The sequence below is a fragment of the Anolis carolinensis genome, chromosome 3, assembly GCF_035594765.1.
Source record: "Anolis carolinensis isolate JA03-04 chromosome 3, rAnoCar3.1.pri, whole genome shotgun sequence".
Classification (NCBI taxonomy): domain Eukaryota; kingdom Metazoa; phylum Chordata; class Lepidosauria; order Squamata; family Dactyloidae; genus Anolis; species Anolis carolinensis.
The window spans coordinates 188345480-188398562 of NC_085843.1; the positions used below are offsets into that span (position 1 = coordinate 188345480).

General features: G+C 40.3%; 1 protein-coding gene across 2 annotated transcripts; it reads left to right on the forward strand.

Annotated features, from left to right (window-relative positions):
* The first annotated feature begins 768 nt into the window (after positions 1–768).
* Positions 769–47996, forward strand: drgx (dorsal root ganglia homeobox). Of its 2 annotated transcripts, none has more exons than XM_062975959.1 (7): positions 769–1370; positions 3090–3191; positions 7295–7392; positions 9472–9573; positions 17319–17491; positions 17882–17994; positions 46758–46933. In XM_062975959.1, the coding sequence occupies exons 2-7, from the start codon at positions 3158–3160 to the stop codon at positions 46820–46822; spliced, it is 585 nt and encodes a 194-aa protein (XP_062832029.1). In that variant the 5' UTR covers positions 769–1370; positions 3090–3157; the 3' UTR covers positions 46823–46933. The 2 variants fall into 2 exon arrangements, with proteins under 2 accessions (XP_062832029.1, XP_003225456.2); XM_003225408.4 differs by having other exon boundaries at positions 775–1370; positions 46784–47996.
* The last annotated feature ends 5087 nt before the right edge of the window (positions 47997–53083 follow it).

Below are 53083 nucleotides of genomic sequence, written 5' to 3' on the forward strand. Positions count from 1 at the left end.
GGTAACACAACCCCAGGCCTATTTACGACGAGGGATTTCCTATCCGGAGAAGGTCAACTTCGCTCTGCTTATGAGTCAAGAAGGATCCTCTGAAGATGCCAAACAACAGAGGCAGAAAACAGTCGCGAGGAAATGCCCGGAAACTAAACAACACTCCAGTCAAGAGACATAGATAAAGCGCGGGAAACCTGTCTCCAAGGAGAGTTTGTGAACCACTGCGTTTGATTACGACATTTGAGAGTGAACACAAAGGAATCCCAGGGAGAGAGGCGTTTGCTTTGACCTCCGCAGCGCAGAAGGGACGCAAAGAAGGCCGCGTCCCCTCTTAATGACCCCGCTCTCGCATCCATAGGTTACTACGGGGAATAACATAAAGCAAGGCCTGCTCCAAACCAAAACAATCCGCCTCCTATTCCTAGACAAGGCGCAACTCCTCAACAGTTGCCTGACTGACTGCATCTTCTGACGCAACTTACTTGCTTGCGCGGAATCAAAATCCCAACTTTGTTTTCATTGGTGCATAAATTAATTACACGCATTTAATAACCCCAATATCATTATATTCCCCCTTTAATATCGTAAAGGCTGTACACCAGGGAGGCACTTAAAAGGGCAGGGGGCCCGTAAGCGGCGATTATCTCGCCGTAATGCTATTACGCAGCCAATTACGCGCCATTATCCCCTTTCCCCCCGTTTCCCCCCGAGCTGGCGAATGGGAACATTTCAGCCGGGTGCGTTCAACGGCTCGTTTTTGGGCCCGGGCCTGCGTCTCGGAAGCCTTTTAAAAAGTAATTGCGAAAGGTCCCAGCGCATCTCATTTGGAGGCGGGGAACGCGGCGCAATCCGGGGACGCCCCGCTGCGAACAAAATCAAACTCCCGCTTCGGAAAAGCGAGGCGGCTTCTGGAAGGGGCTCCGAATGGGCCATTAGCGGCAGGCGGCGGGCGAGGCGGCGCGAAGGCGGGCTCCGGGCCCAGTCCGGCCCCCTCCCGGCCTCTGCCCGCCGCCCACGGGGGGAGAGTGGGGGATGATCACCAGAATGGGACGGGGCCTCCTCCCCGCCTGCCTGCCTGCCTGCCTTGGTTCGCCCTCCTGGTGTTGACTGAGAAGTGACGCGCCTTTCCTCCCTCCGCGCACCACGTGGGTCATTGGGAAGGCCCAGTAGACCTATCCCAAGTTCCTCACTGTAGACGGCGCTGGCAATAATCAGATTAGGGCCAATTACGCGTGAGATTATAAAAACGAGTGCGCGCCGGCTGGAGAGGGGAGACAGCTTCGCCAAGGAAGCAGCATCAGCATCAGCATCCGAGGCCCAGGCCGGAGGAGAAGCCAAGCCCAGGAGCTGCCACTTCCGTCCCTCCCGGAGTAAAGGTAGAGACTTATTATTATCCTCCTCCTCATCCTCGTTCGTGGGGTGGCTTCTCCAAGAGTGGATGGCGCTCAATCCTTACACGGCTCTCCGCTCGCCCGCAGCATCCAGCTGCCAGAACTCGGGTGGAGTCACGCAGGGCTTCCCTTTCCTAACCCATCCACAAGATTTATTTATTAGAAGATACTCTTCAAAACGAAATACTCAAGACTGGATCTACACTGCCCTATATCCCAGATTATCTGTTTTGAACTGCATTGTATGAGTCCGTACTGCCAGATAACCCGAGGTCAAATCCTGGGATGTAGGGCGGTGTAGATCCTGCTTTAGGCAAGTCATCGGCTGCTCCTCAAACTCAGTTTGAGGTTAAACGCTAAGGTCCGCGCTCTCTTTTGGGGAAAGTTCTCCGGAGTGTTGTCGAAGGCTTTCATGCCCGGAATCACCGGGTTGCTGTGGGTTTTCCGGGATGTACAGCCATGTTCCAGAAGCATTCTCTCCCACGTTTCGCCCGCATCTATGCCAGGCATCCTCAGAGGTCGTGAGGTCTGTTAGAAACTAGACAAGTGCGGTTTTTATATCTGTGGAAAGTCCAGGGTGGGAGAAAGAACCCTTGTCTGTTTGAGGCAGGCGTGTTGCAATTGTCCAGCTTGATTAGCATTGAATATCCCTGCAGTTTCAGGGCCTGGCTGCTTCCTGCCTGGGGGAATCTTGTCGATAGTATCTGTGTCTCTGCAGAGCGTAGCACTGAATAGCCTTCCAGCTTCAAAGCCTGACTGCTTCCTGCCTGGGGTGAATGCTTTGTTGGGAGGTGTTAACTGGCCCCGATTGATTCATGTCTGGAATTACCCTGTCTTCAGAGTGTTGTTCTTTATTTACTGTCCTGATTTTGGAGTTTTTTAAAAAAAAAAAAAATACTGGTAACACGATTTTGTTCATTTTCATGGTTCCCCCCTTTCTGTTGAAATTGTCCACATGCTTGTGGATTTCAGTGGCAGTAAGCAGCCAGACCTTGGAGCTGAAAGGCTATTCAGTGCTGATCAAGGTGATTAACTGCAACATTCATACTTGCCTCCAACAGACAAGAGTTCTTTCTCCCACCCTAGACCTTCCACAGATATCTAAACTTCACTTGCCTAGTTTCCAACAGACCTCACAACGTGTTGTGGAAGGCTTTCATGGCCGGGATCACAGGGTTGTTGTATGTTTTCCGGGCTGTATGGCCATGTTCCAGAAGTATTCTCTCCTGACGTTTCGCTCACATCTATGGCAGGCATCCTCAGAGGTTGCCTGCCATACATTCGGGCAAAACTTCAGGAGAGAATGCTTCTGGAACATGGCCTTACAGCCCGGAAAACATACAACAACCCTGAGACCTCACAACCTCTGAGGATGCCTGCCATACATGCGGGCAAAACTTCAGGAGAGAATGCTTCTGGAACATGGCCTTACAGCCCGGAAAACTCACAGCAACCAGGTGATTCCGGTCATGAAAGCCTTGGACAGCACAACCTGGGATCAGATCCTAGGATATTATAGCCTCAGATGAGTCATCAGTGTGAGGGTAAATGCTAAGGTCCGCGCTCTCGTTTAGTGAAAGTTCCATTCCTAGAATGTAATCCGGCCATTTAGGTAGCCATTAGCGAAGGTTGTTTCCCACTCTGAGCTCGGGGCCGAAGTACGGAGTGGGTCGCCTTTTAACGAGCCTCCGCTGTTTGTTCCAGACAGAAAAGCGCCGGCAGCTGCTTCCTCCGCCCGCCCGTCCTCCTGCCGCTCTTCCTCTCGCCCGACCATGTTTTATTTCCACTGCCCCCCGCAACTGGAAGGTGAGTGTGGCCACGGCGCGGACACGTAAGTAAGGAGCGGGCTTTGGCGCGGCGTGCGACGGGGCGGGCGCGCCTTGCTCTTTCGCGGATGAGGAGAGGCAAAGGGGAGAGGAGCTCTGTGCGCGGCCCTTTCCCCCGGGGGTCTTGGCCACCTGCCCGCCGCTCCCTCTCTCTTCCTCTCCCTGCCTCCCTCGGGGCGCCTCCCCGTCTGCACAGATGGCCCCGTTCCGCCTCTAATCGGGGAGCCCCTCCCGCCCGCGGGCAGCATACATCTTCCACGCCGAGGCCTTTGCAAAGAGCGGCTTCGACGTTGATCCTGCTCTTCCTTTGCTTCCCAAGGAGGGCAGCGAGTTTAACCCCTCGACAGTGAACAGGGAAAGAAAGTCCACACAGCGGAATAAAATCCCACATTATCTGCTTTGAACTGGAATATATGGCGCTGTGGACTCAGGTAACCCAGTTCAAAGCAGGTCTTGTGCCTTGATATTCTGGGTTATAGGGCTGTGTGGAAGGGCCCTTCAGAGGGCCGTTTTGTCAGTGACTTCCAAATAAACTGAGTGGGAAAAGGGAAGGCGTGACAGAGCTGTCATCTCCCTGCCTTCTGTCCAGTTTGTTGCGCCTTGCCCATTTTTACTCATTGGTGGATTGGCTTTCAACGCGGGCCCTTCCACAGAGCCCTGTATCCCAGAATATCAAGGCAGAAAATCCCACAATATTGAACTGGGTCATCTGAGTCCGCATTCAGATAATGTGGGATTTGTTGCCTTGATATTCTGGGATATAGGGTTGTGTGCCCAGGGTTGGCAGAAAGGAGGTTCCCAGCGCAACTCAGCCTCCCCGTTCTGTGTCCCCAATGTGTTTCAATGGGTCTCCTTCCCAATTTGCGGCCTCTTTGGACCTTATCCCATTGTTCTGTGTCTTCAATGTGTTTCAATGGGTCCCCTTCGCAATTCGCAGGCGCTCAAGGAATGGTTTTGCTCTGAGGGCAATTCTGAGGAGAGGTTTCCGCCCGCGCGCTCTCGCTCTCTCTCTGCGGCCCCCTTCGGAGGGGAACTTCGCCTCAGTCTCGCAGGAAAAAGGGCGGGAAAAGGGGCGGCGAACCCCTAAGGAAATGAGTCCTTACAGAACGTACTGATGAAGCGACCGGTTTAAGACTCTGGCATGAATCAAATGAACACACCAATCTTTGGGCGAGAGCGGAGGTTAGAAAGGGTGCGGCTGCCAAAATGAAATGCAAAAGGCTTGGCAACGACGAGACACCGTCCCATCACACGATTTTGGTCCCTGGGCTACAAATGCAATTTCTTAAATGGTTCTTTCATACAAACGTGGACAAAGTTTGTTTTCGTGGAAGGGACACCCTGAAGCACATTTTGCTCTTCTTTTTCAATTAATACCTCATAGTCTCAACTAATCTAACATAGGGTTGCTGTGCGTTTTCCGTGCAGTATGGTTCCAGAAGCATTGTCTCCTGACGTTCCGCCCCTATTTATGGCAAGCATCCTCAGAGGTTATGAGGTCTGTTGGAAACTAGTCAGGTAAAAGGTAAAGGTTTTCCCCTGACTTCAAGTCTAGTCCTATAGGACTCTGGAGGTTGGTGCTCGTCTCCATTTTTAAGCCGAAGCGCCGGTGTTGGCCATAGACACCTCCAAGGTCATTTGGCTGGCATGGCTGCATGGAGCACACTTACTAAAAGGTAAAGGTTTCCCCTGACGTTAAGTCCAGTTATGTCTGACTCTGGGGGTTGGTGCTCATCTCCATTTCTAAGCCGAAGAGCCGGCGTTGTCCGTAGACACCTTTGGCCGGCATGACTGCATGGAGCGCCGTTACCTTCCCGTCGGAGCGGTACCTATTGATCTACTCACATTGGCATGTTTTCGAACTGTTAGGTTGGCAGAAGCTGGAGCTAACAGCGGAAGCTCACTCCGCTCCCGGGGTTTGAACCTGGGACCTTTCGGTCTGCAAGTTTAGCAGCTCAGCGCTTTAACACACTTCGCCACCGGGGCTCAGCACACTTACTAGTCGCGGGGATTATGTATCTGTGGAAAGTTCAGGGTGGGAGAAAGAACTCTTGCCTGTTGGAGGCAAGTGTGAATGTTGATTAGCATTAGAATGATTAGCATTAGCATTGATTAGCATTAGAATGGTCTTGCAGCTTCGAGGCCTGGCTGCTTCCTGCCTAGGGGATCCTTTGTTGAGAGGAGTTAGCTGATTGATTTATGTCTGGAATTCCCCTGCGTTCTTTAATTATTGTCCTGACTTGAGAGGTTTTTTAAATACTAACCTAGTTCGTGGCAGCCACGAAAACGAAGCAACTACTTTCGAAGTAAGCACCGCATAATGAAAGGACAAGTAACACTTTCAAACCAGGCAAATTTTGTTACACCGTGTAACTTGCACTCCGGCTTTCCTGAAAACTTCGAATGGCAGCGAAGGTGGGAATATAGCATTCTGGCTGAAATGTAAGTTTATGCTGTAATCCCAGGAGAGCGATTCGTCTTGACCTGAAAACCGAACATATGAGTAAACCAAAGGCCCTTCCACACAGCTGGATACAAGGCCACACGTTCTGCTTTGAACTGGGATATATGGCAGTGTGGACTCAGATAACCCAGTTCAAAGATATTGTGGGATTTTCTGCCCTGATATTCAGGGTTATATGGCTGTGTGGAAGGGCCCCGCGTATGCGCCTTGGCGTGGCTTCAGTCCGCGGCTCCGACATCTGTCTCGCGGCGGCTGCTGCTGCGTAAGCGGTTTGCACGAAGCAGCCATTAGGAGGGTCTTCAAAAGGCCCCTCGCGCGCGTCAGAGGCTTTAAATCGATCTAATCCAATGAGGTAATGGGTTCGGGCCCAGGAATGGGAATTGGTTTCGGGCTGCCTAGGATTCTACATCATGTTTACAATCCTGGCCTGTTTCCGGCCATCTCTTGGGAACTAAAACAGAAACAAACCAATCAACAACAAAAAAATATCCTACCTCTCGTCTCTGGAAAGAAAGTTTAGTGTTACAACCCAGAAAGGGTGCGCCTCAAGGGTTACAATTCTTCGCTTCAGGTCGTCTCAGGTCCCTTCCACACAGCCATATAACCCAGAATATCAAGGCAGGAAATCTGCTGTGAACTGGCTTATCAGAGTCCACACTGTGGGATTTTCTGCCTTGATATTCTGAGATAAAGAGCTTTGTTGAAGGGTCCCCAGGAATATCATATAAGGCAGAGAATCCCACAATATCTGCTTTGAACTGGGTTATCTGAGTCCACACTGCCATATATCCCAGTTCAGAGCAGAATATGTGGGATTTTATTCAGCTGTGTGGAAGGGGCCTTGGATAAACAGAAAACCTGGGGTCAGATCCTGGGATATAGGAGCCCCTGTCTGGGGCTCCTTCTGCACAGCTGGATAAAATCCACATTGAACTGGATTATATGGCAGCGTGGACTCAGATAACCCAGTTCAAAGCAGATATTGTGGGATTTTCTGCCTAGATATTCTGGGCTAGATGGCTGTGAGGAAGGGCCCAAAGATATGGGATGGAGAAGGAAAGAAAGAAGCAACTGTACAACTTGTGGAGGCCATGGGTACAGGCATTAAACTCAGGCCCCTTCCACACAGTCCTATAACTGTGGAAATCCCACAATATCTACTTTGAACTGGACCCGGATAACTCAGTTCAAAGCAGATATTGTGGGATTTCCTGCCTTGCTATTCTGGGTTATAGGACTATGTCGAATAAGAGCACTCAGACTGCTGCTATTTGACGGGGCGGGGGCTTGGAAGAGGAGACGAGTTGGAGTTTTCCAAGGCTGGGCTCTTCTCTATAAATCGGTCCCCCTCGAAGGGCTTTCCTCTCTCGCGCCGTTCATTTGTGATTTGTTGTTCGACCCAATTCGTTTCCTGGAGGCCAGAAGGAAGTCTCCCTCGGCCCGTGGTTCAAGGAAAGGAAAAGCACCTGCCCAAGAAGGAAAGGTGAGGCGCGTGCTGCTCCTCCCTGGGCGCGCGCGCCGTCAGCGCTCTCGTGAGTGGCCACGCGGGCCCCTGGGCTCGTGCCCCGAGGCCCTCAGAGGACGTCTCTCGCCCCTTCCCCCGCCCTCCCCTGCCACAGGTGCCACGCCCTTCGGAGGTCCCTCAGCGGCTGACTTCGACGACGGCTTCCTGCGTCGTAAACAGCGCCGGAACAGAACCACCTTCACCCTGCAGCAGGTACTTCCTCCTCTCCTTCTCTCCCTCCCCGGCAGTACCCCTTTCTTTCTCTCGAGTCCCGGGCAGGCCGAAGCCTGGCCTTGAGTAGCGCGGGGATTTGGATGTTGGGAAACCATCCTCACCATTGGACATCATGGCTAGAGCTGATGGGCGTTGTGATACAGCAACATCTGCAAGGCCGCAGTTTGCTCTGTTCTGTCAGGATAGTGGGGTTTGAATGTGTTGGGGAATCTGAACTGTTAGGCTCGAAATAACCCTCAGTTGGGGTGATTCCTCCCTCACAGAATTCCATTGCTACATCATCAAAGGGCGGTGTGGAGACAGTGGCTAGTTTGGTTTTTTTTTTTCGTGTCAGGAGCAACCAGAGTTGCTTCTGGAGTGAGAGAATTGGCCGTCTGCAAGGACGTCGCCCAGGGGACGCCCGGATGTTTTTGATGTTTTACCATCCTTGTGGGAGGCTTCTCTCATGTCCCCGCATGGAGCTGGAGCTGAAAGAGGGAGCTCATCCACCCCCTTCCCCGGGTGGGATTCGAACCTGGCAGCTTTCAGGTCAGCAACCCAACCTTCAAGTCACGAGGCTTTTATCCCCTAGGCCATAGGAGGCTCCCACAATAGTGGCTGGTAGGAAGAGGAAAGACAAGGCCCTTTTTGAGGAGCATGCATAGGAATGTGGGGGAAGAAATCCCTTGGCTTAGCCCTGTCTCTAGCCTAGCTACTTATTGAGGACTGGAGATTTGATGACACAAGAGACTTGTGCAGTTCAGGGATGAAACCCAACAGTATGTAGATACAAGGCTTGCAAATATGTTCAGCTTCACATTTCCCAACCTCCCACATTACAAGGGCTGTTGGGTTGCAGTTCCCATTATCTCCAGTTCCTAGGGTGGAAATTGTTGATTCTCAACACCTGGTGATTAAAATTAAGTAAAAGCCAAAGAGCACCAAACCGGTGTAGAAAAATTAGTTGGCCCACTGTACCCACAGATTCAAATCGCAGGAAAGGAGGTTCTACTTTACCATTAGCACCAGGAGATGCTCAACAGTAGAACTTTCTGCCTCGGAGTGCGGTGGAAGCTCCATCCTTGAAACGTTTAAACAGAGGCTGGATTGCCATCTGTCAGGGATACTTTGATTATGCTTTTCCTCCATGGCAGGGGATTGGAATAGATGGCCCATGTGGTCTCTTCCAACTCTATGATTCTATTATTCTCTGTCCATGGATTCAAAGGCCTTTTGAAGGTGTCATTGCATACCATAGAATCACAGAATCTTAGAGTTGGAAGAGACCTCATGGGCCATCTAGTCCAAACACCTGCCAAGAAGGAGAAAAATCCTCATTCAAAGCACCCCCCCCCCCCCCCCCCAGAGATGGCCATCCAGCCTCTGCTTAAAAGCCTCCAAAGAAGGAGCCTCCACCACATTCCGGGGCAGTGAATTCCACTGCTGAACAGCTCTCACAGTGAGGAAGTTCTTCCTAATGTTCAGGTGGTCTCCTTTCCTGTAATTTAAAGTCATTGTTCCTAGTCTCCAGGGCAGCAGAAAACAAGCTTGCTCCCTCCTCCCTATGACTTCCCCTCACATATTTGTACATGGCCATCATGTCTCCTCTCAGCTTTCTCTTCTGCAGTCTATGTCCAGCTGCTTGAGAAGCTGCTTCTCATGGTACTTGTTCTCCAGACCCTTGATCGTTTTAGTCACCCTCCTCTGGATACCTTCCATCTTGTCAACATCTCCTTTCAATTGCGGTACCCAGAATTGGACACAGTATTCCAGGTGTAGCCTGACAAAGGCAGAATAGAGGGGTAGCATTACTTCCCTGGATCTAGACACTATACTCCTATTTATGTAGGCCAAAATCTCATTGGCTTTTTTAGATGCCCGTGACAGGTAACCATAAAGCTGATGTGGCCCTCAATGGAAATGGGTTTGACATCCCTGTTTTATGTGAACCTCAGGAGTGTTTCCTTCAGTTGGATATTAGTTCTGAAAAGATTTCTTAGGTTTCATATCAGTCCCAATCCCCATGTTTCTCTCCCCCCCCCCTTCCTCTTAGTGATGTAACTTCTTGTCTTTGACTAGCTGGAAGCTCTAGAAACCGTTTTTGCACAAACTCACTATCCAGACGTGTTCACTCGAGAGGAGCTAGCCATGAAAATCAACCTTACTGAAGCTCGAGTTCAGGTAAACAATAATTTGCTCTAGCAAGAGAAATGCTTTCTACCGCATCTTTCTCTCCTCCCCCATTCTCCTTTCTCTCCCCACTCGGTGCTTTTTGACATCATTCAATTCACTGGGTACTGCCTGTGAGGAGGACCCATTTGCACATTTGGCCAAAGAAAGCAAATGAAGCCAATCTGTCATTTTCATGATGCACTTTAATAACATCAACATAATGTGGAATATTAGATTAGGTTGATTAATCGGTCATTCATAATTAACCAGTGATAATGTTCTACACTAATTTGTCCGTGTCTCTAAGGTACTAAATTACATCAATGCACATCCATTTCCTGCCTTTGAAGGGGGAGGGGGAAGGGTGGGGATGCTGAGAATGGATGAGACTCTCCCAGCCAGCTCCCATCTTCTGCAAAATTGCTGCCCAATGAAATTGACTACCTCAGAACAGGGGCCAACGCTCCGGCACTATGCAAACCTCACTGAAGTGAATGGATCCACTTTCCTTGGGGGAAATTTCTAATGCTTTTACGTACAGAGATGCAAAGAAAGACATTTGGATCCTTAAGAAGTTATCTTGATTTACTTTCCAGGGTTTTGGACAGTGTGTGCAAAGGCAGTTAATGAGAAAATAAGCAAACTGGAATGCATAACCTATATAATTGTATTAAAAACTAGAAAGCTAGAAAAGTTTACTAAATAACTTTAAAACAGTACTTGGGGCTGCATTTTGCATTACTTTAGTGTACCATTAATGTGATTGCCCTCAGCTGTTTATGGGCATGAGTACTTGGTGAACCAGGAAGTAATTACGGTCATCTAAAAAGGTCTTGATTTTGTCCTTGCAGCCCACCCCCTTCTCCTGTTCCAGTTGAACTGGAAATTGGAAACATCCACCTGATTGAATATCCTTAAGGGCTACCTTAAGGATCACAGCTTTTATGACATGTGGATAGAGTTGAAACTCTGGGGAGTGCTGCTGCAGTACCCATTTCTCAGTGCTTAGCTTCCCTCCCCATCCACTGGGTCTGATGATTCAGGTGCAGCTGAGAGGCAGTATCATGTAAAGAAGGGCCTGTTTTTTTAGACTTATTGTTATACCTACTTATGTTGGACACTGCTGTCACTATTTCAGCTTTAGAGTATAGCCCACAAGCTAGTTTATGATGTTCAATTTTCAAAATCAGAACGAGTAAGTATCTATGCAGAGGGAATGCTTTCCCTATTTCTATCACCGTGATTCACTGAAATCATCCAGGAATCCCCATCCTTCTACTTTCTGTTCATGGAAGAGATCTTTCTCTCTTTGTTGGATAGAATTTCCCTGGCTGTCTTTAAAGTACAGCAGTCCTCCTACTTTAATGTATCTTTAAATGTTCCCCCAGTAAGTAGATAGTATGTTAAGGGTTTATTTGTGTGAACAAAATTCAGAAACACAAACCAGGTGCAGGGTGTTACTGCCCAATACATACCCTGCTTAGCAATAATAGTCAACCTTCCTCCCAGCTCTCATGTGTTATTTATGGGGCTTTTCTTGCCTGCTGTTTTTGTCTTCTTTTTATGTAGATGCTCAGGGTTAAGACTATGCAAAAATCTAATTGTAGGAAATGCTTTCCCACTTCCCCAGGTCATGTTAGCATCTCTTAAAACCCAGTGGCCACGGAAAGATAATGGAATTCGCTGCAGTAAATTGGAGATTGTAAACAAATTATTTCTTCCATAATCAGATTATGCAACCTTGATTATTAAATCTGAACATGAATCATTGGTCATGTGCAGGGAAATTAAACTGGTTATTATTATTTGGACATTCAAATCTCCCTTTTGCCAGTACAGTGGAGGTGATGGCTTGGGGTTTCCCTCCCACCATTTTAGCAATTGGTGCCTAAAGACTGCACTGCAAATTGAGATAAATGGGACAATTATTGAGCATTGAGAAGTGGAAGATCATAACTTCTCCCTGAAAGGTGCAAGGGTGAGATAGGGGTGGTAACAATTAGAGTGTTTAGCCTTGTTGTGGGCTATTGTGCAAGCAGACAATAGATGCTAAGGTTTGCTTTCATGCTGGGACATGGGGAAATAGGGGAAGGGAATCATGTTTACATTTCTGCCCCTTGCTCATTCAAATATGATTAATGTGGTGGGAAGACACATCTTAATCGAAGATGATGTTGTCAAACAAAAACTAAATAGGGAAATAAACGACTTCATCAGGCTCTTTCTTCAGAAGCTGGCATACTGTCATTGCAAAGTCATTAAAATATGATAATGAAAAATAGCTCAATTAAATGTTGTTATAGCTGTGACCTTCATTCAATTAAGATACAAGGAAGTGTCTGCAATTGGCTTTGCATTTAGCTCTCCTAAATTTAGAATGCAGATAAAATCACCATTCAGCCTTTGCTGATACATTCAATTAAAAGCATGCTAAACAAAAGTGGAACAATAATACAAACAACAATACACAGCACACTATAATCTTTTAAACTGTGTATTTTTTATCAGTAGCCACAAGCTAGATTTTCTATAACCATAATAACATCTTCAACACGGTTAAGCCAAAGTATTTCTATTTAAAATAATGGACAGCCCAGTCATGTTCTAATTTGATTCTAGTCAGAGAAAATCCTGGTATTGGGACATAGTAGAATTGTAGATTCATTCACTGCACCGCAATTAAATTAAAGTAGTTGGGGTTTAGTTGCCTAATTCGACTAATGTGAACAAAGCTGAACATGTTCAAATTGAAACCATTCTAAGCTCGATTCTGAGATTTTAGAATAAATTCCCAAGGCCACAAAAAATAATAGAATTGTTGCTAAGAGTGGAAAGAATTGTTCCACAAACTGCACCAGCATGAATGTAACTGGCATGCAAAGTTTTAGACTATAAATACAATGGATAAAGGAAACATTTCAGTTTAATACATTGTAGTAAAGCCTTACCATGATCATGTTTATAATCTTGTAAATTAAACAGAGCATATTTATTGACATATTTTCTGAAATCTATATTTTAGTAAAAGGAATGGCTCCTTCCACTCTTGCAAGAATAATTGTCTCTGCCTAGTTGTACTTCTTTCTCCTGCGGATTGTTATCTAACAAGTGCATAGAAAATGTTAGCATGAAATAAGGAATTGTGGAATATTGTAGTTCTAGAGTTTAATACCCAACATGAAAACCTAGAATTTTGCTCCTAACCTAGGAGATTGTCGCATTTTTTCAGAGAGGAAAATAGAAAATCGTAATTCATTTTATTGACTCAGAGGCAGAAATGGTTGTCAGCTTTTGTATTTTAGTGGTATGTGTGGATTCTAGCATTAGAAGAGAGGTGAAATAGAAATGAAATACTTAATAAACAAATTGACAAAATCTGATTTAATGCTCAGGAACACTTTCTTCAGGCAGTTTGAAAATAAAAGACTTAGCTAATGCACATTAGAAAAGGAATAATAGAAAGGTATTGCATTTTGAAGTAGTACATGAAGCAAGTAAAGGAAGAAAAACAAAGGTAAGCATTTTTGGTGTCTAGGTATTAAATCTATGACCTTGATATTAATAGCATCACTGTTTGAACATAGGGTTCAACAGCTTCTTCCCTTCAGAATGTTCTTAAGAGAACTGGAAATGACTGTTAATCGATGTGTTTCAAAATGATACTGCAGACACCTAGTCATGAAATGATGTAAAGATGGCATTCAGATGGCAGTAATTAATATAATTTTATATTGCTATCTAATTCATCATAAGGAGTGGCTAAACTATTTGCCACAGAGTTTCCTATCACATCTCACCTCATATGTAAGATCAGACAGATTGGGGACAAGTTCCAAGTTTACCAAATGTCATCAGTCTTGTTACAATCCCTTCTTAGATTTTAGGTAGGTTATGTGTAAACATTTGGAAAAAAATACCTTAAGACAATATATGTAGATACAAATACGTCAACAATGTACTACCATATTTTGCACTCAGGTTTGTCAGTGTAAGCATTTGAAAGGGAGAATGGAAGTAAACATGAGATTATTTCTTCAATTTTAGTCTTGTACCCTTTCCTTTTGAGAAAATTTCAATGCCTGTGAAGAAAAAAACACATCATTTTTAAAAAATGCTGAAAATTGTGTATGCTTGTGAAATAATTTAATATCTGCATGAAGACACTGCACAGAGAAATCACCCAATAACCTAGTCAAGTAATGTCAATTTTCTTTGTGCAGTATCCTTAATCTATATGGAAGGAAAACCAAAGAAATTGTTGGGAGTCACTTTTTAAATTTGTATCAATTCTCTATTTCTTACCCTTTATCACTCAAAATTCTCACAACTATCCTCAGAACGATCCCATCCATTTCTAATTATAAAGGCAAAATGTAAGTCAGGAACAGTTTGCAAATTAATTTGCTTAATTATTGATTCATTAGATATCTCCCCTAACGTGACTGAATCACATGGGTTTCCTGATTAACAGTGAAGCTAATGCTATACTTTAAATAATCAATTTAGGTTGTTAAAATTCATTAAAGGATGATGTAGTTCTCTCAGGGCACTTCTACACTGACACTTTAATCCAGCTTGGAATTGGTTCAAAAGGAACCGGTTTTGCTGTATGGATTATCAGATTTCAATACCTGGAACTGGTTTGAGCCTAGGAAGGTAATTACATTTATTATGAAACCTGGCCTCAAATTGTTGCCCAGTGAAGCAGGAAAACGCCAGGAGAAAAAGGATTAGAATTAAAGAAAACACGCCACATGTTTCTGTGGTGGCTTGATTATTCCAATGAAATAAGAAAATGGTAGGACTTTCTTTAAATGGAATGGGTGGAAAATTTGCTTGTTCATCAAGTGGCCTTCGAGTGGTAAGAGCCTTTTTGTTTGTTTCATTTATATTGTATCTTCGTCCTAGCTTTAGAAGTCAAAGTGACATATACAAGGTAAAACAAATACACCTTAAAATTCATGGAACTAAAACATATAAAAACAGTTAAACAATAGAAAGTCAGTCACCATTCAGTCTACTGGATTCAAGAGAAAAGAGAAGGAAGGTTGCAAGTCTTTTTGTTGGAAATAGCAACCTCCCAAGCCTTTTACTAATTATTTGTTAATGTATATATTTGCTAACCTGTATTCTATGTTGATTTGCTAGTTTGACTGACCTCTTTGTTGTGGGAGGAGTTATAGACATGTGATTGTACTGAGCATGTTTAGACTCAGGACTCCATTTTGTATTCACTTTTGCATCAGACCTCAGTGGAGGTGGATGCCTGTTTGCTTATGGACTTCAGTAAGTACAACTATACTTAAAGATTATGGGCTGTTGATTAAGAATGATGCCTGTATACTCAACACAGGGAGAAGTTACAGCCTATCTGTAACTGAACTTTAATAAGAAATGTGCCTATATGGCGAATTAATACAAGATGTTTATGAGTAAACAAGATATGTTATTCTTCAAAGAAGGCTTTGTTTTTTTATCGCTGAGTGCATATTTTAAACTAAAAGGTTTTAAAGGGAGTATATGTTTTGGGCAAATGCAACAACAATTTCAACTTTAAAGAAACAACCATCATCTGCTAACCAATTACATTTTGTAGTGTCATGTCTTTGTCCCTAGCAGTTCAAAGACAATGTTTCTTCAGTTTAACAGCTGAGTTACCTGTGTGCCATGACATTAATGATTGTGAATATCACTTGTTCAAAGAGTTGCCTTCTAACAAGGTCATGCTTTTCTTGACTAGTGGTTTCCAAAAGGTAGTCTCCGTATATTCATTGAGATTCACATTTGCCAAAATGGATATGTGCCCAGAGACTTGGTGCAGTTATTTTCCAATACTTTTTGTGATGAACTATAATGAGCCCCTTTAATTCTTTAAGGTATTTATTGTTTATAAAATACTAGACACTTGGACAATGGAAGCCTCAGGCCCCCTTCCACACAGCTGAATAAAATCCCACATTTTCTGTTTTGAACTGAAGTATATGGCAGTGTGGACTCAGAAAAGCCAGTTCAAAGCAGATATTGTGGGATATTCTGCCTTGATATTCTAGATTATATGACTGTGGAAGGGCCCTCAGGTTCACACCAAATACCTCTGTTCAGTATCCCATTTCTTCAAATTGGCCAATGAAATGTACCTATGACAAGCCCACACTTAGGATTAAAAACCAATAGTTCTCCTCTAGTATTACACTTACTAATATTCAAAGGTATAAAACTGGAGGTCCTATAAGAAAGATCTGGGCCTGTATAAAGGATGCGTTGGCATCACATATCTCGAATCAGAATTACTTTTTTCACTATAAAGCACCCTCAAAATTATTATTTTGTTAAAATAATGATACAACATAATTTTTAGTTTCATATAGTAATAGTATTGGAACCTCTATTATATTTTCAAGCTATTAAAAGGTCATTAACATTTTAAATATTTTGCCCACATTGGGCAAGCTGACACTGTTTATGATAGATACAAAACTTTTTTCTTAAAATGCTTATATGCTGCATAAATCTATAGGAGTTAGGTGTACATTAATACAAACCATGCGCTTCCTTGCACAAGGTCTATTAAAATATTTATTAGATTATGTAAGTAGAGTATAACCATTCACATTCCAGAAAGAAAGAAAAGAGACACCCTTCTGGTATCATCTATCTTATAGCTTTTCCATTTCTATACTTGTCTACTACTTTATCTGTTTTTCCCCCTCCCTCTCCCACTCAAGCCTTCCCTCCGGGAAAAGCTGTCCTTCTCTTTCAAATATTATTTTATTTGTTTGATCATAAAGATTGTCTGATTCAGTTCCTTGTATTTTCTTTTCCTTTTACTCTGGCTGTCAACTCCTTCCATTTCGAGTCCCAGTTCTCCTTAGAATATCAGTTGATGTATTTAGTTCTCTTTTCAGTAATATAGTCTTGTAGCATATAGCCTGCTACGTATTCATACCATTTTTTATTTCCCATTTTCCGTGCTCTTTCCAATCCTGGGCAACAGTTGCCTGAGAAAGGAAGGAAGGCCTCATCTATACTCACCATTTAATACTTATGGCTCCAAGCTAACTTGAAACTGACAGCCACAAAATGCACTATGCGTATATAATGTATTAAAGATATTCATAGGGAAGTCCAAATGAAGCGTTATAAGCCACTGCAGTGGATTCTAATATATTCCAGGGAAAACTGGGCTCCACAGAATCTAGAACATATGGCAGACGCCCACCATTGCCAATATGATTTGTAAAATTTGGAACACGGGCTGCTGACGAGGGATATTGAAAAATGCCACAAGGGCCTGGCTAGTTAGTAAGGGGTTAATTGACCTCTTGTCAGGAGTAATTACCTCCATCTTAACTCACTTTCCCATTTTTTTCCACCTCCTATGCCTCTGGAGTGCTGGTGTGCAAAAATTTGGGGGGGAGGGACCCTAAAAGTGATCTGAGGCCAAGTTCCATGGTAAATTTAATCACCTTCCTGGCCGCAAACTAATTCCAGGTCTATCTGTAATCATTGGCACAACGAAACTGGTTCTTTCACAAACAGTTCCAAACTGCTTTATAGTGTCAGTGTAGAAGGGCCCCCCAAAAAGAAAGACCGGAACACAGTTTAGTTTTCACTTGTAGAAAATGGTGCTTTCTTATGGCTTCAAGAGTGTCATAGAATTGTTGTACCAAGGGAAAGAAGAGAACATAGACACAAATAATGAATCTTTTATGTTGAAGCAAAGCTGTCCATTGATACTCTTCTTCCTAATTTAGGTCTGGTTCCAGAACAGAAGGGCTAAATGGAGGAAAACTGAAAGGGGGGCGTCTGAGCAGGAAGGGTCTAAGGAGGTAATGGCTGAAGTCACCCCTCCTGGAATGAATTTAAATTCTCCTTCTCCAGTTGATCAAACAAAGAATAAGAAGGAGAGTTTGGAGATTCAACAAAGGTGAGCTGTTGGGATAAGATAGTTTGTACAGAGCAGTTTATGAAGGGATTGAAATCAACATAAACAGCCATGTTTTGGTGGTAGTCACAATTTGTAGAGACCATCACTGATAATTTAGGAGTGAGTAATGCTGATCAGTCTCACACTGTTGTTATAAAACTAAATTACGGGCCCTTCCACACAGCCATATAGCCCAGAATATCAAGGCAGGTAATCTACAATATCTGCTTTGAACTGGGTTATCTGAGTGCCTACTGCTATATAATCCAGTTCAGTATGGATTTTATTCAGCTTTGTGGAATGAGAAAATAATAACCTTTTCCTTAAAGGACTACTAATGGGGCAGATTTTAATATGTGTTTACTCCCTGTTTTCCCACCCCCTCTTCAGCCTGAACAGAGCGGTTGCCCCTTCTGGACCCTTTTTCTCATCATGTCTACCAGGAACTCTTCTAAACACAACTACTTATGCCCAAGCACTGTCACAAGTTGCATCGCTTAAAGGTAAGGAACTAATTTGTTGATCACAGACTTGGGCAGCAGTAGATGCTTACATTCAGCGGTTTTATTATTTCCATTCTGGAGCCAAATATGAGCTAGATGTGGCTAGAAATATTTGGCATGCTATTGAAACTGATGCTATTTAAATATGTCTTTCTTTTTGGTTTTATGGTTAAATTTAGCTGGATTTTGTTGTAGTCTTATACACAATTACCCAGGAATTAGAACAGTGAAAACAGTGGATATCTAGTAGGTCCACATATTGCATAGGGTCCTATACATAATCTGATTTTCATGTAATATCTGGAACCTTTTTTGGTAAACAGAAACAAGTGAAGCTTGCCTGTGTTTCTGTCTCTCAAGAAATGAGACAGATTCTTATCTTTGGGAAGAGAAGTACATATAGACTCTGATACTTCTCTCTGCAGAGGAAAGAGAGATTTTTTTCTTGGCAGAGAGAGGTTATGGCAGCTGGGAGGTAGCTGCTCTCAGGAGCTCAGCACAGGCAACTTGGTCCCACACTACTCTCATTTTTGTCCTTGGAAGGGATCTTCACATATAGCTGAAACTGAATAACATGAATGCACATACACATGGGCCCACTGTACTTCTGCATGACTAAATACAGGCTTGTGCTATTACCAGAGCCAATTAAGTATCGAAACATATCTACAGGAACATGATCTGTCAGGTTAAACAGTTAAACCTGGAGTGAAAAACAGAGTCATTTTGTGGAGGAACCCTCGGTGTCACAGTGGGTTAAACCCTTGTGCCGGCAGGACTGATGTCTTGAAGGTTGGGTGGCTGACCTGAAGGTTGCCGGTTCGAATCCAACCCAAGGAGAGCGTGGATGAGCTCTCTCTATCAGCTCCATGTGGGGACATGAGAGAGGCCTTCCACAAGAATGGGAAAAACATCAAAACATTCAGGCATTCCCTGGGCAACGTCCTTGCAGATGGCCAGTTCTCTCACACCAGAAGTGACTTGCAGTTTCTCAAGTCACTCCTGACACGAAAATATAAATATTTTGTGTGTGACATATTGGCACACATTGTCTGGGCCCGAAATTCCCAATTTTCATATAAACCATCCTGGAAAGATGGGAGAAGAGTAGTAGTATATACAAATGTCAACAAAATAAATAATTCTGGTGATCTGTACATGGACATAGGGGCTTGGGGCTTGTAGGAAAAAAATTCCTCCCTGCCCATGAAGTAATGGATACTGGAACCAGTTCGGAGCCTAATTCTCTGGTGCGTATGAGCATCACTTAGGTCTCGATCTGGATCCTGTGCTTGACATATAATTAAGTGCATATTCATTTTACTTTCTCTTCCCGTATTGCCGGTGGTAGATGTGTCCATGGACAGTTTTCGTTCAGCTGAATATCTCTCCAATTCCTTCATAACTACTATTGTCCTCTAGTTTGCTTTTCTGATTAATGTCCTCCTTAGCTACATTCTGAATTTTGCCTTCTTTAGGAAGAGTTGTGATTGAGCCATGTTCCTTACATTTAATAATAATTGATTTAACAGTGCCCCAGTGAGTGATCATAGTCTGGGATATCTTTGAATTATGGTATTTTGATTAGTACTTTTGCACAACTCCATCCTGGACTAATATTAAATAGACTATTGGCCCTCATTATACTGGTGTGTCTTCTGAAGGCAATTGGTTCATCAGAGCTTATTTAGATGTATCACAGCAAAGAGGCTGAATACCCACGTAACTAATAAATGTCAGTTTGCTTTCATTTGCTTAATCTTTGTGGCACAATAAATTACTTTGCTTTTTCACAGTTTGTGAGTATCTTGTACACATCAAGTAGTAACAATTCCATCTGAATTTACAGTAGAGTCTCACTTATCCAAGCTAAATGGGCCGGCAGAATGTTGGATAAGCGAATATGTTGGATAATAAGAGGGATTAAGGAAAAGCTTATTAAACATCAAGTTAGATTATGATTTTACAAATGAAGCACCAAAATACCATGTTAGACAACAAATTTGACAGAAAAAGTAGTTCAATACGCAGTAATGCTATGTAGTAAATACTGTATTTACGAATTTAGCAGCAAAATATCATGATGTATTGAAAACATTGACTACAAAAATGCGTTGGATAATCCAGAAGTTGGATAAGCGAGTCTTGGATAAGTGAGACTCTAATGTATTTAAATTCTAGATTATGACACAAAATGTGAAAAAGTCAAATGTGTATGTGACTGCTTCTGCACAATATTGTTGGTATTTCTTAGTTTTTAAAATCTGAAAAATTCAGGCCTCTGATTTGTATTCTAATGGATCTTCTGGAGAAAATAATCAGGATTTCAAATCATTTGTTATGTGATTAGCTCTTAAATTGCTCCATTCCCCTAGACTTTTGTTTTGTATTTACCAAATATCATGTTTCTGTCTTGGACCATAATTTAGTCCACAAATCAAAGACAATCCCCTCTGAACAAATCTCACCTGGAAAACTCCATGATAGGTTTGCCCTGGGGTCTGAAATATATTTAAGGCAGTGTGGTTGTTGTTTGCCTTTAAGTAACTTTTGAATTATGTTGATCCTAAGGATAAGCTACCATGGGGTTTTCTAGGTGAAATTTGTTGTGCTTGTGCTATTACCTATAACTATGGGACATCTTTTAAAAGAGATAAACACCAGAAAGCTCTTGTGATTTAAAAATCTAATTTAATTTATTGACAAATATCCAGTCATCTTATTATGCATTATAAGTGACACACTGGGGAAAAGGTCTTCTCAGAAATTGTGTAGCCATGATGTTTATTTTCAGGGGACATTTGCTTTCTCTCACAGAGAGAGAAACAGTCTAAAAGAAAAATCCCTTTCAGCTCTTGATTTATTTATGCATTGTATAACAATATGAAGTTACCAGGAGAAATTAGCAGGCTAAAAGCAAGAAACCCGGGCATCTCCTTAATGGACAAAGGCAATTCATTAATAGAAAGACAATTAATGCAAGTTATAAAGAATCACTATAATTTTCAATGGAAATTCCTTATTACTGTAGGAGAACACTCATTCCTCCAAGACTTCATCAGAATCTTGCTTAATGCAGGTTGGAAGGATAAAAATAATTACTCTTGGTTCAGAATGATATCTATAGTTTATTCCTAACTCACACTTCCTCTTTCATATCATGTCTTGTTCTGTCGGCACAGCAGTCTGTACCATTGATAAGAAAGCTTTTGCACTGTACATCAAAGAACCCAGAAAGATCAATTATCATTATTCAGGGTTTGTACAGTCCTAAGACTGCAGAAAGCTTCATGGATGCCTGCAAAGGAAGATTGGATTCTACGTTGTGGTCCTGGGCGAACATAATTTGTCAGTGTTAGATCCCATCTTTAGATATTCTAGTGTCCAGAGTAGCAGAAAGCAGCTTGCCTCTCCCTCAATATGACATCCTTTCAGATATTTAAACATGGCTATCATGTCTCCTCTCATCTTTATTTTCTCCAGGCGAAATATACCCAGCATCCTAAACTGCTCGTCATAGGGCTTGGCTTTCACAGCTTTCATAACTTGGGTCTCTGTTAATACCATTTTGGATTTATTAGCTATCCCTCCCAATTCGGTGTCATCTACACATTTGATAAGCATGCCCCCTATTCTATCGTCTTAAGTAATTGATAATGAGGGGTTTTTTTTGGCAAATACGTTTTATTTTGTTTTTAAACAAGAAATTTTTTAGACTCAAATAAAAAGGAAAAGTGGGGGGAAAGAAGGGAAAGATGGGAAACACAAGAGGATACAATATGTAAGTTATGGAGCCATGTTAGTTAAATAGAATGATACTATTATATCATTGAAGACATAGAGGGAGTATCATTATACATATTCTTTAGTATAGGAAGATAGTGAAGTAAAAGGAAATTATTATTTTCTCTAATAAAAGATTATCCTCCAGGATCTGCATTGATTTCTTTTATCTTCTTGTATTGTTCCTTCTTTTCTGATCTAAGTTTGCATAGTGAGTGTTCCTTTTCCTTATTTTATCAATTACTGTATATACTTGAGTATAAGCCAACCTGAATATATGCCGAGGCACCTAATTTTACCTCAAAAAACTGGGAAAACCTATTGACTTGAGTATAAACCAAGGGTGAGAAATGCAGCAGCTACTGGTAAGTTTTAAAAATAAAAATAAAAATAGATATCAATAAAATTACATTAATTGAGGCACCAGTAGGGTAAATGTTTTTTTAATATTTACTTAAAACTGTAATTTAAGATAAGTTTGTCCAACTTTGATTAAACCATTATTCTAACCTTCTTCAACATAAGTGTGCTTACATATCCTTCCAATAATTGAGTAAAATAATAAATGTAATAATAACAATAATGATAGAGTAAAATAATGTAATGATAATAAAAATAAAGTAATAAATGTAATAATAAAATAAAAAGAGTATAATAACAACCACAATAATAATAATTAGAGTAAAATAAGGCAGGAAGGAAGGAGAGGGGGAGAAGCAACTGAGCAGATCTTCCAGCCAGGACTAAAGCCAGGAATCAAGGGGAGGGAGGGAGAGAGAGAGAGAGAGAGAGAGAGAGAGAAAAAGCCAGACCAGAGAGGGGGGCTACAGAGCAGATCTCCCAGCCAAGACTGAATCCAGGAATCAGGGAGTGAGGGAGGGGGGGGGGAGAGAGAGAGAGAGAGAGAGAGAGAGCCAGACCAGAGAGGGAAGCAACGGAGCAGATCTCCCAGCCAGGGCTGAAGGCAGGAAGGAAGGAAAGAATGCACCGGGAAGCGACCTCGGATCCCGGGCAGCAGCAGCAGCAGCAGAGAGGGAGGGGAAAGGCATGCGCAGGGCGAGGGAGGAGGAAAGAAGGGAGAGCTAGGTTGCTGAGTGGAGAAGTGAGAGTCCTGGACAGAAGGCGTGGGCTGAAAGAAGCCCTTTATAATCCCCACACTTTCCCACCAGGACCCTCACTCAAGTATAGGCCGAGGGGGTCTTTTTAAGCCTATATTAGAGTATATTTAGTAACTTATTTAAACTCTATTTTTTCTATTCTTGGTGGCAGCTAGCTATATACATATCTTAATATTAATTTCTTTTGTTAGTAGATTAGTAACATACATTAAATATTTATTATAGTTATCATTCACATAGATTCTACACATATTAAATCTTTCTATATAAATGTATAGATTTATAAGATCAATCTACTTGAAGTTATACACTTCTATTCTAATTCAAAAGTAGAATCATCAATTTTCTAACTCCTTTTTGCTCTTAAATATACAAATTATATAATTAATACACATGTACTGTATTACTTCATAATACTCTTAGTTCAGAAATCCTATTGCATCTTCTGTTTTTTTATACAATCCATAAAAGGTTTCCATTATTCTTGCAGTTTTCGTGTATTAGCTTGTTATAGAATTAAAGTTAATTTGTCAGTTTCAGTCATTTCAATTTTTTTTAAATAAATTTATCTGGTGTTGGTGTCCTTCATTGCTTCCATAGTTTTGCATATTCAGTTCTTGCTTCTGTAGTCATGTACAGGAAGATTCTTTTCTGGTGTTTTGGTATTTACTTGTCTAGTTGTCCCAATAAAAAAGTTTCTGGTTTTAGTGTTATTTTCTTTTTTATTATGTTTTCAATATCAGAATGCACTTTTATACCTTTGGGCAAGTCCACCACGTATGATAAAAGGTTCCAGTTGTTTGTTTACATTTACAGCATAAATTTGATTTTTCATTCATCTTTGAGAGTTTTTCTAGAGTTATATACTATCTGTAGATCATTTTGTAATTTTTTTAACCAAGTAACTTTTTGTAAATTCTAATACTTTCTTCCAAAGTTCCTCCCATTCTTCTAAATTTATTGTTTGGACTATGTTTTTTGCCCACTGGATCATGGGATCTTTTAATTGTTCATCAGTTGTGTATTCCTGTTTGTTTTTTGTTTGTAGTAATAAATTCCATTGATTCTCCGATTCTTGTATGCCTGCTTTTTTATCTGAGCAAAGTCTCTGTTAAAGTTGATGGTAGTGGAACCATGTCATTGTTGGATCTTCTACTTGTAACTCTTCTAATGATTTTAGTTTCTGTAATGTTCCTTTTTCAAGTAGTTGTTTATAAGACAAAATTTTACTAGCTTCTTTGTGAGGATATCATGGGGGACTTTGCCAAAGGCCTTATTGAAATCCAGATGTGAAGAAATCCACAGCATTTCTTCATCAACCAATCTTGCAACTGTTTTTGAGAAACCTATGTTGACTTTGTATGGCATTTCTTTCTGCTTACAGATTGTCTGTGTAATGTTCTGCTCCAGAATCTTTCCTAGCATTGATGTCAGGCTGACTGGATGGTAATTGTTTGTTGCCACACCCCCCCCCCCCTTTAAAGATGGGGACAGCATTTACTTTCCTTCAGTCTGCTGTAACTTATTCTATTCTCCAGAAACTCACAAAGAAGATTGCCAATAGTACTGAAAATACTTCTGCTAGTTGTTGAATATCCTTGGATGTAATTCATCTGGCCCTGGAAACTTGAATCATTTACATTAGCCAGATATTCCTGTACTGCCTCTTTACCTATTCTGTGCTGCATTTCTCCTATTGCACCAAATGCTCCATTATCCTCAAGCTGAGCACTTTTAACCTTTTGAGAGAAGACTGAGGCAAAAGATGGTGTTGGGCAAATCTGTCTGGTTCAGTCTTATTGGCTGCATTCTGGAGCTTGTGGGAAGGAAGAGACAGTGCTGGGAAGATGGAGATGCACGAATTTTGCTACCCATCCAGCCTGCAATTGCCTCGCCCAATGAATCAGGTGGGCTAATTGTTCCCCCCCCCCCCCCCTGGATTTATTATTCACAAGTTTGTGCTGTGGCTTTACTAGCTCAACTTCCTAGTCCTGCTCCTTTTTCTGTCTCTCCGCCTCTGTCCTGTCAACAACATCAGAACCTCACTTTCTTTCCTTCCTTTCCACCATGAAGCCTCATCTAGATTTCAAACCCCTTCCTTTGTTGCTTCATATGTGGAAGGGAGAGACGAAGGAGTTTAAAATCTGAATGAGGCTTCATAGTAAGAAAATGGGGAAGGGAATGAGGAGGTTGTGCTGTTGACAAGACTGTGTTGCCAAAGGGCAGTAGATGAGGTGGTATGAAGAAATGGAAGGAAATGGGTTTTCACAGCACAGTTCATTTCTTTCTCTTGTGAGGGAGAAACTTGGATTCACCATGAAGACCCCTGCAAGAACTTCATGGTAAAGCTAAATTTCTTCTCTTAAAGGAGGGAAATTAATAGCACAGATTTTTTTATTTTTTCCTCCTGAAAGAGATGACAACAGAGGTAACACAGATAAACCAAAATGAAGAGTGGCATAGCCAAGTTAGTATGGTAACTTTGGTTCATATGGAAAGGAAACGTAGAGGTAAAATACTCGGAGGGGGGAATAGCAGACTCCAATTGCTACTCTGTAGTAGTGATGCATATGATTTCACTCTCTAAGGCTTAGACTTAGAGCTTCTGTGGGTTGCACTTTGTGAGGACCACACCTGGCCCTCAGGCCGCATGTTGTGCAGGCCTGTTTTAGGGAGAAATGACAGAAACAAATCATTTTCTCCTTAGCCTCACCTTAAAATTCTTCTTTCCAAGAATGAAAGAACTGGAAGAGTACCGTCTTACCTTTGTTGTTCAGACTTCTTCAGCACTTACTTGTCTGTAGTACAATTGTACAAATAAAAAAGGTAATTTTGGTTAGTCTTACCCAAATGCATGCATGCAGTTCTGAACTTTTTAACATAAACTGCTTGATGAATAGTGGTGACAGCCGTGGAGATAAGGGAAGGAAAAAGATAACAGAAGATAATAGAAAACTATTAGAAAGGATTTCCTAGTGCTCCTTTTCAAGCAAGGCATGGAAAAGCACTTTTTTTTTAAAAAAGGAATGAAGTATAAGTTATTGTAACTGCACACAAGGAGAAAAGACTTATGTCCCCCTACTCTGGACTCTCTGAGAATGCAGAATAATGACCTATTCATCCCAGAAACTTTAGGGAAAAAAATTGTGTGTGTGTGTAATCATAAAACCCTAATATCAATATCCCCCTAGTAATCACTTAAATTTTCCTAAATAGTTTTCTTAATTATTTCAGTTCTATTTACACAACATTTTAACACTAATCTGTTACAATGTTATCTCATCTTGGTTTCATAATATCTTTCTGAATTAATGGAGTACATCAGTATAACCTCACAAAATAACAGTTAATTCAAGATTTTTAATATAGCAGTGAAATTGTCTTTTTATATCTAACTTCCATCTCCGCTTGTTAATGTGTTTTCTTGCTAAATAATATACAGTTACCAATGTAGTTGCCTCTTTTACAAATTAGCTTTATTTTCCCAATTTCATACATCAGATTTTATAATCCCTCAAGTTTCAAAATCTCAAAAAATCACAAAAATTCTGCTTATTAATCTAAAATAATATCAAATCTAGCCATTCTGTTTTAATTATTTAAATCTCATGTAGGATTTATTTCCAAAGTTCAGGTTTAGCATGAGATGGACATACCTGCTTTCAAGTCTTTCAAATCTTACATCATCCTAAGCAATCCTTAAGCAATAGATCTCTTCTTCTATGTTCTCCCAGAGCAGACTGCACATTTCATCAGAATGTCCTCATTTTAAATAGTTTTTATTCTCTTCACACTGTTTGCTCTTCACATTGTTCCCTCGATCTTCTACAGTCCTTCATTCTTCCATCAGATATTGTTGATTTCCATCCTACCAGATTCTGGCAGGAGCTTCTCACAAACTGTTCCTTGAATTCCCCCCCCCCCCCCCCCAATCTTATCACTTAGCCCAGCTTCTTCATGAAAGATGATGTTTCCACAAAACAATTTTAATTTTTCACTAATCCATCAGAGGATGATTTTTCTTCTGAAATCAAAACGGTAGCCATCTGGTTTGTGTTCATTTTTCTGATGTTACCTTTAGTTCTACCTTCAGGACCTCTGAATCAGCTCCCATTTGAGTAGTTTCTAATCTCAACTGCTTTAATTTCCAGGATCCCTTGGTTCAGACCATAGAATCATAGAGCTGGAAGAGACCACAAGGACCATTTAGTCCAACTCCTGATATGTAGGAACACACAATCAAAACATTTCTGACAGATAGCCATCCAACCTTAAGAAAAGAAGCCTATCCCCTTATCCTCAATGTGATATTTCAAATATTTAAACATGGCAATCATGTCCCCCATTACCTTCTTGTTTGCAAGCTAAACATACCTAGCTCCCTATGCTGTTCCTGATAGGGTATGATTTCTGTGCACATGTTCCACCTTGCCAATATCCTGCTTGAATCTTCAATCATTGTGACTTCTTGCTGCACAAATAACTTCTTTCTGTAGGTATTTCAAAAACTGTTAAAATAGCACAGAGCAAAAAACCCCCCACAAAACAAAAACTTTGGAATATCAATTTAGTCCTCTTCACCACTTGGGTATCAGTGTTCTTAACCAATTTTGCTTGCACCCAGTAGTTTTTAACATGTTTGGGTAGATTAATCACTTCATTGCTTCATGCCTCAATATTGTCCTTGGTTTATATTTAATTGCCTACTTTTTGTTTTTATTAATCTTCTAACCAGGTTTTAATATTATTGCAAATACTATTTTTTCATTATTAATCTTATTTTAATTTTGATTATCCAGTTTAATAACACTGGTTCCAACTTCAAAAAGTTAATCCATAAGCAGCATGGGTCTTTGCATCAGTTCTTGATGTTAACAACATCTAGCATCTATATGATTTTCTTATTGACAGATCAGGATTCTCTTCCAATCAGATTGTATTTCCAAGTGTGGATTTATTCAGATGTACTATTGCTGTTAGTAGAAGAACTACAGCTACAAGCATAAAGACATGCACCTGCATGCGAGCACATACACACTCACCACCTAAGGTTGAATCTCTGAATTAAAGAGCAAGTTCAGATATGAGGATCAAGATTGGAAACAATTATCTTCTTGTGAAGCTGCTTTTGGTCACTGGAAAAGACAGGAAATACATTTACAATGGGAAGTACAATCAAGAAAGAAGTGACTGTCCTTAGCAAATTCTCCTGCCAAATCTTTATTGCCTATTTCCTATCCACACTTTATGGTGCTATTCACTCTTTTCTTTTTCATGAGAAATAAAAAGTAAAGCAAAAACAACTCAATCAAAAACAATATGACATAATTATATGAATGAGGCATTATAAACATTTCAGATGAAAATACCCTCAGTGGTGCTGGAAAGTGGTGAGAATTCAGTGTCTTTTTAATATGAAAAAATAAAAAATATAGGATTGATATAGACAAAATCAACACAAAAACTGAAATGATCAATTTGTTGCTAAGTAGGACAGCTATTTACTATATTATATCTATATGTCTTCAGGGTACTCCAGCTAATGTCAATTGGAGTGCCATCTGCTAAGGATGCCGGAAATCTCTCCTTTTTCATCTGTGCATTTTCCTTAGGGAGGTGGTGGCTTTGCAGATGGCTGCCAGGCCACCCCAGTGGGAGGGGACAGCTATCCCACATTCACAGTCCACCTGAGCCTGAAGTGTGTGGGAGTTGCAACCAGAACTGGCCCAGCTGTCTGCACAGTCCCTGACTTGGGGAACAACCTGAATCCTGCTTCAGGATTTGGGTTTTTCTATGAGTGATTTTAACCCAAACTAGTCCTGTGTGGCTTTAGGTCACTACTGAGTTTTTTGCACCTCACACCGATCTAAGTTGTCAATATAGATATGTACCCTAAGTCTTATTGTATTTCATGGGGTTTATTTCAGAGTAAATATGCATTTAATTATGCTATAAGAAACTTCTGATTTTAATTTTTTTGGTCAGTGCTCTTCTTGTTCATGGCAGAAGATTATTTTACGGTGTCTTCCACATATATGAGCCTGTATGATGTATTGATTAGAATGTTGGACCATGGCTCTTCACCAGGGTTGAATTCCTGTTCAACCATGGAAACATTCTATAGGTAACTTTGGAAAAGAGCTAATAGCCTCAGAAGAAGGTAAAGGGAAATCCCTTTTTAACAAATCTTGCCAAGAAAACCCTGCAATAAGTTCACATTGGGGTTGCATAAATTAAAAAAAATGATTTGAAGGCACACAACAGCTACAAAACCTTCCAAAATCCTGGTAGACTAGAAAGTGTGATGTGGTAGCTTAAAAAGCCTATGTGATTCTAAGATGCACCAGTAGTATAGTGTCTATATTGAGGAAAGTCATAGTCCTACTCTATTCTGCTTGAATAGTGTGTCCAGTTCTGGGCACCACACTTCAAGAAGGTTATTGGAATGTATCCAGAGAAAAGCGACCTAAATGATCAAAGGTCTGGAAGCTTAGCCCTATCAGGAGCAGCTTAGGCAGCCGGGCATGTTAAGTTAGGAAAAAAAGAAGACTGATAGGAGACATGATGTCCACGTTTGAATGTTTAAAACATTGAGGGGGCAAGCTCTGTGAGATTGTGTAATTGTCCTTGCTGGCATTTTTTGTTCTCTTTGGATAAATGTGATTGCTCAGGATTGCTTCCAAACACTTCTCTCTGCGGACAAAATTTGAGGGGCTTCATATAGCCCAGATCATTCAAGTGAGAAATGGAGCCCCCAATGGTGCAGTGGGTTAAACCCTTCTGCTGGCAGGACTGATGACTTGGAGGTTGGGTTGCTGACCTGAAGTTTGCAGGTTCGAATCCAACCCGGGGATAGCGCGGATGAGCTCCCTCTATCAGCTCCAGCTCCATGCGGGGACATGAGAGAAGCCTCCCACAAAGATGATAAAAACATCAAAATATCCGGGTGTGCCCTGGGCAATGTCCTTGCAGACGGCCACTTGTTTCACACTAAAAGTGACTTGCAGTTTCTCAAGTCGCTCCTGACATGGGAAAAAAAATGAAGTGAGAGGAAAGATGGTTAAACACAGTAGTGGAGAACAACTTATAAGAACTACTCACAGGTCAGAGCCCTGTGTAGATCTAGTCAGAGATCTTTGTGAGGGTCAGAAAATACCCATATGTTGCTGGGCAACAATTTCATCTATTCCCAGTGCCATCCATTCAGTAGTTCCAGCTGGGCTTCCCAAGGGGCAGGGTAATGTTTGGTGCGGATTTGTAAATCACTTTATAGATCACATAATTTGTATCCACAATGTTCTCCAATTTAATATCCAATTTGTCATGTGGGGGATCCAGTGGGTTTTTGCTTTTTCCTCTTTCTCCCTGCTGCTGAGTTTTCCTCTCTAAAATTGTTCTTTGCAGCTAATGTGAAGTACAGTATGCTGCATCACAGGAGATCCAAGCACTAGGCCTGTGAACCAAGCTTGTCCATCCCTAAGTGATGCCACATTCCTAGAAGTGCATCAAAACAGGGATAACAACAGTGTATAACAAAACCATGTTGCTATTATACCCTTCATAATTGGGAATGACTGGACTTCTTTGTGTAAAGAGGTCCCAGAACTTGATACTTCTTTGTGTGGAGGAATGGTTCAAAGGTTGTGGAAGAGCTAGGGTGCAATGTAATACATTTTAAAATTAAAATCAGTTCTTATTTCCATTGTTTCTATGGTTGAAAGTACTAAATGAACCAAGTTGTTGAAGTAAGTGAGCCAAACTGTAGCGCTTGTATTTCTTGCAGTAAAAGAGTCCTTTTTGCAGAGATGAGGCAGGACTAATTTAATTTTTCCTGTCCGTCTCTCTGTTGCAGATCAATTAAACTGTCAAGTGGATCAAATATTTCAGACTGTATTTATTACATTAAGTATTTATGTCCAGGCTCAGCCTTTCAAGAATGATGTAATACAACAACACAAGGTGCTTCAGATCAATTTTGCAGAATTTGCTGTAACCTAATGGAGACTTAAATGTGTGTTTTAATTTAGAATAGAGGAGACAGCAGGTTCTTGAAACAATTTAGTTGACCCAATTCAGTTGGCTCTTACAACCTAACCAAAAAAACCCATATCTGTCTGTCTTTTGGGATTAAAAGAAGATATCCCTTTCAGGTCATGTTCAGTGTTCTACTGCCTTATCACACCAGAGCATGGATCCACTTTAAATCCAGTTTCTGCCTCCTGCAGAATTCTGGGGTTTGTAGTTTGGTGAGGCCCAGGACCTGTCTGGCCGAGCTGTTTAAAGGCCCCTCCCTAAAATGGTTTTAAAGTGGATCCAAGCTCTAAGTGTGATGACGTCCCTAGTGAGAAGTTGTAATGAGACAATAGCAGTAAAACCAAGGCATGATGTTACTGGATGCAACTCTTAATTGGTCCTTGTTTTGTGTGTAACTTCTATTGCATCAGATACACCTAGAGGTGTATGTGATAAATATGAGGCCAGTTGTCCCCTTGCTGACCCAGACCTTTGACTCTATGTTGCCGCTGCTGCTCCTTAGGAGCCACAGAATTCTTTGTGAGTGCCTGGCCATTTCCTGTCATAATAATAATAATAATAATAATAATAATAATAATAATAATAATACTTTATTTATACCCCGCCACCATCTCCCCAACGGGGACTCGGGGCAGCTTACATGGGGCCATGCCCAGACACCATACAATATAACAAAATAAAACAACATATCATAACACAATATAACAGTGCAAAAATAATCATATACATTACAGCACAAATCAGAGAAAACAGTAAAAAACAGGGCGGGCTGTCATGCCTGTTGGTGTCAGACTGGAGTGATTACACAATCAGGAGGAATAGAGAAACCCCCTCTTTCTTGTTGGTTGTGCAGATGTCTCATTCTGACAACAGCAGACATGACCACAATTGCCAGGTGCTAACAGAAAGCTTGGTGGGTCGTGGGAACAGGAGGCAATGCAAGGAGGATGAGCTGTCCCCTTTATCTGCGCTCATCAGCCCAGCGAAGGGGTGATGGTAATGGTTTCAGTCTTGACAGTGGATTCGGCCAAATCTGGGGGAAACAAATGTAGTTCAGTAGTTTAAGCCAGGGGTTCCCAAACTAAGGCCTGTGGGCCGGATGTAGTCCTCCAAGGTAATTTGCCCGCCCTCCACCCTAAACTTTCGACTTAGGGTCACCCTAACATTTAAATGATTTGAAGGTAAACAACAACAACAATTATAATTAATGACTATCTCATCAGTCAAAAGCAGGCTCACACTTTCCATTGAAATACTGGTAAATTTGTGTTTGTTAAAATTGTTCTTAATTTTAAATACTATATTGCTCTTTCATTGTTATTTTTTACACTGCAAATAAGAAATGTGCAGTGTGCATAGGAATTCTTTCTTTCTTTTTCTTCAAGCTTTAGTCTAGCCTCCCCAACAGTCTGAGTGAACCCCCAACAGTGAACTGTCCCTTGTCTTAAAAGGTTTGAGAACCCCTGGTTTAAGCGTTGGATTACAACTATGGAGACCAGAGTTTGAATGCCTGTTTGGCCATGAAACCCATTGGGTGACCTTGGACAAGTGACATTCTCTCAACTTCAAAGGAAGGCGTAGTGGCAAGCCCCACCCTCAAACAAGTCTTGCCAAAAAATACTGTGTTAGGTGCACCTTAGGGTTGCCATAGGCTGGAGAAAACTTAAAGGCACACAAGAACAACAGCATTTACATACCATATTGAAAAACATTTTGGAGTTCTTCTTGTGCCATAGGCATTTTACACTTGTGAGTATTGCTAATATTGGATAGAGGGGATGGGATTTTAAAATAGCATATTGAGCCTGCTTTATCACATCTGGAATATTTTTTATTTTCCACATTTGTATGGGAAATAAAATGTAAATTTTCTGGGGCATTTTAACAGAATTAAATTAAAGAAGGAAATATATTATTAGTCTAAAAACTAAACAATCTCAAACTATTTTACTTTAAAGCATTTTGCTTTATTTGGTGGCAGATGATAAGAACAGTATGGTTTACCTACATTTTTACTTGACTGTAATAAACTATTATGGCTACCTGCCCACTGGTATTTCTGCCTACTCCTGATGCTTCACCAGGACAAAGTCAGTGATCACACAAAGGGAAGATCTTCACTGGCCAACTATTCTGGGGCTGATTGGTGTGGTGTATGCTGGATCATAATAGGGTTTTAGAAACAAGGAAGGCGAGGGGGAAAGTATCTGGGTGGCGAGGAAGGTGAAGAAAAAAGGCTTTTGCGGTTTGAGAGGCAGGGAAGAGGCTTTAGAGAGCGAGGGAAATGAAGAAAAAAATGTTTAGGGGAAGGGGAGTAGCAGGAAAGAGTAGGAAAAACTTGGAGAGGGAGAAGGGAGGAAGGGGAAAAGCATGGAGCCACTCGGTGCCTTATGGAGCCCCAAGGGCTCCATTGAGCACACTTTGAGAACCGCTGGTGTAATCCATTACTTTTGTCACATAATAAACTGGCAGATTAGTTCAAGGCCACCTCTTTTCTTGTCATCTTGAAGTACCATGAATTTTATCCTTGGTGTCTTCCCTTGTCAATTTAATTTTGACAAATGTTTTGCCAATTTTCAGATGGTACATCCATCATTTGTCAGATATCAAATATAGTTTGGAAAAGAAATAACATGTTGGCAGAATGTTCTTCTTTATTGCTGATTTCCTTTCCAACAGTGACAATTTTAGGTTCTTTCATTAAAAAAATGCATTTCAGGCTTTCTCAACAAACCTGATTTTTTAAGTCAAAAATTTCCCTAAATAATTCACTTTTTTCACTTTGAACCCTCTAGTTTTCATTTTCTTCTTTTATTATATTTTTGGTTGACATTTTCATTTTCTGTTTGTTAATTTTAAAACCTGCGCTTCTTCATATTGTTTGAGTATTTTTATTGTTTCCAAGAGGCCTTCTAATACAATGATTACATCTTTTAAAAAAGCCCTCTGCTTTTATTGATTTTTTCTTTATTTTTACCACACTAATCTCTTCATTCTGACTTGTCTCTCAAAAATGTATTTCCAGAGTAAAAATAAAAAGTAATAAAGAAAATGGATATCCTTATCGGGTATTTCTTCAATTTTAAAAATATCTTTCAGTTTCCCATTTACTAAAATTTCAGCATATGCTTTGTCATACATCACTTTTATCAAGTTTTGATCAAAGTCCATATTTTATATTATTGCAAGTATGAAATTCCAGTTTAAATTATCAAATACCTTTTCACCATGTGGAGATATCAGAGCTGCTTTCTTATGTATTTCTTCTAGATATTCAGTTATAACCATCACATGCCTCACATGGTTGCTCAATTGTCTTAAAGAGTAAAAACTCAAATTGATCTTTATATATGATTTTTTTGTAAATATATCTTTAATTCTGTCTGCTAATATAGAGATGAGAATTTTACAATCATTATTTAATATTGTGATCAGCCTGTAGGTGCTTGTCTGAGTTTCATCTTGCCTCTCTTCAGAATTAGCATTATTTATTTATTTTATTTTATTTATATACCACTTTTCTCCCTCAGGGAGACCCAGAGCAGTCTTACACAATGGCGGAATTAAATGCCACATATAATACAACATGTAGTAAAAACAAACATAAAACACAATTAAAAGCCGGGACACAAATCAAATTAAAACAATTCAAACTATGTGACCATTACAACAGGGGCAGTTTCAAGCCAAAGTCAGAGCCAATCCGTGTTTGACTTAATATTAATTCACAGAATCCATCAGGTCATATCAACTCATATCTTAGGATGGACCAAAAGCTTGGTCCCATAGCCAGGTCTTCAGCTGCTTCCTAAAAGGCATGAGTGAAGGGGCTTCCCTAATCTCCCTTGGCAAGGAGTTCCACAGCTGCGGAGTCACCACTGAAAAAGCCCTGTCTCTCATCCCAGCCAACCGCACCTGTGATGGCAGTGGGCCTGAGAACAGGGCCTCACTTGAAGATCTTAATCTGCGGGATGGTCCATAGGGGGAGATACGTTCTGAGAGGTAAGTTGAACCAAAGCCATTTAAGGTTTTGTAGGCCAAAGCCAACACTTTGTATTGTGCCCGGAAGCTAACAGGCAGCCAGTGGAGCTGCTTCAGCAGAGGAGTTGTATGCTCCCAGATTGGTGCTCTAGAGAGTAACCTGGCTGCGGAATATTGGACTAGTTCCAGCTTCCAAACAGTCTTCAAAGGCAATCCCACGTAGAGTGTGTTGCAATAGTCCAAATGAGATGTAACAAGAGCGTGGATCACCATGGCCAAGGTACGGGCGCAGTTGGCACACAAGTTTGAGATGTGTGAAGGCCCCTGGCCACTGCCAAAACCTGGGGTTCCAGACTCAGCAATGAGTCCAGGAGGACTCCCAAACTGTGAACCTGCGCCTTTAGAGGAGGTGCGATCCCATCCAGCAAAGGCTGTAACCCTATACCCTGTTCAGCCTTGCGACTGACCAGGAGTACCTCTGTCTTGTCTGGATTCAACTTCAATTTGTTCTTCCTCATCCAGTCTGACATGGCAGCCAGGCACCGGTTCAGGATTTGGACATCCTCCCTGGACGCTGGAAAAAAGGAGTGATAGAGTTAGACGTCATCCGCGTACAGATGACACTGAACTCCAAAACTCTGGATGATCTCACCCAGCAGCTTCATGTAGATGTTAAACAACAGAGGGGATAGTACTGAACCCTGTGGGACTCCACAAGACAACAGTTGTGGGATCAAACTGTTCCCTATCAACACCTTCTGGGTACGGTTCTCAAGGAAGGACTGGAGTCACTGCAAAACAGTACCCCCAAGGCCCATTCCAGCAAGGTGACCCAAAAGGATACAATGGTCTACGGTATCAAAGGCTGCTGAGAGATCCAGGAGAACCAGCAGGGACACACTCCCCCTGTCCAGCTCTCTGCGGAGATCATCCACCAAGGAGACCAAGGCCAGACTGTGCCGGGTCCAGATAATCAGTTTCCTCCAAGAAACCCTGGAGTTGTGAGGCAATCACATATTCCACAACTTTGCCTAGAAAGGGAAGATTGGAAAAAGCTAACATTCCAGACGACAGGAGGAGAATTCAAAACGATCTTGACAGATTAGAGAGATGAAGTTCAACAGACAACAAAATGAAGTTCAACAGAGACAAATGCAAGATACTTCACTTAGGCAGAAAAAATGGAATGCAAAGATACAGAATGGGGGATGCCTGGCTCGACAGCAATATGTGTGAAAAAGATCTTGGAGTCCTCTTGGACAAGAAGTTAAACATGAGCCTACAATGTGATGTGGCGGTGAAAAAAGCCAATGGGATTTTGGCCTGCATAAATAGGGGTATAGTGTCTAGATCCAGGGAAGTCATGCTACCCCTCTATTCTGCCTTGGTCAGACCACACCTGAAATACTGTGTCCAATTCTGGGCACCGAAGTTGAAGGGAGATTTTGACAAGCTGGAAAGCGTCCAGAGGAGGGTGACTAAAATGATCAAGGGTCTGGAGAACAAGCCCTATGAGGAGCGGCTTAAAGAGCTGAGTATATTTAGCCTGGAGAAGAGAAGGCTGAGAGGAGACATGATAGCCAAGTACAAATATGTGAGGGGAAGTCATAGGGAGGAGAGAGCAAGCTTGTTTGCTGCTTCTGTGGAGACTAGGACGCGGAACAAAGGCTTCAAACTACAGGAAAGGAGATTCCACCTGAACATTAGGAAGAACTTCCTAACTCTGTGAGCTGCTCAGCAGTGGAACTCTCTGCCCCGGAGTGTGGTGGAGGCTCCTATGGAGGCTTTTAAGCAGAGGCTGGATGGCCACCTGTCGGGGATGCTTTGAATGAGAGTTTCCTGCTTCTTGCAGGGGGTTGGACTGGATGGCCCGTGAGGTCTCTTCCAACTCTATGATTCTATGATTCTATGACGAGCCCAAAGATGAACCAATAGGCTGAGCGCTCCACAACAGGCCGTGAGGTAGCAGTTGGGAGCTGGAGCGTTGAGAGACAAGCGACGAGCGGCAATGGAGAAGGTAGCTCTCCTTAGCTTCTGATATTCAATTTTTGGGCCCAAGAATGCAGCAAGGCCCAAGCAGGCACCAGGCGCCAGTGGATGAATGGTATTTTTAAAAGTTGTTAGAAAGCGTTAAATGCTTTAAATGTTTGGGCACCTTTTGTGGCGAAGCAACAGATCACAAGCAGCCACATTCCATCTAGTTGACAAAAACAGCAAGCAGGACTCTTGCCCAATGGCTGCGATGAAGTTGTATCAGGGCCCGCTCTAGCTGGCTGCAGCAGCTAATGGAGGCCTCGCCCGTTGCCAACAGTGATCAATCTGCGAGTGGGGCCAGCAGTTAAACCACTGCCTCAGAGCCGATGATGAGGCAGAGTTTACAGGTGCCAGATAGGCTGGTTGTCGCAGTTTTTAAGATTTTAAAATTTGAATTTAAAAGATCAAATTATCAAATCTGCAAGCAAACAGCAGGAAGCAGGGAGCGAATTCGGCCGAGGTCTTAATGGCGATTACGCTCTATCTCTACCTACCCTCCGATCTTCTTCCTTCTTTTCCTTCTCTGTCTGCTCCAATATGCCCTCCCAAGGTCTCCTCCAAGACCCAGGGCGGTCAGATAGGCAGATTGGATAAATATTTAGGAGAATGGGTTTTCAAGGAGGGAGGATTATCTCGGATAGAGAATTTTCTATCTCTGCGCAGTTCTTACAGCTTTGGCGCCATCTTGGATACTTTTGATACATTATAGTATCAGTCTCATCTTGATACATTATGATATCAGTTTCCAAGTTTCTGAATTTTCTCGTCTTCTAAATAGAGTTTAAAATTTTTTATAAACGCATAAAGCTCATCACGAAATGGGACTTTTCCTCCCTTAAATTTGATTAATGTTTTGGAGACGTCTTCTACTGTAATTGATTTGTTGTTCTTTTAATATTTGAGGTGCCTTTCAAATATTGAGTATTCAAATACTTTTCAGTCTTTTACACAAAAATATTGATCTTAAATAGGTTTGAATGTTTGTGAAATATTTTAAGATCTTATTCCCTTCTGTTAATTATCAATTATTTTTCTATCAATTTTGTCTCTTTTTTCTTAATTTGTATGCAAACCGTTTTCCTGGGTTATTGTCAGATTCAAAATGTTTATATTTCGGATCTTTATTTTTTTTGTCAGTTTCTCTCATTGTTAATATTGACAACTGTATCCACATTATTTTTATATTTTGAAGGATTTTTGAGTTGGTTTCTTCATTTTGCTTTATTTGGTGTGGATTTGTTCTTTTTATTATGTGCTTTTCTGTATGAAAAAAGTAACCATTTTACTAGCATCCTAAACAGTTCTTATTTCTGTGCCTTTATGTAAATTAACTTTAAAAATATTATTTCAATATTTTATTGTGTGTGGCATTTTAAACTACACATTGCTTTTATAATATTGAATCATCCTATCTCTAATTGAAAGATTTTTTTTGCCTTTTAAGTGCAATATAATTGGATAATGGCCCCCCAAAAATTCTTGGTAGATTCCCTATTTTAGTTCGAAAATGCATGTCAGTAACGACTTTGATAACAGTACATAGACATTCTAGAAACTGGTCTATGTGTTTTTGAGAAGGTATGTTTCATGACATTTCAATATTTCATTTTCCAACAATAATAGTCCCAAAGCCTATCAGGTCAAATAAAGATTTTGGTAGTTTCCCTTCATCATTTTTATGTCTTTATCTGATTTTCTATCTCATTTTGGCATTGTTGTCCAATTCCAATTTCCCAGTAGTATCAAATTTTGAAAGGATTATTCTGAAATTGTTTTTAATAATTTAAAAAAGCTAGTTTACTTTCAGTTGGGTGCTTAGATTCCTGCCACTTATTTTCTCTGTCCTTGTAGTTCACTTTTAATTCCTACATTCCTACATATTTGCCCAACCCTTTAAGATATAATGGAATGTTTGACCTACATCGCCACTCCTTTTTAAACTTATCCATTGCTTCTGTATATATATTCTGTTCCTATTCTCTCATTTTGTAAGTATTTAATATCTGATTTTAATATGTATTTCTTGGAGGCAAACTATATCATAATTCTGTGTTTATATGTGAGATATATATATCTTCTCTTTGGAATGAATTCAATCTTTAAACATTAAAAACAATAGCTTTCAAATTCATGGTTAATTTAAAGAGATATCACAGTTCATAGCCATTGCACCTTTACTTACTTAGGCAATCCCTTGTCCGAGTATGATGGTCTTCCAAGTATAGTGTCTTGGTGGTGGATACATAAGTTATTTTTTTTTTTGTAAAATAAATTTTTATTAGTGTTATTTTCAACATAAACATAGACATAAACATACAATAAAATAAATTACAGAACTAAGAAAAAAGGGAAAAAAGAAAGAAAAAAGTAAAAAAAGAGAAAAAAGTAAAAATTAAACAGACAAAAATAGCCAAAAAACATGTAAAATATAAAATAAACTTCCAACTATTGCATGGTGTCCTTGAGTCTCTTTTCCCCCCTTTTCATAAGTTCTCAAATTCATCCTGGTAACCCAGATCATTCCTTTTCTCCTGTTGTGAGGTTTAGTACTTAATCTAGTATTCTTAGATCTCAAATTAAGATCTTCATTTTTCCCTCTTTTAAATATTTTTAATCATTTCCCAGTCTGTTTGTTTTCTTGGACGACCTTGATTGTTCGCTAGCAGGTACGTCCATTTGTCCATTTTCATTATTTCTAGGATCTTATTTATCCAGCACTTCATTTCTGGAATTTCTTTATTTCTCCAAGACTTGGCTACGGTCATCCTTGTGGTGGTAATTAAATAGTTAAATAGTACTTCTTTGTTTTTATCTTTTTCTATATCTGACATTCCTAATAACGTAATTTTGGGGTCCATCTTTATTCTAATTTGTAACATCTTCTGAATTTTAGTGTGTATTTCTTTCCAGAACGTAAGTGATTCTTGATGCTCCTTCCTCTTGGCATGTTTCTCCCTTTCACCCTCCATTTGTGCCTCTTCAAATTCCACAGCACTATTGGTCACAGCTGACCTCCAGTTACCTAGGGTTAGCTCAAGGGCCAGGACTTCCTAGTTCTCAGTGTCTATGCCACAGTTTTTTAGGTTAGCTTTAAGCCCATCTTTAAGTCTCTTTTTCTGTCCACCAACATTCCATTTTCCATTCTTGAATTGAGAGTATAGTAACTGCTTTGGGAGATAGTGATCAGCCATTTGGATAACGTGGCCAGTCCAGCGGAGTTGATGGCATAGGACCATCGCTTCAATGCTGGTGGTCTTTGCTTCTTCCAGCACACTGACATTTGTCTGCCTGTCTTCCCAAGAGATTTTCAGGATTTTTCGGAGGGAACGCTGATGGAATTGTTCCAGGAGTTGAGTGTGACGTCTGTAGACAGTCCACATTTTGCAGGCATATAACAGAGTTGGGAGGTCAATAGTTTTATAAACAAGCACCTTGGTATCTCTACTAATGTCCCGATCCTCAAACATTCTCTGCTTCATTTGGAAAAATGCTACACTCACAGAGCTCAGATGGTGTTGTATTTCAGTGTCAATATAGACTTTTGTGGAGAGGTGGCTGCCAAATTAGAGGAAATGGTCAACATTTTCTAGTGTTACACCATTGAACTGTATTTCTGGCATTGCAGAGGGATTGGCTGGTGACTGCTGGAAGAGCACTTTGGTTTTCTTAATGTTCAATGATGGGCTAAGCTTTTCATACAGAATTCCAATATGCCAATTATAACGTAGTCTGTGCACATTCAGAAGAAGACCTACAAGCCACTCTGAACACCTTTGCAGAAGTAAATCTACATCTTGATCTGTCATATCTTTCCCATTGTTAATGATTTGTGGCATCCATATTTTCTTTTTCTTCCTTCTCATCTGATTCTTCTGTTCCTGCTAGATCTTTTTTGTATCTTCAGAGAAAATCATTTGTTTTTATAACTGAGTTCAATAGATGCCTTTTTTTGTTAAAAGTCCAGCAAATGCCCTCTACTTTTTCCCCTTCAAAAGAAGATCCTCTGTTGTTTTAGGATGCTTCCAGACAGCATTTTAAAAAAACGGGACAAATAAGAGGAGCAAAAAATTGTGAGATCTGACAGCAAGTCCAAATACAGACCTGTCAGTCCTGGTAATGCTGCCCCACCACCCTGCACCATCATTTATAGCAGATTTCAGAAATTTAGAAGATGGACCAGGAACATTCAGCAGAAGTTTCTTTTTTTAAAAAATTGACTCTCTGAGATATGCTGGACCTAATATGCACTCATGTGGATATCTCAATGTACACACAAGCAGATTTCTTATTATCTGTCCTCACCATACTGTAAATTCAAGCTCTGTGTAATTTCATGAAGATCAGAACAAAGGAATGGTTGCAGGGAGTTCTCATTGTAATTGCTTTCCACTTGTGCTTCCATTTAGCCACCTGTGTGTCTGTAACTCCATTTGTTTACAGCCCAGATCAGCTGTTTCGGGATTTTAAAATGCACATATGTGCTGGAGCAGTCCACATCAGGGTATACGAATGAAATCATGTGTTTTTACTGAGTGCAGGGACATACAGTCATGCAAATGTGTACATTTTTTGGGTTTTAAGCACACCTTTGTAACGCATGTTTTTCAGCTGGCTATCCAAATCTGCCTGCATTTTCATAAAACGTCATTTAACCCCCCCCCCCTCCCCTTTATCCCAGTTTTGCGTTTTAGGGCATGTTTAGAAGAGCTCACAGTTTATCCTTTTGGAATAGATAGTATTTCCCTTTCTCAAAATTCCGGTTGGTATATTTTTCCTGATAACCATCTCTTCACTGTCTTCTTTTTTTACACATTTTTGAGTTTTAAGCACACCTTCTTAACACATGTTTTTCAGCTGATAATCCAAATCCATGTGCATTTTCATAAAATGTCATTTAACCCCCCTCTCCCTTTATCCCAGTTCTGCGCTTTAGAGCATGTATTATGTTGTTGAAATGGCATTGAATGTTTGCCAGTTTTATGTTTTATGTCTGGAACCTGCCCTGAGTCTCTCCAGGGAGATAGGGTGGGTTAAAAATAAACTTTTATTTTATTTTATTATTATATAAAAGCCAAGTCAAAAACATTTAATCCCTACTATTAAACTTTGCCTGATTGTAATTGTCCCAGTTTCATCCTTTTAAGTTATTATTTGCAACACACATACAAACATATATATATGAAATGTCAAAAAGAAAAATAGAAAAAATAGAGGAAAAAAATTGCTAAGTAAAATGTCCACAGAGAGCCAAAAATAGAAAATATGCTCCAATTAAAATGTTAGTAAATTAAAACTGACACACCACAGGGACAAAAAAGATGAAAACTAAATAAAAAAATGACTCAAATGCTTTAAAATCCAAATCCAAAATTCAGTTATAATATTGAAATCTATTTGAGGAGCATCTCATGCAGACCTTTTCTTCATATATTGAATACATAGTCTCCCTCTTTTTAATACTTTCAATGACCAGATGCTCAATAAGTTAGCTACAGGGAACAGAGTATTTACGTCTGTTGTTTTTGTTCATGGCAGGGAGCTGAACTGGATGACGCTTATAGTCTCTTCCAACTCTAGGATTCCATGGCTGGATCTACACTACCATAAAATCCAGTTTTAGAATGCTGATTAACTGCATTGAACTGGATTATATGGCAGTGTAGAATCATATAATCCAGTTCAATGCGGTTCAATCTGCATTATATGAGTCTAAACTGACCATTGTAATGCAGTCCGAACTGGATTATATGGCAGTGTAGATCGGGCCTCAGAATACAGAATAAATGCATTGAACTGGATTATATGAGTCTATACTGCCATATAATCAAATTCAATACAGTTAATTTGCATTCTGAAACTGTATTATATGGCAGTGTAGATCCAGCCATGATTCCAGCCACCAGGAGGACGATAGACAAAACAATGTCACCTCCCTTCAGAAAAGTGAGTTTTAAAATCCAGTTTTCCTTTCCACCTTCTTGCTAGAAATGAGATGTCTAGACAGGGAGTCCTTATATATCAATGTATAATATCTGTAAGTGGGGGAGAGAAGCAATAATTAAAAGCGCTTTTTGCTTGTATAGTGATACTTGTGACTTATGGGCGATGTGGCACAGATTTTTTGAGATACGAGCCGTCCCTTAGCCCGTTTCTCACTTTGAAATGTGAGCAGTGATCTGAGTTGTGAGCTGTGCATGTGGCACCTGGTAGAGAAGGAGGCTCCACGCCCTGCTAAAGGCTGCTAGCAGGCCCTGTGCTAATACTACATCTTGTGCTATATCTTGTGCTAGCGTTACCTCTTTTGGGGTTTGGGGTAGCTCTCACAAGAGGTAGTACTAGTGCGAGAGTACCCACCATCTTAAGCAGGGCCAGCTAGTGGCCTTCAGCAGGGCCTCTGGCTCGCCCCAGGCCTAGTGCAGGGCTTGCTTGCAGCCTTCGGAGAAGAGCCGCTCTAGCTTGGCCTCCAACAAGTAATAGCGTTGCCGGCGAGGCCTCCGACAGAGAGAGGGTGAGAATAAAATTGTTTATTTTACAGTAATTCGTTCTGTGGCTGAGCTCTTAAAGGGGGAAATTGTGTTGGTTTTGGGGGCTGGAATGTATTAGTTGAATTTCAATTCATTTTAATGGGGAAATTTGCTTTGACATATGAGCAAATTGAATTATGAGTTTGGTCACAGAATGAATTAAACTCATATGTCAAGGTATCACTATAATTTGAAAATGGTTTCATCTTCTCTTCTTTGTTTCAGGGAATTTAATTTCTTAATAGATAGAACATGAGCCCCTTGAGAACCTGGACAATTAGTATGAATAGATAAAATACTTGCAGTTAATAGGTAGAGAAAGCTGCTTCCATGGAGTTTGAGGTCCCTTTCAGTTGCAAAGCGCAGTCAGAAAAGATGGTGATTGTGGCTACTCTAGCAAGTTTAGGAATGCACAGGAGCAAATCGGGATAGTGTGGCTAAGCCTTCATCTCCTCTTTACCAAAAGCAGCAAAACAGCAACAGCAACCCTGTGAATTGCACCCTAACCTAGCCTAGTGCTGGGATTTAAGTTTGTCGCTCTGACCCAGTGATCTGGAAATTAGTTGAGTCTACAACTTGTTTTGGTGCACTGTTCTCTGTAACATTCGTTTCTTGATATTATGAGGGCTGAGGAAATGAGAATTAATCTTCATTTAAATGTGACTTTACATCTAAAATAAATGTTATACTAAATTCATTTATGATATGAAATGTTTCATATGCTTCTTTTCTTTATTTCTCTCGATGTTGAACATTATAATGACTAATTTGCTCTTGATTGAACAGCTCTCAACAAAGCTATATCTTGTTGCACTAAGAAGGTAAATTGCAATTGTATCTGCACAGCAAGATGTTGTGCTCTCCTGTTCTTGCATCATAGAAGATCATTTTAAAAGCATTTCTTTTTTGTAACACCAAAAACTCACTATTCACACCCTATTTTACTTGTACTGTGCTATAATTTCCTGTGCAAAATTTCAGTTGTGGGTGGACCTAGTTGTTACAATGGTACAACACAATGGTGTAACATGACTAAAATATTTCATATCCCTTTCTTCATTTAAAAAGCCTTACAAAACTTGATGTGAGAATATTATTTGGCATTTGTAAATTCCAGAATTTTAAAAATGGGATCTCAGTATTCTTGAATTTATTTACATGCCTACCATTTGTTCAAATTTTAGGTATATAAATTTATACATGAAAATAGTATGCTGATGTTTTCTTCCACGTAATCTCATAAAACATGTTGGCAAAAGTGGAAATTTGAACACACGTTTGAATTATTTTGATTGTTTTGAATAAGTTGATCAGCTTTGAATTTTGAACTTTTCATTCCTTCTCATGATTATTCATTTATTTTCCCCCAACAATTGCACTCAAGCACCATATTAAAAAACAACACATATTAAAATTATACAAAACAATATTAAAATGCATAGAGATTAAAATACAATTAAACAATGTATTATGTTCAAATCATTATAATTTATTTTAAAAACCCATATGCAAAGTAGAAAACAGTACAGCACGCTATTGAATGCCCATCCCAGTCAGTTTCTAAAGTCCTGATGGCATAAGATCTCTTGTCAGGGGTTCAGATCAGCTTCAAATTCCCTGTTGTATAGCCAAAAGGAGTCTTCACTCTTGTTAGGGAGCCAAACATCCTTTTGCAGTGAAGTGGTCTCCTCAGTTTGTTCCAACTGGAAGGCTCCTCCCCCCTTAAGTTGCAGCAATAGTATAAATAATAACACAGTATGTACAAACTCCCTCCTGTCTTCATACACCAAGCTCCAACCCACATCAAATCAACACTGTTACTACAAACTTATATGCAGCAGTCTCAGCACTTAGCTTCCACACCCCAATTACAATGAACCTGTGGTTAATCTTGAGACATTGATTCTGAGTAGTTTACACATTCTAACAACCCTCGTAACCTTTCTTGAAAGGGAGTTCCAGAGTCCAGGAGCAGCCACTGAGAAGGCTCTATTTTCTTGTTCCTACCAAAAAAAAAAAAAAAGAAGGAAAAGAAAAGAAGGGAAACGGGCGTCTCCTAGTATCATAGGACCATAGAAACCATGGAAACATTGGAAGAACCACAAGAACCATATGGTCCAACCACCTGTCATGCAGGATTCAAAATAGGCCTGACAGATGACCATTCAATCTCCATTTAAAAACTTCCAGGGAAGGAGACTTCACTACTCTCTTGAGACACAGCATATTCCATGGCTGAACAACTCTTACTACCAGCAAGTTCTTCCTAATGCTTTGGTGGAATCTATTTCCTCATTATCTTAGAGCAGTGGTGTCAAACTTGTGACCCCTCAAGGTGTTTTGGACTTTAGCTCCCAGAATTCCTGACCATTGGGCTAGGGCTTTTGGGAGTTGGATGGACTACACCTGGAGGGCCACAAGTTTGATACCTTTGTTTTAGTGATTTCCCAATTTACTCAGCCCTTTCTGTCGAAAGCTCCTGGCACATCAAAATGACACATGGTGAGGTTGGTGAAGGGAGTAGGGAATTCCCTCCTCCACTCTCTCAACCACCTGATGCATCCTTTTGACACACTGGAAACTTTTGACAGAGTCCTGAGCATGCAGCCAGGCCTCTCCGGTAAGTTTGGAAGGTAAATGGGGGACTGGCTCAATGGTTCAACCACATGAGGGCATGTAGCCACCTCCCAGGGAAAGTCTGGGCTTTGAGGAAGGTGTGGGGCCTCAATCCCAGGAGGAACTGGGATAAAATATCCCAGTTCCTCCTTGGATTCAGGCATGTCTCGAATGGCCCTTAGAGCTCTATCAGTTTCAAAAAGGGAGACACAGTCCTTCAAATGATCTGGATCCAATTCTTTTCGTTTTATTTATTTTGAGCTATTTATGCTAATGAATTCAGTATGACAGAAATCTGTAATCCAGGACTAAAGTATACTACAGTAGTATACTGGTGTGGTTAATACATATGTACTTGTCCGAAATTCAGGGACACAGTTCCTGATTGTAGAATTTCTCAGAAGAGAGGTTATATTGGCTCCATCGCTTCCTACGTTGCACACAAACTGTGCAAATTGTACTGTTGATTCAGCCATTTGCTTAAAATGTTGAGCTTTTTAAAGAAGGTTGTTTTTATTTTGTCATGGTTTTATTTTATTTCTTCATAATTATCTATCACATTGAGGTTCCTGGTGGACAGTAATGTGACACATGGATTTTATATAAGGTCAGAACTGGGTGATCTAACTTCAACCAACTCCAATTCTGCATTTGTTGATGATTCTGTTGGCAGGTGGTTTTTATTTTTTTCTTCTCCAGGTAGTCCACTGTGCTCTTGCTGTGTTCCTGACCACATGAGTCTCTCCTTCCTTCCTACATATGGCTGTCAGAGTAATCGTACAGCAAGTGTGGCTGCCCTGCGCATGAAAGCCCGAGAGCACTCTGAGGCTGTACTGCAATCAGCTAACCTTCTAGCCTCCATTAGCCCCAGCCATACCTCAGTGGGGAAACTTAGTTCAGAGAATGACTTGGACAACAAACTTCCTCTGACTATTGAACAGAATGACAATGAGAAGAATGTTTGAGCCCCACCTTCCACATCTTAATGAACCCAACATCCTAAGAAGCCAAATCTTCAGTCATCTGGATTATTTTACTGCTGGGACAAAACTTGGTAGTTTTTTGCTATCTTAGCTAGCTACCAGCACTAGCTTGCTTTCGCCACCTATTTTATTGACTTTTCCCCACCTCTTTAATGCATTTATTCACACTGAATTCCTTCGCACATCATCTGGACTAAAGTGTAATGGGATTCAGAGATCCTTCTAAAAACAAAGGATAGAAATCAAGGACATATGCTTGTTCATGTAGCACATGTTGTGCCGTTGGGAGAAAGGTATGTGTAATTGCGAAGTCCCTCAGTATCATATAATTTTCTCATTTCATTAAAGTAAAAAAATCCCAGGTATGATAGAAGAAGACCTGTTGTAATTTTAGTGACTGGAAAGTCAAGTTTTTAAAAGAAATGCAGATGAATGGAAGTCAGTTTTGCCAAGCCTGAAGAAAACCAGTGCAGAAGATGACCTGTTGTCTTAGTTGCTTGCTACAGGGACTTCACATTCAAGGCACTCTATACAGTGATCCACAATGAGCAGAAAATGTGCAGTCACCCATTTTGTAGAGAGCTTTGCTCTTAAAGGACTGGTGTATTTGATTTTTGGCTCAGTTCATGCAGGTCTGAGAAAGAGGCACACAAACCATGTAGTAATTTCATAGAGCCATCATTTCATCTACAGTCACCTCCCTTCAGGCCTGTAGCGGGGGGGTGGGGGTGTTAGGGGTTCAACCCCCCCCCCCCTGAAAATTTTCACTTAAAAAAAAATCTGGTTTACTCATGAATTTTAACTGGTTAACCAAATCCCCATGCTAAGTCTATGAGACACAAAAAAATAAGAGTCCCTCCAGGCACTATCTCAAGCAGATATTGACAGGTCTGTAGGTGGAGGGGGGTCGGCCAGGGGTTCAACCCCCCCCCCCCCCCCCCGAAATTTTCAAAACCCTCCCTGAAATTTTTTTCTGGCTACGGCCCTGCCTCCCTTACATGAATTTTGAAGGACACACATATTGGTGTGCAGATAATCCCAGATAGTTCTTTTAGTTGAAATTTTTGTAAACAGAAATGCTTGTGAGGATATATAAAAACATGGTAGCTAAGATTCTAGTAAATATATACTTTTTGACCAGAGAAAAGAATCAAGTGTCCTTTAGACACTATTGGACTAACTCTCAGCATTCCTTACCATTATCTGTCACTGATAGTGACTGCTGAGAGTTTCAATCAAATAACATCTTGCTTAAACCAAAAGGTCTTTGCTTACCAGCAAAAGGAGAGCAGGGAGGAGGGCAAATTAGTCTCCCATAGAAGACTAGAAAAGGGTAGGAGCAGTAACTCGGAAAGTTCTCTCCCATGTCCTCACCAAGCTAACCTGTGATTGTGGTGGAACCAAGAGAAAGGCTTTCCCTGTAGACCTTAAAATTTTGGCAGGTTCATATAGAGAGATATACTCTTTCAGATAGTCTGAACTTAAGTCATACAACAACCTGATGCTCATCAGCTCAAAAGTAGGTTTTGTTGATTGTAATGGATTCACTCCCAGGTACAACTTAAAAGAGTTAGTTTGCAAGTTACTAGGATCCATGGAGGGTGTCTATTCCAAAGAGGACTGCTTTTCTCTTTTAGGCATAAATCCATTAACTAGTCCGAACCAAAGTAGAGCCATCCATTGGTGTTGCCTAAATGGCCATCAAGGTTTATATTCGTTGTTATATACTTTCAAGTTGTTTCTGATTTATGACAACCCAAAAGGAAGCCTATCTAAAGGTTTTCTTGGCAAGATTTGTTCAGAAAGGGTTTGTTTTCGCCTTCCTTTGTTGCTGAGAAAGGCAAAGGCAAACCTAATTCATGTAAATCCAATTTATTCAGTGGCTCTGCTCTAGTTTGGAATGGTAGATAGATTGAACTTTGTCCAACTTGACATACTGAGAATCAGTTTTTATCTTAACCCTTCTTTCCTCTCTTAAAGCTGAGCTCTACCTTCATCCGACCCGGGCTGGTTTCAAACTCATTACCTCTCTGTCAGCATTGATTTACTGCAGCTGGCTACTAACCAGCTGCGCCACAGCCCGACATATGAGGGTATGCCTCAAGTTATTTTAGTACTGAGTATGCCCCAAACAAAAACATGCACAGTCAAGAATTCATAAGAAAGAACTATCAAACAAAACCAGCAATTTGCAATCAAAACTTAGATTTGCAATGGAAGTGAATTAGGTCTTTTGCTGTAGTGTTCTTAAATTCTGCTGCACAAAAGGCCTAAAGCTCTGAATTAACTCCTCATGCCACTCTTGCGATGGTGTGCCTCATCTCCTACCAATGGTTTTTGGAATATCTACATTTATTTACAAAGCTTTGCAGCTTTGTAGATGGTTTTTCTAATGATGGATATTTCTAGTACCCTTCAAATAAGTCAGTTTACAGTATGAGAAATCAAAAGTACGTTTAAAAGTGCTATCATATATATGACCACAAATATGCAATACTCATTGAGTTCAATGAGATTTATTTATGAAAATGTAAACATACAAACAGGCCTCAAGAGACCCAGGATTACTGCCCTTGATATCTCTGCATTCAAGTCACAGAAAGAAAGTGCTCAATTGATTTTCCAAAGAGCAGAACTTCACTGGTTGCACAACATCTTAGATTTCAGATGGTAGCCTCCCCACCCCATCCTATTAAAAACTATGCGAGTTCAGATGGACAAGCAACATGCATAAAGTATTTTTCTTGAGAGTTGGGAGGAACTGGCTAATGCTGAGGTCTGTTTTTTAGATATTACACAGTATTGGATCAGTGCTATCTTATTCAACACTAAAACAAATGCAAATAAAACCAATATAAGAAATTGTTCCATCATGGCTAATACCAATATTTATCATTGTTTTGATATATTTGCATTCTGAAATCTGAAGTAGGCAACAGTTTTATAAAATGACCGCATCTCTGTGGAGTTGGAACCCCACAGGAATTTTTTGACTCCAGATTCCATTTTCCTTGAGCTCTTTAGCATTTAGATGAGCAACAAGGATGACTCTTCTTGCCAACAAAGCCATGCAAACATCTTGAGAAAGAAGAAATATTTCATCTTTCATGTTCAGCCCAGTTATCATTTGGCATTTGTAATTTTTTTTAAAAATTCCTCTATTAAAATGGTTTACCACATATCAGTACTGTAATCTCATTTTCATGTCAGCATAGTAATCCAGGTGAATTTGCCCCTTCATTCTAATGTTTTAATTAAACAATTTTTTCCTTCAGAAAGGTACATAAATAAGTGAACTGTTGAGCAAATTAAGAATACTTAACAGCATTGTCTCTGAAAAGTAGTTACGATTATTAAATTTTCTGTCCTTGAGGATTTTCAGGAAATTACTTTTGATCGTCAATAACACAATTAAGTAAACTATACATACATTAGCATGAATAATTGATAAGAAATTATGTATTACCATGAAGCACTGATTTAATAATTCATTGTGCGACACTCTAGTGACTGTGCAAAACTGGAGACCATCACAAAGCCTGCCTGATGCAGGTGCAAAAGCTATCTGAACATTTTTCTGTATAAGAAAGACCTGCTGCATGATCTGTAACATTAAACTGTTGGTTTAATAAAAGAAAATACTTATAGGATAAGAGATCCCAGGGAAAATTCTGCATTATTTATATTTTTAAAATCTTGCTCAGCAGTAGATTGTTGATATATAATAAAAATGTTATTTTCATGTGTGTATGTGTGTGTATACACACACACACATATATACATACAGAAAGAGGCTGGACCTACACTGCCATATAATGCAGTTCCAATCAAAATCTACAACTTTCAGGATAATTCTAAAGATTTACAGACTCAAATCTGAAAATGTATGTGTGTTACTGTACCTAGTAACAAAACTCATGACCCAGTTTTTTTTTTTCATTTACTCTTTCAGCTTTGCTTTCTCTGAGTGAAATATTTGGCATAGACCAAAGAAATATCAGTGATAAAATCAGTGATTCATTTTTATTCCAGTCCAGTACTATTTGTCGTAATTGACGAATCATTGATCTATGTTTATTTTTTATTTTACTTTTTTATTTAGTTGCTGATGCTCCTCCTCTCCACTTCACCAGAAAGTTAATTACCAGGAAAAAATAAGATCAATGATAGACAGAGAGAAATGAATCTAGCAGCGCTCTCTTTGTGCACTGAACTATAATCATTCTAATTTTTTTTGGCCAGAGAAACGTCAGATTTACCTGATAAGCCAATACCTAGGCTCTAAAGCCAAATAACTTTGAATAAAATATTTGTTGTAATACTCAGCCAAAGTAACAATTCTGTAATTCCTTGGAGACTTTAACCTCAGAAATTCACAAATTTGTGAGAGTTGGATATTTTTGGGGGAAATAAAATTAAATAAAGCCACACTTTAAGTCTCCTGCAGGAGAGATGAAGTGAGGTATAAATAATAATATACATTGCAAATTTGAATATATACAATTAAAATATACCGAGACTTGTATACTAAAATATGTACATTCGGAAAAAGATTTAAAAGCCTGCCAATACACTGTGTTCTTGGAGGACAAGAATGCAGTGGAGGTGTGGCAAAATACAATGAGCTTGAGAACCTTTTTATGTAAAAAAATAAATAAAAATGCTACAATTAAGGTATATGGGATGAAAAGCAGGATCCAGGCAACACAGGTGGTCCTATCCGAACACTGTCAGATATTAGTTGAAATTGATTTTTAAAATAAAACCTTTTCAATTCAAGATTTATGATAGGCTCATGTCTTCAGTGTGCTGGTTATCAACATGATAAAAAGATCATATAGCCAATGACAATTTTGTTGGACAGGGCATGCCAGTGATCTGTTGTTAATTTTGGTAATCCTCCTGGACAAACGCAAATCTGTCCAAAATCTTCTACTAAAATTCTCTCCCTTCCCCATATCAGATGGAACAGTCCACAAGTTTGTAATGTCCTTAAAATATGTAGAATTTCTAGATATCTTGACTGTTCTGGTAACAGGCTACTAACTGCATGAAATGGCATTCCATATACATTCTAGGACATAATAAAAACCTCTAGGGTAGCACTTGAAGGATTGAAAGGAAATCAAAAGAGCCATGGCCTGATTGCAGATGAGAAATTTACAATTTAAAGATGCTTTTTTATGCAAAAAGTGGAGGGTGCTTCAGGAGGGGAAGCCAAAAATTATTTATAGCAAAACATCTCTGGAGGATTTTCCAAATTATATAATGAAATAGTTCTATCCAGGGTCTGACCAGATTTAATGGATCCCTGCTAAATGTAGCCTTCAGTGCCCTTTCAAAGGTTATAAGAGGCTGAATTGAAGACTGAATACAGTGTCAGGCTTGAAATGAGATATACTGTTGCTCTAACCACTGCTATGTCAATCTTCAGCCTCATTGTGTATGTGACCTGTCCCCAACATACATGCGAGAAGTAAAGACACTGGAGAGCTAGGCTAGACAATTAGTAACAAGAAATGTGTGTGCATTTCAGAGATGCATAAGCCACATGGTCTATAGTAGTTATCATGCCATGATACTGGTGCCAGGCATTTAAGGGTAATAAAATCCTGCATGCTTTCAAGGCACTTTCTCCATCACAAAAATCAAATTAATAAGTTGTGGACTGTAATTGCAATTGACGATTTTCTTCATACTCACTTGGATAACATGGGAAATAGAGTTTGAGGGGAGTTTGTATGGAGGTACAGGAAACATCTCTAAGCCCAAAGAATGTATTTCAATCTTGTCAACAACTGAGTTTTATTCCCATGACTTACAAATGGGCACAAAATGCCAATGAGAAGACTTTTGAACACCACTTCAGTCTACATTCTTCCTTGTGAACACAAAAGCCCAGTAGAGCACTACATTTCTTAGATGGTTTGGCACCACCCATAACTGTGCCAAATTTAAATTTGGTGAAAGAAAAAGGATTGTTTATGGTCTTCTCTTAAGAAATGCCATCCAAACC

What these genes read in the sequence shown, in the direction of transcription:
- drgx (XM_003225408.4), top strand. Translation starts at nt 3,158, where the DNA reads ATGTTTTATTTCCACTGCCCCCCGCAACTGGAAG. An exon ending in CTGCCCCCCGCAACTGGAAG is followed by an intron (nt 3,192 to 7,294) that starts GTGAGTGTGGCC and finishes CCCCTGCCACAG; the next exon opens with GTGCCACGCCCTTCGGAGGT. An exon ending in TTACTGAAGCTCGAGTTCAG is followed by an intron (nt 9,574 to 17,318) that starts GTAAACAATAAT and finishes TTCCTAATTTAG; the next exon opens with GTCTGGTTCCAGAACAGAAG.